The following is a 72,089-nucleotide window of genomic DNA, read 5'->3' on the forward strand; positions in this document are numbered from 1 at the left end:
TGATCTTTGTGCCCATGGGTGCTGGGATTACAGACAACATAGGCAAGTGAAGTCAAGACCACAGAGTAGGAGGCACTTCCACTCTCAATAGCGAAGGCTCATCACAAAGACTCTCCCACAAAATGAAGGAAATGATCTGTAGAATTTTCTGACCTCTAGTCTACCAAATATTAGTGTAGCACAAAATTTAATAAAGATTTTAAAACATGTACAACTTCCAATAAATTCAGTGATTTGATTATATAGAACTCCTAATCAGTAAGTATCAAAAGTAAATGACTATTCTTCATAATGCCTAAGTCAGGGGTCTCAAACTCAATTTACCTGGGGCTGCAGGAGGCAAAGTCGGGGTGATCCTTGAATGCAAAGTCAGTAGTAAGCCTTGAACATTGGGGGGAGGGGTTTGACTCAAACAACTAAAACAAAACAAAACAAAAAAAGATTCCTCTAGGGCAGGGCCACAAAATATTGCACAGAGGGCCGCAAACAGCCCGCAGGCCGTGAGTTTGAGACCCCTGGTAAGTAAAGATACTAAAACTGCTTTATGGGAGAGCCATTTTGTTTATTTGTTTGTTTGTGGGTGTCACATCCCCAGTGCTCAGGGATCACTCCTGAAGACTGCAATGCCAGGGATCGAACCTGGGTGGCCCCTAAAGAAGGCAAATGTTCACCTTGTTGTAGCCTCTTTCTTACTCCAGAGTCTTTAAGGAAAAAACATTAAGATAACCAAAATTGGGGCCAGAGAGATAGCATGAAGGTAGGGCGTTTGCCTTGCATGCAGAAGGATGGTGGTTCGAATCCCGGCATCCCATGGGGTCCCCCATGCCTGCCAGGAGCAATTTCTGAGCGTAGAGCCAGGAGTGATCCCTGAGTGCTGCCGAGTGTGACCCCAAAACAAAAACAAATAAACAAAAAAGATAACCAAAATTGTTATACTTTTACAGTTAAAATGAAGAATTTCAGAATTTAGAGAAAATATATTATAAGCTTTTTTCTAGCAAGGGTAAGTATTGAGAATGTCCTTTTGCACTTGTGTTAGTCTTACAAGGAAAACAAACTGGAACCCGAATAAAGTGTTCGATCTGTAAGTTCAGACCACAATGAATGTAGCTTGAGCTGTGACTGACATTACTCCTCCTAATTACTTGGCCTTCTTCACTGCTCAAATGCCACGGTGAAAGAGAGGCACTGCTCAGAGACTCTAAATGACGCGTGCCAAACACGTGGAAGGTAAATCCCCTAATTCAGTCCGTTCTTCCAGCATTCCCTGGCAGACAGCCAAGCTAAATATTTCTGCTGGATAAAAAATGCACTCTTGTGCTCCCCACACTGAACTGGTTGCCTGCTTTCAGTGGAAGGGGTTGCCTTGGTGAAGAGAATAAGAATTAGAAGTTGGTTCCCAAATATCCTGTCTGGTTTTTGTCCCTTTAAGTTATTCTTAAGCTGTGTACGAACTGTGATTTGACTTGATTTATGCTAAAAGGAGAAAAAGTGGAGAAAATAGATGTAAGGCAATTTTCCCATGCCCTACTTTAATTTGGTTTTAATGATTGTCTTTGATTCAGATTTCTTCGGTGTTATCATTTCAGGTCTGTTGTGTGTTTTTCAGCTGAATCAGTTTCCAGAGACTGTTATATTGGGTGATTAAGAGACTTACTTAGTATATGGACCAGAGGATATATATCAGATGGGGTTATAGTTCATATTAATTTATGTCAAAACTGCTGACTTCATTAAGTTGAATAAGAGGAATTGAATTGGGAATCAACATTCAGATACCTTCTTCTCAGTTTCATGTTTTTCTTTTACCTAAGTGACAGGATTTTTTTTATTGGTTGTAAAAAGAATATAAATGTAATCATATGATAGTATAGTTGTATATCATGCCTTTTTTTCTTATCTAGTAATATATCAGGAGCATTCCCTCATATCGTATTATTTTTATTTGTTGGGCCACACCCAATGATGCTCAGGAGTTACTCTTGGCTATGCGCTCAGAAATTTCTCATGTCTTGGGGGACCATATGGGACGCGGGGGAATCAAACCGTGATTTGCCCTGGGTCAGCCATGTGCAAGGCAAACACCCTACTGCTGTGCCATCGCTCCTGCCCACATATTGTATTTATTTAAAACCCTTTTAATGACCACATGCTATTTATATATTATGTACTTACAACTCATTTCAATTTAAAAATTCAGGCCATTTCCTTTTGTAATAATTATTCATAGCATTGAAATTATTACATTTATATAACTTTGACTAGGTTGTTTTGTGTTGTCTATTCCCATAAGGATAAACATTCAATCAAGTTATGAGTCTTTGGGAAGAGGATACCAGGGATTGTGCCTCATACATTCAATATATGAGCTTTACAGCTGTGCTACATCCTCTGGTCCCAAACTTTAAAAATCTTTATATATACACATATATAGTATATATGTATGTCTGTATATGCATATTAATATACAATACATATATATGTGGTTTGGGGGCATACTTGGTAATGCTCAGGAGTCACTCCTAGCTCTACACTCAGGAATTATTCCTACTGGTGCTTGGGGGATCCACTTTACTATGGCTCAGACCCCCACAAAGTTTACAAATCCAAACAGACTTATCACTATTGAGAAAATTGAAATGGTAATCAAAAGGCTTCCCCCAAACAAAACCCAAGCCCAAATGCATTCATAGGAAATTCTTTCAAACTTTTAAAGAGGACCTACTGCCAATCTTTTTCAGGCTTTTCCAGGAAATTAAAGAAACAGAAACACTCCCAAATAGTTTCTATGAAGCTAACATCACCCTGATACCAAAAGCAGACAGCTGTGTCTGGGCTCCCATACCAGAGGTTATATTCTATTTGGTGTTTTTTAAATCCAATCCCTGGCTGTTGCTTACAGATGCTCCTTCTGCTCTCACACACCTCAACTGAATTCAAACTATCAGAATGTCTTTTTGAACAATACTTGAACATAATTTGTAATAATAAATCTACATTAAGAATGTAATTTTTAAAAAGACATTATTGTAATAATGCCAAGAGACAATAGAGTTGAGGGCTAGAAGGACTGACTCGTGATATGAAGATCACCACAAAGAGTAGTGAGTGCAGTTAGATAAATAACTATATTATCAACTATCATGACAATGTTAATAAGTAAGAGAAGGGGCTGGAGAGATAGCATGGAGGTAGGGCATGTGCTATGCGTGCAGAAGGACGGTCGTTCAAATCCCGGCATCCCATATGGTCCACCAAGCCTGCTAGGAGCAATTTCTGAGCATAGAGCCAGGAGTAACCCCTGAGCACTGCCAGGTGTGACCCCAAAACAAAACAAAACAAAACAAAAAAATAAAAAAGTGAGAGAAGTAGAATGCCTGTCTTAAATACAGGCAGGGGCTGGGGGGCATTGGTGGTGGGAATGTTGCACTGGTAAAGGGGGGTGTTCTTCTTATGACTGAAACCCAACTACAAACATGTTTGTAATCATGGTGCATAAATAAAGATATTTTAAAAAATAATGTATTTTTGGACTAGAGACATAGTACTCAGGCAAGGTGCTTATCTTTCTTTTATTTTTTGTCTTTTTTTTTTTTTTCTATTTTGAGCTTTACCTAGTGGTGCTAAAGGGTTACTCCTGACTCTGCACTCAGGAATTACTCTAACAGTGCTTAGGGAACCATATAGTGTGCCGACCAGGCTAGCTATGTGCAAAACAAACAACCTCTCAACTCTTTTCACCCTCCAGTGTTTCAAGTTGTCCAACCCCTGTGATCCTCAGTACTGATCACCCCTGGAAATGATCTCTGAGCACAGACACCTCTAAATACAGAACTCATGGTCAGTCTTGATTTCATTGCCCTAGTTCCTGGCTAAACTCAGAGACTGATTATCTAATGTTGAAACTGTAAATATGCTATAACTGCATAAATTCAATTAATATGCTATAACCACAATCATTGGGGAAGATTATATATGAATATATTTATATATAACTTATTTGAGGCATCACACCCAAATGTGTTGAGGGCTCTATGTTTAAGGGATACTCCTGGTGGTGCTGAGGCAACCCTACAGCACTGGGATAGACCTAGGGTGAGCTGCATACAAGACAAACCTACTAACCTCCATCTTTCCAGCCCAGGAAGATGCTATTTAAATGTAGAGAACATCTAAAAGGTGTGTGTCTATGAAGCAAAGCATTTGGTCCTCAAACTTGGCAACAAGTGAAATGACCTGAGAATCGTTAAAAATTAGTTGTACGCGGGCTTCCATGCTTGCTACCATACTGATTTAATTGCTTTAACTTTGTACTTAGGCATCAGGACATAGTAAAGGTACACAAACTGTTCTTGTAAGCAGCAAAGTTTGAATAACACTGAACACTTTCTGACATGTATATTAGTGATCAGTGTGTTTCATTGGTTGATGCTCAGGCTCGCACTCTGCCACTATATTCAGACCAACACACACACACACACACACACACACACACACACACACACACACAGCATATAGGTCTCAAGCAGGTTATTTCAGGAATTGTGACCTTGATTCTCTCAACTCTGAAATGCACAATAGGGTGTGTCCACCTGAAGGTATTTCAGATTTTCCACCCACAAGCCTCATGTTCATTGTTATAGTTGTAAAATATTGCTCCAGAGCATGGAGAAATGGAGGGAAGTCGAACGAGAAAGTTCTCTTCCTGTAATTAGTCCCACAGTCAGTCCTTTCTCTGTAACTCAGCTCTAATAAAACAAGACTAAGTAACCAGATTTCTGCAGGCCCCATTTGGAAGCCTCAGCCAGACGTGTGTGTGGCTTCTGCTGTCTGTGTGGGGGAGTTGCGGGACAACCTTCTAGCTATTCATGTCATGAGCCCTGAGTAAACGAGAACAGAAACGTGGTGGTGGGGCAGATTTCTCTCTTGGATGGTTTCAATACTCCTCATCCCACACAGACTTCCAGGGGATGCTTTGAAGAGAACATTATACCAGCAGGCCTTTGTGCTTTCCCGGAAGAAGCAGCTAGTATTGTGCACAGATTTATTCCAGAGAAGCCGGAAGGGGAAGTTGTGATGCTATAGGGCGTTGTCCTGGGACGAGAACTGTCTGCTGGTGGTTCCCTGCACCAAAGCCACCAACAAGAGCAAATATCAAAAAGTCTTTGTGATGGGGCCTTGTGATGGGACCAGAGAGATAGGACAGCAGGCAGGGCACTTGCTTTGTATGTGGGTTTGATCCCTGGCACTGCATATGGTCCCTCAATTGCCACCAGCAGTGATCTCTGAGCACGGTACCAAGGAGTAAGCCCAGATTACTGTTGGGTGTGACCCAAGTCAACTCCCCTGCCAAAAATAAACCATAAAAAAGGGGCCAAAAAGAATACAAAAGTTAAGGTGCTTCTCTATCCAGCAGCTGACCCAAGTTCACTGCCCAACACCACATGGTTTCCAAGCATTACTGCAAGCAATACCCAAGCACCACCAGCTGTGGCCTGCTACCTCCCCTCCAGAGCCCAGTCATTTGTATGCATTGATTCATCTATATCATTCTAAATCAGGGGTCTCAAACTCGCGGCCCACGGGCTATTTGTAGCCCTCCGTACAACATTTTGTGGCCCGCGACCGGCCTTCAAATATCACAGTATTCGCGATTATTCGCTTCCAGAATAATCGCAATAAAAATCGCATTAGTAGGGGCCCGGAGAGATAGTACAAAGGCGTTTGCCTTGCAAGCAGTTGATCCAGGACCAAAGGTGGTTGGTTCGAATCAATCCCGGTGTCCCATATGGTCCCCCGTGCCTGCCAGGAGCTATTTCTGAGCAGACAGCCAGGAGTAACCCCTGAGCACCGCCGGGTGTGGCCCAAAAACCAAAACAAACAAACAAACAAAAACTCGCATTAGTAAAAAAAATCGCATTAAACATTCGTATACCCTGAGCAGTTCCGTTCGGGGTATGCAAATGTTTAATGCGATTTTTTCTTACTAATGCGATTTTTTATTGCGAATATTCGGTAAGCGAAATCTCTTATGCGGCCCTGCCTCACCCCGACTTTGCCTCCTGCGGCCCTCAGGTAAATTGAGTTTGAGACTCCTGTTCTAAATCCTTACTATGTCTAGGTTTCTGTGGGTGGTACATATTTTTTTTTTGTATCGATTTTTTTTTTATTTTGATCATAATGGTTTACATAGTGTTGACAATAATATTTTAGGTACACATTTACATAAAATCAGGGGGGATTCCCATCACCAAATTGTCCTCCCTACACCTCCATTTCTGTCCTACCTCCCATTTCCTCTTCCCTCATCCCAGGTTGGCTTGAATATGTGGTCCCCTCTTTATCTAACCCACAACTTAGTAGTCTTGCACCTGTTTGGTCTTGATGCCTCCCTTAGTTCCCCCTCTAACTGGAGGCAGGACTAGCTAGTTCAAGTTGCGTGGTTTTGTTTGAAAAAGAGAAAAGTAATAAACTGGGGTAAGGATCTAATACCCCGAAACTGGGCGGAATCCTTCTAGAGGCTCTCATCATCGATTTGAGAGATGGAGAAAAAGAAGGTGAAACACTCCACCAGTACCAAAAGAAGTGTCAAATATCTAGTGAGGGCTTGAGCTGTATCGATAAGCACCACAAAAAAAAAAAAAAAACAGGCAAACAAACAAACAACAAAAAGCAAAACAAGCAAAAACAAACAAACAAAAAAAACACACCATGGTCTTGAAATGAGAAACATGGCATAGCACATAACGAAAGAAAAGAAAGGAAGAGAAAATATAAGTATGGTTGGGGACAGTTTCAATAATCACTCCCAAACAGAGAAATCGACCAAAATAGATAGGTGAATAAAAATAATAACAACAATAATAAATGGAGGTAAAAAATATATAGATAATAACCAAGGTTTTGTGCTTTTTGTATTTTTATTTTTTCCCTCCTGCCCTGGCACAGTAAATATTGGGGTCATTCGAAAAGGAATTCACTTGGCCTAAGAGATATGGGGTTTCTCCGTCCTTGGAGCATACTGTCATGGGATCAACACTAGACTTTGCTCAGGAGCCTTTACTCTCCCGGTGGTGGTTTTTTTTATTTTTTTTTTTGGTGTGTGGAAGACTTCTGTTCTGTGTTTAGAGGTCTCAGTATCTGCACAGCTCCTGAGGTGGGACTTATGATGAAGTCAGTCTTTGTGGTTCTAGAGGTTCTGTTACCTCCGTATCATTTTAAACCATCTTCTGTGGTTGGTGATCTTGGTCTTTGCCCTGATCCTAGGGTGGCACCTAGGATAGCATCTTTCTTTGTGCTTCCAAAAGCCCTGTTCCGTTACAATTTTCTCTGCCGGACCTTTGGGACTGGGGATCCTGGTTATTGTGCAGGTCATAGTTCAAACCCTAAACTAGGGCTTTTTTTTTTTTTTGGTCCCAAGATGTATACCGTCTGGTCGTAGTTCTAGCAGCCAGTCAACTATAAATCACGATCTTGGCTTTTGGACCTACCAAAGGGTGCCGAGACTTCTGGTTGTGTCTTGTCGTTAGCTGGTAAGGTAGGTTAATCTGCTCTGAGGCATTATTATGGCATTATAATTCTTCAATCTGGAAAATGATTAGGCCTTTAGAAGATAAAGCCATCTTCTAGTCAGATGAATAATAATAAGAAACTATACGTTTATTGTTTGGTGTAGATAATTTTGACCTCTCTCATTATTCTAGCACATGACTATCCCAAATTCAATTCCTCACACCACGTATTTCCTGAGCATAACCAGAAATGGGCCTCTGAGTACAAAGGCAAGAGTAAGCCTGAGCACTGCCAAGTGTGACCCTCTCAAAAAAAAAATTAATGGTGATGGCTAAGTTTTTGTGAGAAGAGAAATCGTTAAGCCTTGTAAATGATTTCAACAGATTCATTTGTTAGTCATTGCACATAGGATAGAATTGACCTAGACAAAGGCCCATTCCCCAGTCTGTGACCCTTTAGTCATTTATGACCTAGATTTCAGAATATTTTAGATTATTGAGAGATAATATTGAAGCATTTGCACGTATGGAGGTGTTCCTATGCAAACACATGAGTTTCTGTAAAAAAAAAAAGTCTTACATTCATTGAAAGAAATATGAGAAGATTGTCAGTAAATGATGCTGAGAGCAGAGCTAGGTTGTAGAGGAGGGAAGGCCCTGGGAAGCCTGTAATTTGCAACAAAGAATATAGTAATACTGGGCATGAAAATTGCAAAAGAGTGAAACTGAACCTGGGGAGAAGAACAATTAGCCTTTAATTGTTCATACTTTAGTGATGAAAATTGATCTATGGTATTGGGAATAAAAATGCAAAACAGCTTTTCACTTTCAGAGCTTTTTGGATTTGGGGTTACAGAAAATAATATTGTAAGTTAGATGATTTGGGGGTTATAGAAAATAATATTGTAAACTAGATGATTCCCCAAAATTACTTTTATCAGTCTGGGAATTAATTTTTTCCCTATGAGATTATTAAGTCAGAGAAGATTTCTAAGGATTGTAACTTCAGTTGTCAATTATTCACAGATCTTTATAATAATTTTAAAAGGGCTGGGAGAGAATATGGGGGTAAGACATGTCAGACCCAGATTGATCCAGTGTACCATGTATGCTCCCCAAAACCACCAGGTATGATTCCTGAGCACAGAGTCAGAAGTACATATTTAAGATCACCAGATTTGACCTCATAAAACAAAGGGAAAGTAAGTTTAAAAAAGACACTAGGAATCTGTATTTAATGTGCATTGGATATTGATAAAACATGATATGACATACATGTATTCTTTGAAAAACGCTAGAGCAATTAAACCTTATGTGGATAGAAGTGCTTATATATAAGATACAATATGTAAAGACTCCGCTTTGAAAAATGATACTTGGATAGATTTTAAAAAGTATGTATAAAGAGGCCAGAGTGATAACACAGTGGTATGGTGTTTGCCTTGCACGCAACTGAACAGGACAAGCCTTGGTTTCATCCCCAGGGTCCCCCAAGCCCAGTGATTTCTGAGCGCATAGCCAGAAGTAACTCCTCAGAATCATGGGTGTGGCCCAAAAACAAAAACAACAACATAAAAAGTCTGGATACCAAATGGTTAACAATGGTTGTTTTCTTGGTGGTTTATTTCATACCAAGGAATTATAACACCATTTAAACTCTAGTAGAGATAATCTTTTTGAGTACTTAGATTTACAGAAATTATGCCATGAAAAGTAATTAATTATGTCTTAAAACAAGAGTAATTTTTTGGGTTGTTTTTGCTTTTGGGTCACACTTGGTGGTGCTCAGGGGTTATTCCTAGCTCTGCACTCATCAGGGAACTGTATGAGGTACCAGGTATCAAACCCAAGTCAGCCACATGCCAGACAAATGTCCCATTCTTTGTTCTGCTGCTCCAGCAACAGGAGCAGTTTTTAAAAGTAAGGGACTAGAGCTTTATTACAATGGACAAGGTTTGCCTTGCACTAGGCCAACCCCTGAGCACCTCTGGGCAACCCGTCTGCCACAGGCAAGGCTAGCACATACCCATACATTATCACTGTTAATGGACTTTTTGGAAACCAATAACTTTCAGATACACACTTCTTTTATCACTCTTACTACTGAATACGTTTAACAGAGAACTTAATAAAAACATCTTTCTTCTGGCTTGAATTCTGCTGGTAACTAAAGCTAAATTGAATGAATGCATCACAGAAAAAAACAGCTCGTGGAAAAAAAGGATGTATCTTTTCTTCTTTTTTTTTGTTTTTTGTTTTTTGGGCCACACCTGGCGGTGCTCAGGGGTTACTCCTGGCTGTCTGCTCAGAAATAGCTCCTGGCAGGGGGACCATATGGGACACCGGGATTCGAGCCAACCACCTTTGGTCCTGGATTGGCTGCTTGCAAGGCAAACGCCACTGTGCTATCTCTCCAGGCCCTTATCTTTTCTTTTTAAACATAGGTTTTATAGTTTTGATTCTCTCCAATTACCTTTTGGTCAAAATGTTTATTTTAAGGGGTGAATCCTTCAAGGTTTCACTAAATCCTTCCGGGTTTCATTAAAACAATAATTTTAATGGTGTAGAAGAACAATGAGAAAAAATAACATTAAAAAATTACAGCTTTTGGAGCCAGAGCAGTAACACAAGTAGGGCATTTGCCTTGTATGCAGCCAACCCAGGTTGGATCCCTGGCTACCTATATGCCCCCACATCTGTCAGGAGTAATTTCTGAACACCACTCGATGTGGCCCCAAAACAACAAAAAACTACGTACAACTTTTTCTTGGTTTCATATACTATCAGATACTTGAAACTAATATTATTGGAATTTTTGTCCTTTATTGTTTTGGAACCACACCCAGTAGTGCTCAGGTTTCACTCCTGGTGAGCTCAGGGTTGCCAGAAACTTAATCTAGGTCAAGTGCATACATGGTAAATTCCTTATGCACTGTAATATCACTTCAGCTGACTTTTTTTTTTTTTAAACAAAACTTGGTTCACACCCAGTGGTGCTCAGGGACCACAGTTGGCTCTGTGCTTAGGAATCATAGGTGATGCCAGCATTTGACCAGGGCTGGGGTCTGCAGCCTCATGCTAAGCAAGCACCTTCATCTTTGTACTATCTCTGTCCTGAAGACAATGTGTTAACCCAATGGGGTGCTTTATACTTAAGTTATTGGCTGATTACCTTGAAGTGATTTTTCCTCACCTCTACATAACCACTTGCTCTGTTTTTTCCTATATTCTGCCCTTTGCATAAGACCTTAGCCTTTTACCCATATCTCTCTAGTTGATTCCTTTTTAATATTCCTGCATTTTTCTTTGATCCAGATGCTTACCAAAACTTATTTATTTGTTTTTAAACTTGTACATTAGTTGTAATTATGTAATTTAATCAAATATTATGTAAACTAGTGAAATATCAGTACTAAGAGTTGTTCTACCAAGTAGAACTCTTTGTAAAGACTTGATAAATTCTAGTTGAAAATCCTGTAATTGAGATAGGTGTGGATTAAACAATTCTAAAATATTGGAGGTAGTGATAGAAATCTAGGATTTGGGGACTTAGTGTCTTGGGCTAAATATAATGGATTATGGAAGGGTTTAAGAAGGATGAAACATTGTGGACTGTAGAAGAAAGAGGTTATTTTCCAAACAGGCCTTGCTTCTTCATTCAATACAGAGAAACTGGCCTTTATAGATATTATTTTTTAAGTTTCAAGTGTTTAAGATTAGTGCTCACCACTTAACACATCTGTGATTAAACTGATTAATCCTGATCTAGGGAGATATTCAGCAGTCAGGGATACATGCCTTGCACGTAGAGAGACCCTGGTTCAAACTCTAGCCCTTTCAGCACTACTCACTGAATGTTGTTCTGGTAGCACCCCAAATACCACTGAGGCTTTCCAAGTGGCCCCCAGAGCTGCTACTTGAACAGTGAACTGTCAGGCCTTGGTTAGGTATCCTCAGGACTGGACCCCAGATCCCCTGAGCATTGCTTGGAAGCCCCTAATGATAAAATAAAATGTTGATCTCAATAATATTCAATGAGAAAACATCAATTATATTGATTATTTATAAATGGAGAGAAGGTAGTACTTCCTAGCTTAACAGAACTTGGTTTGTTTAAATTAGTATTCATCAATAAGATAATCTGCAAAGGGGCTGGAGCACAGCGGTAGGGCATTTCCTTGTATGTGGCCAACCTGGACAAACCCTGGTACGATTCCCAGCATCCCATATAGTCCCCCAAGCCAGGAGCAATTTCTGAGCTCAGAGCCAGGAGTAACCCCTGAGTGATGCGGGGTGTGATTCAAAAACCAAAAAAAAAAAAAAAAAAAGTGGGGGGAGTGGCGGAGCCATAGCGCAAAGGTAGGGCATTTGTCTCGCACAGTTGACCCAGGAAAGACCTGGGTTCAATCTCTGGAATCCCATATTTTTCCTAGACCCAGGAGCGTTTTCTGTGCACATAGCCAGGAGTAACCCTTGAGCATCACACACAACAAGATAATCTGAAAAATCAAATTTTTATAAAGGAAACCACTTTTATTTTGATTGGCAGGGAATGAGAAGGGAGGTGGGGTCACAAGCAGTGTTCACATATACCCAATCATACCTGGTAATTTTTAGTCAACTGGGTGGCAGTTCAGTGTTAGGTCCCCAGGATATGATGCTGCTAGTATATGCAGGGCACCCCAGCTGGACTCAGTAGTAAGAATAGAATCTGAGTAAACAACATGCACGTTGTGTGCTATAACCCCAATACTTTCTCTCTGGCCCTCTTTATATTTTTAAAGCAGGGACATTTTGCTATTTAAAGAAATCCTTTAGTGGCATCTTCTCTGAAGTAAGCAGTTTTCAAATTTCTCATTTTGTGTACTAAAGTAGATTCTTGAAACAGTAATATTCCAGCTGTGGTTTTAGCCGCAGCTTTTGCTAAATCTTTGAGGCAATTAGATTTTTATTTCCAGTGATCTGTGCTATTGAGAATGGAGACATAATACTTAGCAACAATGGCTTTTGGGGAAATCCGAGAGATAAAAAAAAAAAAAAAAAAAAAAAAAAACGCTTTACGTGGCCTTATTTAACTAGTGAATGTCACTAGTTCTGATAAGTCTTTTCCTCAACTTCAGAGGCTAGTGTGTTTGTTTTCTTGTTGGATTAACCCAGTTTTAACACACTGAGAATTTTATTACTGTCAGATGTTCATCAGCACTTTCAATAGAGAGAGACTCCTTTTTTAGTTTGTTTTGGTTTTGGGGCCACACTAGGGTCCCTCCTAGCTCTGCACTCAGGAATTATTCCTGGAAGTGCTATAGGGTTCATATGGGATTGTCACACATTGAATCCAGGTAAGCTGCATGCAAGGCAAATGCCCTACCCACTGTACTATCACTCTGGTTTCAGAAGAAGACTACTTTTTGTTTGTTTGTATGTTTTGTTTTTTTGGAGGCCACACCCAGCAGCGCTCAGAGGTTACTCCTGGCTCTATGCTCAGAAATCGCTGGCAGGCTTGGAGGACCACATGGGATGCCCGGATTCGAACCACCACCCTTCTGCATGCAAGGCAAATGCCCTACCTTCATGCTGTCTCTTCGGCCCCAAAAAGACTACTTTTAATTGAATGTAGACTTCCCCTTTTTAGTTATAGTTACAGAAAATTTCTTTATTTTCTTTATCACCATGCTATTAGTATAGTCAATCAATGAAGCTCTCTTCAGATTAACATACAAATCACTTCAGATAAAATCAAGATAAAAAAATTCAAATATATTTTAAGATTTTATATGAATTTTACTTATATTAAAATAATAAAGACATTAGAACTGTGTTGTTTTTGTTGTACAAAAAATATCCAGTGATAGTGACTTGACAGACTTTTATGTAGAGGCATTTGGAATATTAGATATGTTGATTGTGTCTACATCAATCTTACATTTGAAAAAACACATATCTGGGAATGTTAGCTCATCAGTTCCTGGGTCCTATCTCTGGCATTATTTAAAGAAGAAGAAGGAGGAGGAGGAGGAGGAGGAGGAGGAGGAGGAGGAGGAAGAGGAGAAGGAGGAGGGGGAGGAGGGGGAGGGGGAGGAGGGGGAGGGGGAGGGAGGAGGAGGGGGAGGAGGAGAAGGAGGAGGAGGAGGAGAAGGAGGAGGAGGAAGAAATTTTGAAAAAAAAAAAAACACATAAGGGGGGAAAATAAAGCATTCATCACTGAATTAAAACTAACACTGGATAAATGATCCAAATTAGTATATGAAACATTAGTGCAGTGTAGCTGAAATATATTGGTGAATTAGGTGCATTATTTAGGACTAAAGCCGTTTCCATGCACAAATGGATTATATGCAAAATAGTTGCATAACTTATTTATCTCCCTTTTAAACTGCCTTGCACATCCTAAAACAATTTTGCAATCAGAATTATCAGCTCACTAAGCAGCAAGGAGTTTGTTTTGTTAATTGCTCTAGTTAAACCTAATTGCTGTGGGGTGGGGTGGGGTGGAGTGCTGTAAAAGAGGAGGAAGGCCAAATTTTTAGCAAGAGGTCCAGTACTAGGATCTGTGAGTGTGTGTAAGAAGATTAAAGTAGACCCTACCTGAACTATATAAATCACTTCTGCTTAGAAAACTGTTAGTTTTGGTGGACGAACTTACTTCCAGGTGTTATTGTCAAATGCAGTTTCCTTCCTTTTTATGTCTCTGGCATCTAATCTGGGAATTTTTTTTAAATTCATCCTCTTTTCAATTTTTATTTATAGCTCCTGGCAGCGCTCATAGATCTTATGTAGTGCCAGGGATCTACACCAGTTAGCCATGAGCAAGTCGAATAACTTAACCCCTGCACTCTATCTCTGGCCCTGATCCTGAAATTTTTTTTTCTAATTGCCATGAACAAGGACAGAACACCAGTGTCTTTTCTGTAGAAAAAGAGAAAGCATCTCCTAGGTCTCCCACAATGCTACGTTTACAGGTCAGAATAATTTTTAATCTACTCATTCATCACATGTTAATTAACATTAATGCACACCAGGCCAACTGTGCTAAGTTCTGGATTTTCAGAGATGCCTGCGGTTGCTCACAGTCCAGTAAGGAAAAGACCTCAGAGAGAGGTCCTTGTTCAGTGTGATGGGTTTATTGGTAGAGCGTGAACAAAAAATGTGATGCCCAAGGAAATGGATCCCAGAGGCCCCATCTGGACTGGGAGGAAGCCAAGTGTCAGTAGCTGCGCTGAGCACAAAATTGCCTGTATCAGGCAACTCCTTCGAAGTTCAGACACCTAGAAAACCCAGTAGAAAGCGTGGGTTACCTCAGTCTTTGCTGGTTGAAACTTCTAAAATAAATGTTTATTTCAAAGACTGGATCATTCAAACAGGGATGCTCAAACATTTTGAAGAATACTTTCTCACAGACTTTACATTTGTCATGGGACTTTGGAAAAATCTCTGCTAAGGAATAGAGCAACTTGATGAATAGAGAAACATTTTCTTCAATCTGGGAAATTCCTTTCATATTAGTGAAATTAGTTGTTAATGAACTAGGGGTCAATAGGAAATAAACCTTTGATTTGTTTAAATACATCTGCGGGTGTAGAAAATCAAGATGAATTAGTGTCATTTGTCTGATGAGTGAAAAGCTTTTGAGAGAACATTGAATCAAGCGGTGAAGCACCTGTGATTGGACCTTTCTGGCTGAGGAATATGTTTACTTTTTTCTACTGGTATTTATACTAGTTAATGTGTTGCACTAGATAAATCTACTTCCTGAGTCCATCTTTCAGCTTGTTCTCTTGTCTTTAGATATGACAAATGGTTTGCATTTGACAGTTTATCTGTTAAGTCCCTGCTGGGTGCTACCAGCCTCCCTCTCAGAGGACTGTAGAAAAAAAAGAGAATTGTCTCCTACATTTTGTTTCTAGCTCCTTTCCCTAGAAGAGACTCAATCTCTAAGGAGCTAGATTCTCATGATTTTTGAGGATTTGCATACGTGTTTCCTGCCCTGGAATTTTTGCAAGCTGAAATATGTGCCTGAAATGGTGCCTGCCTGCCTCCATGGGCATCCTCCCTTCAGCAAAGTCATCTTTGCACTCCTTCGATAGCTCAGTTGGTAGAGCAGGAGGACTGTAGGTGTGTAGCAAAGTCATCTTTGCAATTCAATTTTTGCCTCTTGCATAGTATTTTCAATGCTAAAAACACCTGCCATAGAGCCATTTCTAATCCTTTTTTTGGTAGAATCATAGGACACACACTGTCAGTTTTGTCAGGACAAGATTAAACATCTTGGGTGGTTGTTTATCATAGCTGAAGAACACTAAAATGCCTTACTTTTAATATATGCTGAAAAACTACGGTCACCTAATTATTAAATATTAGAGGTTGTTTCTTGTGAAGATTACAGGTGAGAGATAAGACTTTTCCATTTTATTTAAATGCTTCTCAATTTAATATTCCATTCACACTGAACAGGGAGGAACTTGAGTAGGTTAGGGAAAATTTGATATGTCTTTGCCTGTTTATGAACATGTATATTGGTTTATTTTTTGCTTATGATACCATAGCTCTGTGCTCAGAGATCACTCCCTGGGGTACTTGGGAAACATATACTAGGGATCAAACCAGGATTGGCCATGTATGTACAAGGCAATCACCCTTGTATTGTGCCTCAGACGGATTAAAATGTTTTTCAAATATGTTTTTATCATATTTCACAGTATTTTTCAAATAAAAAGGATAGCATTATATCCACTATTGCTCAAAGCTGAGGTTTTGTCTATACCTCAAATTCTATTCCAGATATTTTGAAACAGATTCCAGAAAGCATCTTTTCTCATTGAGAAACATTTCTGAATGGGACTGGAGTGATAGTACAGTGGGTAAGGTGCTTTCCTTGTACTTCAATTCCCTTAGCACCACCAGGATTGATCTGATCACAGAGCCAGGTGTAATCTGAGAATGTGGCCCCAAAAGAAAAAAAAAAACAATTAGAATAGTAATAAAAAATTATTCATGACCTTTAAAATATTTAAATATATACAATACTTTCTGGAAGTGGAAAGATAATACAGTGGGTAGGGTGCTTGTCTTGCACACAGCTGACATGAGTTAGATCTCCAATATACCATATGGCCTGCCCCAAGCACTGCCAGGAGTTAATTTTTTTTCTTTTTTTTTTGGGGGGGGGTCACACCCGGCAGCACTCAGGGGTTACTCCTGGCTCTACCTTCAGAAATCACTCCTGGCAGGCTCAGGGAACCATATGGGATGCTGGGATACGAACCACCGTCCTTCTGCATACAAGACAAACACCCTACCTTCATGCTATCTCTCTGGCCCCAGGAGTTAATTTCTTTTTTCTTTTTTTTTTTCTTTTTTTTTTTTTTTTTTTTTTGGTTTTTGGGACACACCCGGCGTTGCTCAGGGGTGACTCCTGGCTATCCGCTCAGAAATAGCCCCTGGCAGGCACAGGGGACCATATGGGACACCAGGATTTGAACCAACCACCTTTGGTCCTGGATCGGCTGCTTGCAAGGCAAACGCCGCTGTGCTATCTCTCCGGGCTCAGGAGTTAATTTCTAAGTGCAGAGCCTGGAGTAAATCCTGAGCATTGTCAGATGTGGCCCAAAATAACAAAACAGAACAAAGCAAAACTAACAACAACAACAATAAAAACAACCCCTAAAGCTTTCTTTTTAAAACAACTCACAGCATATTGTGATTTATCATTGAAATTAGGATCAATTTCAAGCTTGTATTTACTTATTATTTATTTTACTGTGCCAGGGTTGGAGCCAAGGACCTCACACATGCAAGGCAAGTACTGTAATGTTGGATTACATCCCTGACTCCTTGCCTGTATCTTTAAAAAAAATTAAGTTATTTTTACTTAAATAACTTAGGTAACTGTGTGGTACTGGAAACTGAACACCATTTGGCTGCATGTAGAGCAAGTTTCTTACCTGTCATTCTTTTTCTCCAGTCCCATATATTACTTAAAGGACAGATTATTACATGTTCTTTAATCTGTGGAGTCAGCCAGGCTTTGAAGAAATGGCTCTAAGGCAGGTGTTTTTTTTTTGTTTTTGTTTTTGTTTTAGCAGTAAAAATACTATGCGAGAGGCAAAAATTGAATTGCAAAGATGACCTTGCTGAAGGGAGAATGCCCATGGAGGCAAGCACCAAATCAACCTTTAAAGCTGTTGTTTAGAGAGATATATGTCCTTTGGGGTATAGGTTGAGAAGAAAGGTTTTACTCTAAGTAGCTGTTGTTGGTAGCTGATTTGTTTACAGTTAGTTATTCTCAGTGCTGTTAGTCTTTAGCCTTAATTTATTAACACAGGTATAAGACAGTAATTACCATTTATACTACAACAAAAGCCCACTGGATAATGTCTCTGACAATTTCATACGAAAATGATGTATCCAAAGCAGGGATGGTGGGTTAAGGCAATGGGGAAATTAAGAAACAGAAGTTCAGATTTAGTGAGGTTAATCTTACCGGCTGTTTTTCAGAGTTGACTTCACCAAGTTGTTGTCCAGCTTCCAAAGTGTAGTGCATGCCTGCTGCAGAAGCAAGGCACAAAGAAGGTTCCAGGGCCATTGGTGGGCAAGCCAGTTGCCTACACAGACTGCTGCTTGGGGCCTTCCCTCTGCTGGAGCTAATACCCTGAGGTTCGAGGGTAAATGTTTGGGTTATTTTAAAGTAACCTTGCCCAAACATTCTGTAAGTCGTCAAAAATGCTTGATACTTAGACCTTATTTTTCATGTGTCCCATGTGTCTTAGTTCTCTTTCATGAGTTCATATTGATGAGCACTCCAGATCACAATGTTGGTGGCTTCATCCTCTTCATATTCATGTGGATAAGAAAGTTCTAATGTCCAGCTTCGAAACAATTTCATTAAAACAAAGTTTTCTGGGGTCAGAGCAAAATAGCACAGTGATAGGGTGTTTGCCTTGCACGTGGCTGCCCAAGACGGACCTGGGTTCAATCCTTGGCATCTCATATGGTCCCCAGAGCATCCCGTATGGTCCCTCAGATCAATTTCTGAGTGCAGAGCCAGGAGTAACCCCTGAAGGTCACTGGGTGTGGCCCAAAAAAAAACAAAAATGGAGGAAAAAAAACCCACAATGTTTTCAGTAGTTCAAGCCAGAAACAACTCAGTCCCAGACAAGCTCTCAACACAAGGATTTGGAATCCTAAATCTTCACACAACTGCAGTGTCCTTAGTGAGCATCTTATGCAAATTAATTGACTTGCTGAGATGTATTCGTTCCTCATGAACACAGGCAGACTTGGCAGCTAGCAATGATCTGACAGTGAATCCTAAGCATACCTGGAGTACTTGTTGAGCCCAACACAATGTGCTGTTTTGTTTTGCCCTGTGCCCAGGAGCTTGACTATCCCTAAGCCCCAGAGTTGAGTTGAGTGAAGATTTCAGTTCCACCACTTACTTCCCCAATGACATCTTTTCTTCTTTCCTCAAACAAAGAGCCAAGAAGCAGTGGAGGAAAGGGGGTCCAGATGGGATGACAAGGAAGCTGAAAAGGTTCAGTAGGAAGTAGGTCAGGTGTCTTGGAGATTAGACAAGCATGTTTCATCCACGGATGCAGGAGCCCGGGACAAGTAGCATTCAATTAGGAGGAATTAGAACAGCAACAAGGAGCTTGGATTTATCAGCTTTAATTGTCTATTGTCAAGCCCAGCTCACCTCCTGAGGATCATGGTGGCAGTCTACATGCTAATACTTTTAATGGACCTCCATTGTAGGATTATCTCCCTCTAAAGACCCTGTCCTCTACTTTTAAAAGGAGCTATTGGGAAGCTGGCCTGAAAAACATTGAACTGTTGCTTTCCCTGTGATTGGTGAGATTCTAGGGTAATTCAGAATTGCCCTTCTGCTTGGGGCACCCCTGAAAGGGGAAGATGCCTATTGAATATTAACCCCTCTGGCCCAGCTTCCCTAATGTGTACTGCCCCTGGAACAATGGGCTGTCGATGGAGACCAGATAAGCCTGGCTGTTGGCCTCAGAATCTCCACACTATCTTCTTGTTAAAAGGTTTCCTGGTTTATTCTTAGTCAACATGAGAGAGTTTTTTGAAAGATAATGTGTATTTAAATGAGGGTTGTCATTGTGTTAAGACTGGCTTGTCTTTTCTTCCTCACCTCTCAACCCTTCAGGTGGAACGGAAGGATTTTAAGGGACTCCCTTCAGCAACTCCAGTTGGGGCATTGAATTCCCTTTGGTCAACACCAACATGTAAAAGTTTTTCAATAGGTGCTTAGCTCTTACCTACTTTCCTAACCCTCCCCCCTGTACTCCTGGGCTTGTCGGTGTTTTAAAAAATATGCACTGAGAATTCAGTATAGAACTTAGGTCTCTCAACTGGAAATCAGAGAAACAAGTTCTGGTTCTGCTCTGTGCTGTGAGCAGTGGTGTGTCTATAGACTGCCATCTGCCAGGTTCACCATGGGATGTAAGATCCAAGTATCAAAAGGAAGCCCAGCAGTTATGACCTTTCTACCTCCTGACCTCTGGCCCTCAGTTCTCTCAAGAAAATGAAGTGTTGGGGCCCGGAGAGATAGCACAGCTGCGTTTGCCTTGCAAGCAGCCCATCCAGGACCAAAGGTGGTTGGTTCGAATCCTGATGTCCCATATGGTCCCCCGTGCCTGCCAGGAGCTATTTCTGAGCAGACAGCCAGGAGTAACCCCTGAGCACCGCCGGGCGTGGCCCAAAAACCAAAAAAAAAAAAAAAAAAAGAAAGTGAAGTGTTGGGCTGGATCTTTGATGTTCAACACAGGCTGCATGAATTCCCTTTGGTGCAGAACCATGGACTTGGGCGATATTTGGTGTCTTTAGACGGATGAATTAAATATATTATTTTCCCCTTCTCCCTTTTTGGCAAGTAGTTCAAATTATTTCACAATGAACCTTTACAGTTATGTCTCTTCTCCATTGTCCTGGCACAGAAAGATTCAGCCTGTACATCTTGAATCTCCTCTGAGAAAGGAGGAAAGAGTCAAGGAGCTAGTTCAAAAGAATAATATATATGCTTGGTATGCCAGAGACCTGAGTTTGATCCCCTGAATTACAAAGTCAATATTTAGCCTCTTACACTCATCAAATGTGCCCCCAAAAACAAATATTTTTAAGTGAAAGGAGGAATTGTGGGCCCCACTATTAATAAATAATTTTTCCTTAATCACTGTTTAACATCCTGGGACTTTTAGGGGAGCACAGATGTTAGGCCCAATTTGATGGGGTGTATACTTTTTTCTTCTTCAGTGGAACTGTGCCTGCCACATTGGCTTACCTGACTGACCACTAAACCTCACAGATGCTCTTCTGGAGCCTGTTTTTCCTTTCCCTTTTACCTTGATTTAAAGTCAGTTCTCCCCCTTATTACCACCAAACACACCTTTCCTCTTACTCTAATGAAACACTTCTATCTGCAACTTTCTTTCTTTTTTTTTTTTTTTAATATACAGTCTCCTTAAAATTCCCTTTCTTTCTATGTGACTCCAAGGTCTTCTCACATCCTTCTTTTGTGTAGAAGTTGTTTTTCCTCTTGCAAATACTAAGAAGCAAGAGAAAGCTGCTTTTTCAGTCTGTTACCCTTTTTCTGTCTCCATCTTTACTGACAGTACATTCTTGAGCTTCTATTTATTCCATTGTATATTACCTTTCCCTCCAACTATAAGATTGGTAAATGGTTTCTGGGTTCAAGTCTTCCTTCTCCTGTCCTTCACAGGCTTTTCAGAAACACAAATTCCTTGTTGTGTAAAGGGTCACTAAAGAAATATTATTAGGAACAAAACCAAACACTGAAAGACCACTGTAGTTTCTTTGCAAATTATATGGAAATTATTTCATTTTTTGATATTGATTCTTAAATTGGTTATTGTCAAACCTAATACATAACTTAAAAAAATAGGTGGAAGGTCCAGAAAGATAATACAGGAGATAAAGAACTTGCTTTGCACTCCTATCCTGGTTCTATTCCTCAGCCTACAGATCTCAAGCCTCTCCAAAACTAAACCCTAAGCACAGAGCCAGGAGTAAGCCCTAAGCACTGTCAGATGTAGATCAACCTTACTCATGGAATACTGATGGTTTAATAAGGACAAGAGATTCTGAGATGAATTGCTATCCAGAAAATTTCATAAAAATGGAAATTTCAGACATTCAGTGGTTTTAAAAGGGGCCTCTGGAGTTTTCCTGGAGGGATCTCTCTCAGGTTTTTCTATTTATGAAAATTTTGTTTCTCTTACTTAAAAAGCCCAAACTCTGATCTCATATCCAAACACCCACAGCCCTCTAGGATCATCATGACAGAGTTTAGATCCAAACCCTCAGAGTTGGAGTAGTGAGTTGTGTCACTGGAAGGGAGCAGTGCTATTTTTAAATTGCTGCAACACATCATCGAAACATATCAGACACAGACCAATGACACACAGGCTGCATTGTAACATGGCATGTGTCATACATACATTCTCTCTCACTCACACATACTTGTTGTTCTTGTCCAGCTTTAGAGAAAGAAGGCAGCCAGAAAGCTGAGTCCCTGGATCAGAGTTGAAAAGACTGCTAAAGTTTAAAAAGCAAGTGTCCCTTTGGTTCTCAGCCTTTGAGACATGTGGGAGGGCTTCAAAGCCTTGGTGCCCCTCTTTTAGAGCTCAGGCTTGCAGTTGGTCCCCAAATGTTTACCAGCATGAAGATGCCTAACTTACAGGAAGTGGGAAATGGGTGTGGGGGGTGAGGGTGAGTGGGTGGGTGGGGAATGGGGAGAAGAGGGTGGGGGGGTATTCTCTTGATGTGGTTAGTCTGTCATTGACCTTGTTTGGGTAGAGCAGACGTTAAATTAGAAAATGAAAACACGTTTCATCTAAGGAGCATTTCATTCCTTTATTTTCCTTTAAACTTTCTTTAGAAAAAAATCATTTATTTCTCCTAAATAGAATGAGATCTCCAGATTGGGTATTTTTCACTGAGAATTCAACAACTCTTTACTATAGCATCATCTTTCCTACGTGGTCATCGGCTGCCTAGATTAAAGTTCACAAATAGGGGGGCTGAGGAGGGGCACCGGGACACAGACTGAACCATCAGTCCAAGGGATTGAAGAATCGTGTTGATCAGAAGGGGCAGAGGCAAGTATCTGGGTCATTCATTCATGACTTGCTTTGTGAACACTCTCAGTGAGATAAACCCTACCTGGAAAATGATGATTAACAAGGATAACAGAAGTGGGTTATTTATTTGGAGGGAAGAGAAAATAATAGAGTGACTGAAAGTGCACATTTTTGACCTGGGTTACCAGTCTCTAGAAGTTGTATGTGCACTCAGGGACAAATGTCAACACGCAGACTTGAGTCAGCATTCTAAATGCCATGCTTAGGCCTTGTACAAGGGAAAATCAGAAAGATTTCATTTTCCTTCTCTTCACCTTTGTTGTGCCAGAGAATACTAATTATAACTACATGGTATATTTGTCCTTTTGATGATGTATGCTTCCTATTGGGGGGGGGAGCGTATACCACACTAGTTGCAGGGGGCACGCCTTTTTTTGGTTTTTAGGCCGCACCCGGTGACGCTCAGGGGTTATTCCTGGCTATGCGCTCAGAAATCGCTCTTGGCTTGGGGGAGCATATGGGATGCTGGGGGATCGATCCGCAGTCCGTCCTAGGCTAGCTCGGGCAAGGCAGATGCCTTACTGCTTGAGCCACGACTCCGGCCTCATGCACGGGGCACTCCTAAGGGTGCTAAGGACACTGAGTGGTCAAATCTAAACCCACCCAGTGCCTCTCATCTCTCATGTGCTTTTCTACCATTTGAGCAACATCCCCAGGCCCATTCATACTTTGGTGTCTGTGCCTTTAATGCAAAATATTTAATTATATTCCTGCCTTTTCTTGACTGCCATCATTGCAAGAAAGAGGTTTTGGTGTATTGTTTGGGGTGGAGATAGGGGACTGTTTTGAGACAAGAAGCATACATTGGGAAGATTTTATCTTCCAACACTGTCTTCAAATTTACTTTCTTAAAAGTTCCACTCGTGGCCTTGCCCAGCTGGGCTGGAACACCTGGAACTAATTTTAGGGTTGCCTGGTAAGCCCCACACTGGTATTTGAAGTTTGCGTCCTCTCCAGACTCAAGCCCATTTCACCACCTCTGAAGGTGAGTGCAGGCTGATATTAATTAACAGTGAGTTGATTCACTGGCATCTTCCAGTCATTAAAGTAAATATTTAGCTTCAAATAGGCTCTTCCCACCTCAAATCCCCAACATGCTGTTTGGTCCCTTACACCATGGCGGTTGACTCAGCCACACCATGCTGATGGCTGTGGTCTAGGAGCAAAGTTTGATGCTGAGAAGGACGTGAACTCAGGTCTAACATCTGCAGGCGAGACAGTTGAGCAGCAGGCCGGCCTTCAGGATGACTATGTTGTTTTTCTGTCCATGGTGGCGCTGAGTCAGCATCACTTAATAAACCCTCTTGAGGAGCCTGGATTTCTCTTGTTTAATTATCATCTCAGAGCTTTCTGAGAACTCTTGGAAGAATGGTTCATTCAATTTTACGCCCAGAGCACAGCTGCTCGCTCAAAGTCCTTTTTTCCCTCTTGGTGCTAGCGTCCCCTCTGGCATCACTGGCACTGGCAAGTCACCAGCAGTAGGTAGGCAGCATGTGTTTCTGATGTTTTCTTGTGGGCAACGTCGTTGTGCTGGACCATACAGATTGTGAAGGACTTTAGACACAAAGATCATTTCCTGGTCAAAAAAAAAAAAATCAAAAACAAACCAAAACAAAACAAAACCCTCTTTTGCCTCCCACCCACTCCCATCCTGCCCCCTCCAAAAAAGAGAAAAGATCTTTTAAAGATCAACAGACATATTTTTATGATTGAGTTGAACTTTTGTTTTGCTTTGTCTCTTCCTGTAAACAAATACTCAAATGTCCACTCGTGCTATGACTAAGTTGGTATCATTAGGTTGGGACTGGGTGTGTGGGGACGTGGGGGTGTGTGTCGAGATGTGGGTGTGTGCGCACATGTGTACTTAGAATATTAGAAATGACATTGCAACCTTAGGTTTAAGGAGAGATGAGTTTTAAAACCACCACCTACGTGAGGCAAGCTCCAGGGAAGTGGAGGGGCTTGCGTTTCAGTGATCTAAACAGTAATTGTAATGGGGTGCTCGCTATAAACGGACCCTTTGCATCATTGTTTCTCTGAATTAGAGGATTCCTTGCTGAAGGCACAAGACCATTGAAGGAAGTAAGCATCTGGTTTGTTTTGTAATGAGAAGCAGGAATGCAAGGTCCACGCTCTTAATAATAAACAAACAGGACATTGTATGCCATCATCACAGGATGTCCTTCCTTCAACAGAGCACTGACTGGGGCTGGAGGAAAAGCCGGACAGGGCTCCGAAAGGGCCCCAGTTAATTACTGCCTGTCTGCCTTCCACTTGCAGTCCTGGATTCAAAGTTCTCTTTTTACACTTTGCTTACACTCTCCGAGGAAGTCTGGCTAAGGGCTGCGGGGGGGGGGCGGGGGGGGAGGGGACGCCCGGGCAAGAAAAATCTAATCTGTAGGATTATCATTTTTCCTATTTCCCTATTTACTAAATAGTGGAAAGAGGGAAGTCAACTTGTGCCAAATGTGAAGGTATTTGACTTCGCAGGAGAAACGGAAGCTTTCCAAAGGGGGGCTATGGGGAGGGGGGGGGAAACAGACATATTTCACAGGCAATAATAGCTCGATGAACTTAAGACTGCTCCGTCTAAATCCCTGTAAATCTAAGACGCCCAAATAAAGAAAGAAATGAAATAAAAATCGTCTAAGGTGCTGCGTTTTGGGGGTTTTTTCTTGCATGCGTTTTTCAAGTGCGGATTTCAAGCGTGGGCAAGGGCGCACCAATTTTAGGTAACTCGGAGGCTTTCCTTCCCCCGCCTGGGAATATGCAACCCCCCATACACACACCCCCTGTTCTCCAGAAGCCGCAGCAGGAAGGAGGGCGGTCGGGAGCACTTCGAATACAATGCAGGCCGAGTCCACGCCGAGGTCCCCGCCAGCGCCTTGTCAGGGAAGCGGGAGATTCCGGGGGCAATGTTGCAATTCACAGACGCGCGCAGGAAGCTCCGGGGCTGCGCGCGCCCAGCCTTGGGGAGGGGGAAAGCCCTGGGCTGAGCCGCGCCGAGCCCAGGCGAGCCGCGGCCCCGCTCCGCCGGTCCAGGTGTGGCCACGCCCCCTACCTCGGCAGCTGCGGCGGGGAGGGAGGGGAAAGGAGCGGCGGCGCCCGGGGTTGGAGTCAGCGCAGACTGAAAGTGCCGCGGCCTCGCTCGGCCCTCCAGTGTCGCGGCGAGGCAGCGCAGCGCGCAGCACCTGTCCGCGCCCGGGAGCCGGGAGCCGGGAGCCGGGCGCTTTGGCGGCCGCGCCGCAGCGACGACAGCAGCGCCAGCAGAATAAGCACCAGCAGCAGCTACGCCGGGGAAAGTCTCGCAATGCGGACTGTGTAGAGCCATGAGCCGCACTCCTCTCCGATGTTGGATATTTGCTTGGAAAGACGCGTGGGTACGACCTCGGTAAGGAACTTTTTTTTTTTTTTTTTGCATTTTGAATATTGGATTTCAAAACTTTTTTTTCCTCCCCCCCCCTTTTTTTTGGAGCTCACGTCTATTAGCCCAAAAAAGCAGAAAAGCGTCTGCTTTTAAGGCACCGAGCACTGTCAAGACTATTTGATGATAAGTTTTTTTTCTTCCAATTCATAAATCTCTCCCTTTAGGAATCACGAAACCCTTTCTTTCAGTAGTCCTAGGCGTGATTGGACAATTCATTGAAATTTCATCCGTGGCTCCTCTGCCCAACTAACTAATTGCCTATCTAATATCGCACGGGGGAAACGGATCCGGATTTTGTTGGCTTTTTTTTTTTTTTAGTGTTTTTTTTTTTTTCTTCTGGCTTTTGGACTTGCATGTTTCAAGTCAAGAAAAAATAAAACCCAAGTAAGTTGGTTTAAATCGTGAAAGGGGGGAAGGGACAACTTTCGCATCTGACCTTTTGATGAAAAGATGAAAAAGAGGGGCAGAGAGCATCTTTCTCGGGAAGAAATCGAAGACTCGCCGCTGCCCTGGAAGGATTTTCACGGGGTTGTGTTTACATCCGAAGGAGGAGGACGACGTCTTCCTGGGAAATGATGCCCCAGTGTCCCAACTTTTGGATCAAACGTGACTGTCTGGGGGGTTGGGGGGGGGAATGTTGTTTTACCTTTTTTTTTTTTCTTCCTCCTTTGGGACGCACTTTTTCCAAATTGGGGCGCTGGGTTGGAGTTATGGGAATATTCGTACCAATATACTCAGTGGCTGGGTCGGGAACTTGCCCTCTGGATCTCTCCAAAATTTGTCGTCACTTTAGTTACAGTAAAACTTAGCCCATCAGTGACTTCTGGGAATTGGGACACTTTCAGATTTAAATGGAAAGTGCTATTTGTAGCTGAGGGTTCCGAATGGAATGCTCTTCAGGGAATTCTATTCAACAACTTCACGTTTTGTTTCTGCGCTTCCCCCCCCCCCCCACACACACACACCAATTTGGCATTAGACATCCCCCCCATCAGAAGCAAAAACCGGCGGGAACTGTCGTTTCTTCCACCCCCTCCCATTTTTTTTCTTCCTCTTTTCCTGTGGTCCCAACAGTTTCTGAAGGGCTGCGTGCAGCTCAGTGATGCTGGCAGGATGCGCCCCTTTTCGAAAAGTCCTTGCATGTGAGGATGGAAGCGCACGACAGAGCGAGTGGGGGGCGGCGAGTTGTTTTGAAAGTTGTTTTGCGTCGGGAGCTGGTGGGAAAGTTCAGTCTTCCCCATTTGGAAAATGCAGGCTGGGTTCCGCTCCTGCACCACACGCGCTTTCCATTTTTAGCTTCATTCAGAGCAGACAGACCTCCTTCCTCTTCCTCTCCTTGTTTGTGACACTTTTCTGAGGCAGCTTTTCCACCAGCGCTGAGGGTCTGGTGGCCATGACCCCGGGCGCTCTGAGACCCAGGCCTGAGCGCCCCACAACGCCTTTCTGCTAAGAGGTAAAAAGTCTGGGATTGTTCAGAGATGTGTGCTTTTTTTTTTTCCCTCTCACCCCATGAGGTTGCCAGACTTTAATTTTTTTATTTTTTTTTTAGCTAAGTAGCATTTAAAACCCCTGCTTCTGGAAGACACCTCCTTCTCTGGCTTTCTGGCGCTTACTCAACTGTCCCAAGTACTCCGGGCATCTGCTTTGAAAGTCCTCCGACTCCTTTATTAGTCATCTGCTCTCTCAGAGGGAGCACAGGACAATGGGGATTAAAGGCCTTTCCCTTCCTTCTCTTCCAGGCTGCCCCGAAGTGTAGCTCCAGCATTGTGAGGTCGCAAGCCTTGGCCCAGGGGACCATGAAAATGGACATGGAGGACGCGGATATGACTCTGTGGACAGAGCTTGAGTTTGAAGAGAAGTGTACATACATTGTGAATGACCACCAGTGGGATTCTCACGCTGATGGAGGCACCTCGGTGCAGGCCGAGGCATCCTTACCCAGGAACCTGCTTTTCAAATATTCCACCAACAGCCAAGAGGTGAGTCTCCCTGTTTATGGCTGAACAGAAGGATGCCCTCATCTTCCTCCTTGCTTTGAGGCCTCAGAGATCTGGGAGACTTAAGGATTCTCCAGTCGTGGATTGCTTCATTCACTTCTTCCCTAAATTTCTCCTGTCTTCTTTAGTCAGCCAACCCCAGTGCTTCTCGTAATATTCCCCCAATTTGGGCCACAGTGGCTTGATTGGGGCACAAGTTGATTTGTTTTGGAAAAGTCCACTTGCCGCTTAGAATTATCAGGAGACGCTGAGAAAGCTTATGGCCACTGTACACCCTGGCCCAAGTGCCCTTAATCAGTAAGCCTTTGAAAAGAGAAAATCTTTTCTTATTATTAAAAAAAAAAAAAAGGTTTTCCTGTTTCTTTTGTCTCCTTTTGGTCAGGAGGTGGCTTTACACTTTTTAACGAGCTGACTTTATTAGCTGGGTTTCTAAAATGATTTTAAAAACCTTGATGTGTTTATGAACTGAAGACACGGTATAAAGCGCACAGAGGTTCGTGTAGTGTCCTCTGTCCGATGACTTCAGCGCTAACCACTGTTTATCTGTGCAGCTTCTTTGCTCTGGCTGGACTGGCAGGTCAATTCCTTTTTGGCCTCTGAAGTGGGTACACACTTTGGTATTTCAAAGGGGCTGAAAACCCAAACTTAGAAGGAGCAAAGGAATCGTGTTTACCCTTTTATAGAACTCTTATAGGTAGGCTTGATGTTTAGCTGAGAAATAACCTGTAGAGCCACCTCTGGTTTGGAGACTTCAGCTATTTGAGCTGCTCAGGCTAGTCTGCTGTGGAGATGGAGTTGAGTGGAAGGAATGGCCCTTGAATTAAGACTTTACCATTAACCACAAGCCACTGTCAGTTCTGTGAGTGCCTTGAGAAAGGGGTGAAAAGGAGATCTAAGCTGTAGGAATCTATAACTTAATACAGGATTCATATGACCTAGTAGTTAAATCACTTTCTTACTTTCCCCCAAGAAACAGCATTTGATGGAATCGGGAAGCGTGTTTGGGAAATATTTTATCTCTTTCCTGTTTGTGTGTCTGAGTTCAATGTTTTTTTGGTGAGGGAGAGAGACACAGCTGTCTAAAATTAAATAAGAGTGCCTCTGTTTTGAGTTTCATTAAAGCTCAACCTTTGTGTGTATGTCGGTATTTTTTGTTGTTGTTGGTTTTCTCTGCTGAGACAGGAGAGGCAGATTTTATAAAAAGCAAAATTGAAATAGTAGTTGTGCATGGGTATTACCAAAACATTAACCCTAGAGGTCAGCCTTAATTATACCTCTTCCTGAAAGTAACACTCTGTAGTATAGTCTCTCAACATGTATGGTCCATGGAAATCAATATAGAATTTGTTCGGTATTTAAGGCTTAGTGGTAGCTTTAAAAGGTAATGGTCTCCCCCAACCATCCTTCGTATCAGATTCAACCAAACATTGGTCTACGTCTAGGGTTCATTTGTTCTGTGACCGTCCAGTCTATTTGGATTGAAATACAGATCTCCCTTTGGTGGCTGCTCTTGGCTCTGTTCTTATCTGCAATTCAACTTTGTTGAACTTTTCATATTCCACCGTTTTACTTAAAGTCAAGCTAAATAAGGCCCTGAGTGCTTTCAGATGAAGCTGTGCAAAGTTCAGAGACATTTACCCCAAAGTGTGTAGTGAGACAGGCCCCGAAAGGAGTTCTACTTACTTCCTCAGCCACTGCTGCTGATTGTGCTACACTGGCCCCTCTTGGTGTCACTGTGGTTTTATTTATCGTCTCAACTTACTTCAGACTTGATCCTTTATTAAACATGTATGGTGGTTTCCTTCTGAACTTAGAACTCCCTGTTTCAGTATAGCACCTCCAAAATAAATATAGTGCCTATATTCTTTAAAGAGGGTCTTTTCCAAACTATCCTGGGAGCTCAGATCAGTTTCTCTATTTTCTCATGTTTTATTTCTCTGAAACACTTGAAAAGTAATAGTCTCAGTCCTTAGTCCTACTAAAACCAGGAAACCAATGTAAATGTACTTTAGTGTCTTAGACTTACTATAGAAACTGTGCCTCAGTTTCTGTCTTTACTTTTTTTGAACATTCGGAAGGACAGCTCCCTTCAGTTGGAAAGAGGATTGTGGAATCAAACCACCCGGGAAATAAAAGCTGCAAACCAATTCTAGAATAGAGTCTAGAGTCTATCCTTCAGGATTGATGAAATGTTAGCTGATTCAGAGCTGTGGAAATAGTGTGTGAGGGTGGACAGGAGTGCTTATGCACGTATGGTTTTTTCCCCAACTGATTTAACTTGTCCTCTTAAGTTTTTTTTTTCCTTTCTCATTTAAGAAGCAGGAAATTTTATATTTTGTACTGCTGTCGTGACATACTGGGGAAGTTTTTTTTATACAAGACTATTTTTCATTATGAATTTGTGCTATGTGTCAGCACCGTTTTTTGTTTTTTTTTTTGGTTTAAAACCAAAACATACTATTTCTGGTTGTGACCCTCGTTTTTAGGTTGGATTTAGTACTATTCCACACTTTTAATGAGCCTGCTCTGACTTCCTATTTCCAGAACTCAAACCAAATATATACATACTAGTAAAACAAATTTAAAACATTTTTAACAGATAGGTTATTCTTGGGAGGGGATTTCCCCTTGTATCTAGAAATAATATTAATATTTGAACACAGATCAATTTAAATGTTTGTAGTAAAATTAGTGGCTTGTACTGAAATTTCAAAGGTACTTTGGCCCTATGGGTCTGACCTGCCAGAATCATGGGTTGATAAACATCAAATAGATAATGGGGACTCCTTCGGTGTCCTTTTTAATTGAAGTGCATTATTAACTCAAGCCATCCGAAACAAGTATCTCTCCACAACGTGCAATTCCCTCTTCTTCACACTGCCTTTTATTTAGGAGACAGTATACTGAGGCATTACCATGTTTCCTTTAATATAAAGATAATTAAGGAGGAAACTTTCTAAAAACATCTCCATTCACTCCACCCCTTAAAAAAAAATGACATGATTTACAGGCTAAAAGACTTGGACTCCTTTAAAAGTTCTAGTCATCTCAATGCAAATGTCCTTATATTCAAAATAGGACTTTAAACCAGTGAGTCATTTTTTTTTTTATGGTGGGATTCAGGGAGGGAAGAGCCAGCTGGTAATTAAAATGATCTTAATGTGATTTGGCGTGAGGATGTGCACATCTCATTCACTCCTAAATACTGCTCAAAACCCCCTGTTTGGGGACTGTTTGGTCCTTCGAAGTAGGAATTGACTTAAAAGAAAAAGTATGGGGGGAGGGGGGAAAAAAGTATCTATTTTGCCAGATTTTCATTGAGATCCCCACTCACCCATCCTCAAAGTTGTGATTTTTTTTTTTTGGGGGGGAGACCTGTTTTGGCCTGGGAGCCCTGAACATCTGCATATGCTACAGAACTGATGCCATTGATGCTGATCAACCCAGGAGTCTGTTCTGTATCTCATGCATAGTGTGGATAAGCAGGCCAGAGATTCTAGGCCAGTATCCTGCGGCTTACGTGTGGCACACAACAGCCTGTCCTTCATGGAAATTCTTTAGGACCCTGGTCAGTTCCAATGAAGGTTCCTTCCTGAGCTAGGTGCACACATTGTTAGTGAGGTTTGTTCCACAGTGAGATTAAAGGCCATACCACACCACATTTCTCGGCATCATGTGTTTGTTCCAATGATAGAATGTGGTCAGCTAAGATTCATGTCTAGACCTTTTTTAGGGCTAGAGGAAGAGCTAGGACTTGGTCTTTAATATTGCTTTAAAAACACTTTGTTCCTGAGGCCGGAACGATAGCACCAAAATAGAACATTGGCCTTGCACACAGCTGACCCTGAGCCTGCCAGGAGTGATTTCTGAGAGCAGATCTAGGAGTAATCCCTGAGTATTGCTGGGTGTGCTCCCTCCAAAAAATCACTGGTTCTTCCCTCCAATCTTCCAGTTGGCAAAATCTGATAGTTGTGGTTCTAATGCCTTCTTGCTTTCAAAGTATTTACTGTATATTAGAAGGTAGGCCTGAGAATGGATATAGATATGTAGGTGGCAGGATTTCTTCCAACAACGGTATTCTACAATTTTATGTTTCTATCCTGTGTGTGTGTGTGTGTATGTATGTATGTATGTATGTATGTATGTATGTATATATTGGCAGGATTTCTTCCAACAACGGTATTCTACAATTTTATGTTTCTATCCTGTGTGTGTGTGTGTGTGTATGTGTGTGTGTATGTATGTATGTATGTATGTATGTATGTATGTATATATATTGGTTTTTGGGCCACACCCGGCAGTGCTCAGGGTTTACTCCTGGCTATGTGTTCAGAAATAGCTCCTGGCAGGCACGGGGGACCATATGGGACACCAGGATTCGAACCAACCACCTTAGGTCCTGGATCTTCTGCTTGCAAGGCAAACACCACTGTGCTATTTCTCCGGCCCCTCCTGTGTGTATATTTATGTGCACTCTAGCTCTGTGTATATTAAGATCTTTAAATGTTAGGGTTCTGTTTCACTCTTACTGAAGATCTGATATTAAGATTGTGATTTGTTTAAGGGATTTTGAAAGTTTCCATAGATCTCTGTTCCATCAAAGATCCTCTCTGCTTTCCTTATGTCTTTCCTCTGAATATCACTTACCAGAAGGACAAAGGGGCATGGGGTTGATTGTGTATTCCCTAAATTAGTTAGTACTTTCAAGATTTTTCTGGGTTTCTTTTGCCCAGAAGAAAACCCTGTCTGTTGTCTTAGTGTAAGAGTGATAGCATCAAGCCATTGGTTAACAGAATGACAATTCTGAAGAAAAACTCTGACCTCAATGTAATGCTACCTGTTGGTAATCAAGCTCTGACTCCTAAGACACTGTCTGCAGGAGACTATAATTTAAAACAAAGTTGATGAACCAGTTGAGTGCCTTTCTTAAAATTACTGCTTTAAAGTGGATATGTTGAAAATATCAACTACTAATTATTGGCTCACCAACAAATGACATTATTTGTTTTTCCTGCTTGTCATTTTAATATTATAGAATAATCACTCAAATATGAATGCCGAATGGTTTGCGTGTCATAGAACTCAGTCCGTGAATTTTTCAAATTAATTAGGTTTAATAGTGTATCATAAACAATGAGCCTCTGAATCAGTATGTATAATTAAGCTGTAGTATATATTTTTATCTGAATACTGCTGACAGGATCCTGTGCCCTATAGCAGCTACACTGCTAACAAAGATAAATAACAATGAACTGCAGTGGAAAGGGCAGATAGATGTAAATGAAGGCAGGGGCAGAGAAGAAAATGAAATGAACATCTGCTTTTTTCAGCTCTTCTATAGATTCTAAAGGACCCAAAATAACACTGGCTTAGAACGTGGTTTCAAGTTGTGTTAGGTTTAGGACATTTTTTTTCTCTCTTTCCATTCTGGGTATGCTTAAATATAGAATACCCGATTTTAAAAAATCACTGATTAAGAAATCTACTTGAACTGTCACAAACACGTAGATGTGCTTGTTCTATATTGATTTCAACAAAGATCCACATTTTCTTGATATTAAATTGAGCTACCCATATGTATACTATACATTATATACACTGACATGTTAAAATGACAGTATTGCCAAAATCTTAGGTGCCACCATGAGCTGTTACTAATTTTTAATTTAGGGGCTACTATTTCCGGCACACACTTACACGGGCATCACTAATGATAATAGAATAATAGCTAAGTAAAATAAAATAAATATCATATTTACCTCCTCTCAGTAATAATCTGTAGCCCCTTTTAACATGAAGAAAATAAAAATGAGAAAAATGTGTAAATCAAAACCAAAACAAAACTTAACTGTAAATTGAAGAGAACTACTTACATAGGAGATCTTTTGAATAGTGATGAATTGCTTCCTGATTTGCGGTTGGTGTTTTTTTTTTTTTTTTATCTTCATCCCTCCCACCTTAAAGAAATTTACAGTCAAGGAGGAACTGGCATAGTTAACATGTTTCTTTAGCAAAGCAGGCCCTACAAAGTAGTGATACATCCGTCTGAGAAGGTCATTTCCTTGGATCTCAGAACCCACAGCTCTATTCTATAAAATTCCATTTCAAAGGAAGATGTAGAACATGATTGAGTAAAAGATGGTAAAGAATGACGTTTCTTGAAAAACTTCCATTATAAAGAACTTAAAACCTATGGTGAGAATACAAACAAAAAAGAACTTATCTGAAATGAAAAATGTGTCTGATGCGTTTGGTTTCTGGTTCCTGGGGCCTTGTGGCACAACCAAAGAGTATTATTTTAGTTTCTGAGGTTAAAATGATTCTCTTTACCTCAAACACTCTATGTTTATGGTTTGAGAAGGAAAAATAGAAAAATAGGAGTAGACTCGAAATGATAGAATTTTCATTTAAATCTGTATGAATAGAATGATTATTCTGTTCTTGCATAAAAAGACACAACATAAGGGATTCTCAATTACTGTATAATAATTCTCTAGATTTGGGGGCTTGTGCAAGTGTTTGTTTATGATCTATCTCAGAATTAAAAAGAATGGTCTTGTTTCAGATGAAACTTATTTTTAATTATGCAGCACCAGGGCTTCCTGCTCTCCATAAATAATTTTGGTTATATTACCGCTTGATAATTCATTTAAATGTAAATGATGTTAATTTTTTGCCATCAAAGTAATTGTTTCATATGGTTGACCCTCTTTAGGTTATTGGAGTAGTGAGTAAGGAGTACATACCAAAAGGAACACGTTTTGGGCCTCTAATAGGTGAAATCTACACCACTGATACAGTTCCTAAGAACACCAGCAGGAAATATTTTTGGCGGGTAAGTAAGGAAAATTTTCCAGACTCCTTTTGGACCTGTATTGGGCTCAACCACAAGTTATCTGGGTTCCCTAGGCCCCGGGATACATACAGGGGACCAAGTATGATGAAACTGGCTATGTGTTTGAACCTGGAAACACAGCCTATAGATAGGTAGTAGAGATGGAGATATGAACTATATATGAATCAATCTTTGTAATTAATTGGAGTTTTGTAGTAAAGGAAATAGTTTGCTACTTTGTGTTTTAAGGGTAACTTCGTTTGCATATCTCTGCAAGGAAGTAATAATGAATCACCACATTTTAGATTTCCACCCCTTGTTTTCTTGCTGAGTTCACTCACAAATGAATTAATCAAAAGAAATGATATTGGGGCTGGAGAGGTGGCGCAAGAAGTAAGGCATCTACCTTGCAATCGCTAGCCTAGGACGACCGTGGTTTGAAGCACACCTCCCCCCTTCCCCTGCATCTCATATGGTCCCCCCAAGTCGGGCAATTTCTGAGCACATAGCCAGTGATAACCCCTGAGCATCAAACATGTGTGGCCCAGAAAAAACACACACACAAAAAAAAAGAAAAAAGAAATGATATTATGGAAGGATGAGTAGAAGTTAGTGTTGGAGGAATGGAGATGAAAAATGGAAGCTATTCTAACTAGTCCTGATCTAAATGCATCGGCAATATGAAAACTACTGGATTTGACAATACATAGATTGTCCCATAAATAAGAAAAATGCTTCTCATCATCCAGGAAGATAACAAAAATTGAATTATGCTTTACTTTCGCCAGCACACAAATCTTCTGGGTCAAAAGTGTAAAGAATATGTTCTAATGGTAGGGAATAGTTGAAGCAATAGAGTAAATGCAGAGCATGCTTGAAGCCCTGAGTTCAGTTTTTCCATCCTTTCCCTCCCCAACTCTGCAGCCCTTTTGTTTTAAAAAATAAAAACAACAAAGAAAAAACCCTTTTATTTGTTTCTCCATAAAAATGAGATGGTTTTTTTTTTTACCATTTTCTAAGCTATAAAGAGATCAATAATTGTCCACAAACATTTGTATATTTAAAAGGCAAAAGATTTATGCGATCTGAAGAGAAACCAGAGTTAAACATTTGTATATTTAAAATCTTGATTTAAAAATTATTCATTCTTGGGGCCGGAGAGAGAGCATGGAAGTAAGACATTTGCCTTGCATGCAGAAGGACAGTGGTTTGAATCCCTCATCCCCTGGTCCCCTGAGCCTGCCAGGAGCGATTTCTGAGCATAGAACCAGGAGTAACCCAAGCACTGCTGGGTGTGACCCAAAAAACCAAAAAAAAAAAGAAAGAATTATTCATTCTTAATTTATATTTGCTTCATAACTTACAATGGACAAAACTTGGTAATTCATAGTTTGCGTTACCAATAATTTTAGAAGAGGGAGTGTATCGATATCAAAGAGTATGTGTATATATGAAATAGATCCAGATAGTCTCATTAACATGGTCATTTTTATTTTTTGTTATTTTTCTTTTTGTTTCTTGGTTTTGGGGGGGAGGCCACAATCTATGATGTTCAGGGATTGAACCTGGGTTGCACCCTACTTTCTGTACTATCTCTCCACTGTTTATATATATTTTTTTAAATTTTGTTTTTGGGCCATACCTGGTGACACTTGGGGTTATTCCTAGCTCTGCGTTCAGAAATCCTGGCAGGTTCAGGGGGTCTTATGGGACGCTGCATATCAAAACTGGGTTAGCCATGTGCAAGGCAAGCACCGTACCTGCTGTGCTGCTGTTCTGGTCCTAAATTATTTCTTACATGGTTTCAGGGATCAAATCCAGAGCCTCACATACAGAGCAGGTATGCTGCCAAGCTGCATTCGCAGTCACTTAGTAATTTCTTTTTTTAATAAAGAAACCTAAGGACATCCTCTCAGTTCCATTCCTCCCGTTCATTCAAGATTTACTCTTAATTGAATTACTTTTTTGGATGGGTCTTACTAGACCATTTCATTTCCATATGAAAAGGTTATTACAGGAGAACATGTTGCACACAGTCAAAAAGCATCCTGATTTTTGCTGGCAGAAATATTAACATTGGTTGTGAAGGCAGTTTAATGCAAATTACACATTGAAAGGAGAGAAGGGATGTGTAAATTGAGAAATCAGTGACATTTCTTGTAACTGTGCTGATGAGTCAGCACATTTTTAATCTTCGTGATAATGCATGGAAATGTCGCGAGGTGGCAGGGCGCAGTGTTCATTGGACGTAGGCATTATTTCATTTGCTCATGGGAATGTGTGTCTTATGCGTGTGACTTCATGGCATGGACATTTCTGTTTCTAAATGAGGCTACAGTCTGGAAAGCTGCGTGGAATCAGCATACCCTTAGCTTTAGAAAGCAGTTTCCGCCCTATGAACAGTGCAGTGAGCATCGATGGCACCCCATGTTCCTGGAAGTTTGCACATCAGAGTAAACAAACTTGAAAACCCCTCTTGATAGCAGAATTCAACCAGCCTTGTTCCATTTTCTCTTAACAAAACACACCGCAAAAGCTCTCACAAGCTGCTTTGATGAAGCCACATGTATTTCCCCCTTCACAATTTACAGGAAGTTACTCTTAAAGAAAGTGATTCTGGTGTTTACTGCCTGTGTTAAAGGGACAGAGTTCCTTTTTGCCTCTGATAAAGCTTGTGTGAACTATAGAAATACCTTGCAAGCTGACAGGTCAGCATATGGCTGTGAACCAAGCTATAGTAACTTGCTGTTCAGTCAGGGCTAAAATAGCCTTCTGCGGACCGTAGACCCTGCAACTTGGAGGCTCCCTATTGCAGATACACCGGTATTGATTATAGGTGTGTAAGATTTCTTGTCTGAAGAAAAGGGGTACTTTAAGACAGGAGAAGGATCAGGAATTGGTAAGGTAGTATCAGTAAGTGTGTTAAGTTTTTACTCTTTTCACAGTCTGCCTTTTATCTGAATGATGTGCGTACACTGGTGGCTGTGTTTTTATTACTACTGAATTCTTCATTGAGCTTTTACCTTTAGAGAACTGGGATAGCTTCTTCCTAGTCTTTTTCCAAAAACACATGCCTATGGCTCTCTGAATGATGTTTTAGACAAGCTCCTCACAGATAAGAGGGTTCCCTCTCCCCTCCTTTTTAACGTGAAGGAAAAGAGCAAGGCTAGACATGTTTTATCAAGAAGGAAAAGTGACTTCTCAGTAGACAGTAAAATTCTGACTTCTGTCCCTGCGTTCACTTTGTTATGGCAGGTAAAGTTCACCTTTGTCCCACCCACTGTTTCCACAAAAAGACTGGGTTCCAAGTATTCATATGATCTAGTTAGAGTGACTTTTAGGACTTGGAGGATTGGGGGTGGAGGATGTTTGCATAGTTTTAAAAGCCTTGGGCGGGGGTGTAGGAAATGGCAAGTACAGAGGCCATAGAAAAAGTTGAGACTCAGTTTGACGCATTTAGTTGGCTTGGTCTTCTACCAGTGACTCAAAGCATTCAAGTCAGCAAAATCAGAACTGAAGTTTAGCATTCTTCGTTTGCCACTCACTGGCAGTGCAGTGAGACTAAGGCAGCACTTCATGTGAGATTTTGTGTTTCATGCTATGCTACACCCCCCACCCCCAACTCCAAGGTGAAAAGAATGTGAAATAGAAAGAGTAACTGACAATTAGGGGAAGAGAATTGGGTCTTTTTTTTTTTTATGTTTGTTGATTCAAGGCTCCCATCAATTATAAATGAGTTCCATTCTTTTTCTTCTAACTGGGTAACTGGAGGCTAGAAATCCCAGAAGGTCTGGAATTTGTACATCTTCTTGGAGGTGCTGGGAAAGCTTTACATTGCTTGGGGACGGACTTTTTTTTTTTTTTTACACATCTGTCTTCTCTTTGGACAGATCTATTCCAGAGGGGAGCTCCACCACTTCATCGATGGCTTTAATGAGGAGAAAAGCAACTGGATGCGCTATGTGAATCCTGCACACTCTGCCCGGGAGCAAAACCTGGCTGCATGTCAGAACGGGATGAACATCTACTTCTACACCATTAAGCCCATCCCTGCCAACCAGGAGCTTCTTGTGTGGTATTGTCGGGACTTTGCAGAAAGGCTTCACTATCCTTATCCTGGAGAGCTGACAATGATGAATCTCAGTAAGTGGATTAAAGAACAACAACAATAACAAAAAATGCCAGTAATGTCAGTTCTGCCCCTATGAGCTAATAACATGTTGTTTAATTATATGGCTTCATCTGTTGGGCCAAGTATGTGACTTAAAACTAGGGACTAGGAAAGGGGAGAAAAGTTAGTCCTATTTCTTTTTTTTGGAATAGAATCATTTTTAAAAGTATTGAGCATGCCTTTGAGTAGATTGTTCAGAAAGGTACAGGAAGATAGAGATATATTCATTTCTAGAGAGGATTAGAATTGGCTCTGATGTGCCAGATATGCCAGGCCTGGTACCTCTGACTTGCTTAAAATGTGTATTGGTATATTTGGGGCATTTGGCCAAGTTTGGGACTGATGTGAAACATTATCAGATTATTTCTAGAAAAACAAAGCTACGAATTTTCAAATATTCGAAAGGAACAACTGAAAAGATAAAAAGATTTCTTTTCCTTCCTTATGGTAAAAACCTATCTGATCTCCTGATCAGTATTACTGTAGTAGCCACCTATCACTTTATCTTAACAAATTCTCAGTTCCTTACATCTATAAGCTTTTACTTTTTGGGGTTGTCTTTGGTTTTGACTTTGGGCCACACCCAGTGGTGCTGGGGGCTTACTTCTGTCTCAGCTCAGATCACTCCTGATGGGCTCAAGGGACTATATGGATTTTGCCAGGGATTGAGCAGGTATTAAAATTCTCCTTTTGGTTTAAAACTTTCTGTATATAGGTTGTAATATGGTTGTAGCTTTTTCTTTTGATAAAATTTCAGATCTGAGAAGTTGTTAGGGTCTTGTAAGAATTTCTAGATACCCACCCTTTATTCAACTTCACTAATCATTGATGGCTAATCCATTTGCTTTGTTTGAGAGTTAAATGTAGTTTAAATTCACATTTTTCCTTTTGAGATTATATGGGATAAATGGTAACCCTATCATAAATTAAAATTTTGATCTGAACTTTAATTTAGAGGCAGTTACCAAAACACAACTACATTTCCTTGTTTGGCAAAATCCAGCTCTAGTTATTTGATGCTGCTCATTTTCCAGTGATCTCAAGACTGTACTTGTGTTCTGGAAATTTAAGAATATATAAGCTTAAGGAACCCCATTTCTGGTCCTTCAGGAAGAAATCTTGGAATATTTAGGAACAAATTGACCTTCATTGTGAGCAATATGAGTACAATTGGTGACCCAAAGGTTGTAATTTGCCTTCCTTTTCTGCAATCCAAAAGACCTCTGTCCTTTCTAAGTCCAGATATCCTGGAGATCCGTTCCAGTTTCATTGTTTCAGCCTCTGCCTGCAGGACTTTTTGAACAGGGCCTGTGAAAAAGTTTCTATTCCTGCAAGACATCTCACGGAAAATGTGCTCATTCTTCTAATTTAGTCAGCATAGCAAGTTACTCCCTCCAGAATCTCTTATTCCTTAATCTCAATTAGTTTATGGGCTATGGGGAAAACTTTTGATATTCAAACAAAATATAGTAACCTTACTTGACATGATCCCTCTCCATGAGTTTTGCATTAACCATTCCAGAACTTTTTCATTTTTATTTTTATTTTTTTTAGTTCAGAAGTGACTTTTATGTGCCTTGTGAATTGATGTCTTGATTGCCTCAAATGTTTCTTTTAAATGTTGCAAACTCTTTTCCGAAATGGGCACATTTTCTGATTAGTCTTTCACCGTCCAGTATTAAGTGTGAAGGATGAGAATGAATAACCAGCCATTTTAAGCCAAGACTCCTGCTGCTGTTGTGAAACTAGTTGTCTTAGGTGTGGTGACTGATGATTGAGACTCTGATCAGGAAATTTTCCACTATTTCATCAGTCCTAATAGGTAGATGGTGTCTTTAAATGAGTCGTGTTGGGTTTCCATGCTTCAAGCATAATAGAGATCTGTGTTGGAATCAGAGTGTGGATTTCCGGTGGCATTGGTGGCTTAATGAGTAGTTTTGAGAAGAGATGACAGGGAAAAAATATAAAAAAAAATGAGTAGTTATAAATTACAAATATGGGGCCGGAGCGATAGCACACAGTAGGCCATTTGCCTTGCACACAGCTGACCTAGGACAGACCTTGGTTCAATACCCGTCCCATATGGTCCCCCAAAGCCAGGGCCGATTTCTGAGCACATAGCCAGGAGTAACCCCTGAGCCTCACCAGGTGTGACCAAAGGAAAAAAAATAGAAATTACAAATATGCATTATTTTAATAAAACAAAAGGAAGAAGAAGTAATAAGATCCTCTCCAACCTACCCCAAGTTTTGTTGGTCTCTTCCCCTCCCCCATGTATTTTACAAATCCATCTAGAAAACAGTTGACCAAGTTACAGACTTCTAAATGTTAATCTGCTTTCTCAGTTTCAGTTGAAAACAGACTTTGTTTTGCCTACTGCAGAACTTCTAGGTTCTTTCTTGTAGTCTTTGGGGGTTCTTATTATAGATCGAAAATGTGAGTCGGCATAATTAAGCCATTCAAAGCCTTCAGAAGCAGTTCACTCTTGAAATGACTCCGTCCGCCTACAGCCATTTAAGATTTAAGAACAAAAACAGATCTTGATTTTCTTTTTCATGTTAACTCAAGCTGCTGCTGAGTGGGAGAGTCAGAAATGACACTAACTCCACTGATTACTCAGCTGCTGAAGGATGATTTTTTTTTGAAATGGACTTTCATAGGACTACATAATTTACAACTTAGAAGGCGGCAGTGTGGGGTAGCTAATGTCTGTGGATGTTGCTTTTGGAGTAAGATAAGCATTTATTTTGTGAAGACATAGCAAGAGCAAACAGTGTGGATAGGTTACATGCCAGGCACCGCTTTTGTACATAGAGAATACAAATTCCAACTTTCTGTTTGTGTTTCTTGTCATCAGCTTGGTTTCAGTTCAGTGATTGTATTATTGAGGTTCTTGATAAGAGCTCCTAAGTCTGGTGTCACGTTAGGAATAGAGGCATATTTTTCTGCAGGCTTGAATCTGTCGAAAAGAACCAAAACACCACTGTAAAAGTCATGAGACTTAGATAATTTGCCACAGAAAATTATAGAAAGTGGTGACAGTGAAGACTCCCCCTTTTTTGGAGCGGGTCTTCATTGAGATGTGGTATCTATCTTGTGAATTAGGTGCAGGATCTGTGTGGATCCTCCAAATCATTCCTTTTCCGCCTTTCTGTGTCTGAGATGCTCTGCCTTACAACCTCCCAAGTGAGTTGACCATTTCAGCTTTAAAAAACAAAAGTGACAATTTGAACTTCCTGCCTGCTGGGCCTCATTGAAAGACTGATATTGGTCTGATAAGGGGGTATTTATTTTGGTTTAGTGACTTCAGAAATCCCTCTCCCTCCACAAGCTTTCCATCACTGGCCGCATCAGCATCTTCCCTGATAGCTGCTTCTTGGCAGTGTTTATTCTGGAGCTGCTGGCTCACCCGGGAGTTACTGATAACACCTCTCCAGAGATAACATTCTCTTGAGGGCTGCTCCTGGCATCAGATCCCTCAAGCCTGTCAACGGAGAGAATGCATTTAAAGAGTTGAGAATATGGAGTTCCGCAGAGTGCATTTCTAAACCTATCAGATAACAAGGCCTGGGGTGCTTTCTCATTTAAATCTGACAGGGGCTTTTGATGACAAATGAGACTTAAAAAAAAAAAAACAAAAAAAAAACCCTGGCTCCAGCATCATCTCCAAACTGCCCTAGGAGCTTAAAGCCAGGCACTCTAGGGCCTCTTGAACTATCAGCACAAACCTCCTGTTCCTGATCCTTGCTTTAAGGGCAAGTGTTAAGTGGGTCCCACACACCTGCCCTGCCCACAGTGTTGCTTTGATTCCTTGGGCAGCTGAGCTGGAGATGGGAGCTTTTTCTGAAGGACACTCCTGCTTTGGTTCAGTAGAGGGGCCCAGCTAGCTAGCTAGCCACGTCACCAGCATCATGAGCTGTCTTCTCTCGAGCCTGTTGCCCTTCCATGCCAGGCCATCTTCTGGTTGCAAGGCTTTCATCTCCACTGCCTGATTGCTTTGGTGCTCTAAGTAACTGAACTGGCTCGGGAGGTATCTGTTGTGGGTTGTTGTATCACACCTCTTGATTTCAGGGTAATGCGACAGGGAGCCTGGTCAGATGGGGCAGAAAGCCTGAGTGAAATTACTGTGGTCAGCAAATCAAGGAGCAGGGGTGGCACCCGCCATGCTCACCTGTCCAGTAGGCCTTGTCTGTTTGAACAGGGCAACAAATGCAGGCGGCAATGCATGACTACTTAGGGCTTGAAATGAGGAAATGAAATGAGCCTTTTATTTTTGTTTTATTTGGGACCACACCTGGTGGAACTCAGTGGACTGGATGTGCCACTTGACTGTGCTCAAAGGACTAGATGTGGTGTCAGGGATGAAACCTGGGTCAGCTGCAAGCCCCTTACCTGCTGCTGCACTATTCCCAACCTCTTGAAATGATTAAATCTTTCACCTCTTATTCAGAGGATGTGTTGATTTCTTTTTTTCTCCTAACTTAGTTAACATTACAATGCTTTTGAATAACCTGATGCCCCTTCTAATTTTTTTCTTCGCTGTTTCTTTTTGTGGGGATAGAGGCCATTCCCAGCAACACTGAGTGAGGAGCTACTCAAAGCTCTCTGGTCTGGTGTTATTCGTGGAAGTGCTTGTGTTTGTAGTACCAGGAGGTTAAACCCAGGCCTCTTGCATAAGCATGTTTTCAGTTCCTTGAGCTGTCTCGGCCCTGCACCCCATTTTCACGGAATCTCCTCAGTTCTCACCAGCATAGTCCTTCTCTAGCATAAAGCTTCTACCAGTGGAAGTTATATCATGCAGCTCTTCCTAGCTGAATGAGTGCTGCCACGGTGCTTATTTGCTGCCTCCTTGCGCGAGGGGTTTTGAGTGGTCTGAAACCATGAGGAGCCCAGATATTGTGTCAGGTTTTCTCCAGAAAGTGACCGCTGTGGCAGTTTTACAAAGTTGTCTCCTTCCCTCCATATGACTCTTCTCCTTTTCTTCTTCCCTTCAGCACAAACTCAGAACAATCCAAAGCTGCAGAGTATGGAGAAGAACGACCTTTGCCCCAAGACCCTGCCCAAGAGAGAGCATAGTGTGAAAGAGATCCTCAAGCTGGACTCGTACCCAAACAAAGGAAAGGACCTGTACCATTCCAACATTTCACCCCTCACTTCAGAAAAGGACGCTGATGACTTCAGGAAAAATGGAAGCCCCGAAATGCCCTTCTACCCTCGGGTGGTTTACCCCATCAGACCCCCTCTCTCAGAAGACTTTCTGAAAGCTTCTCTGGCCTACAGCATGGAGAGGCCCACCTACATCCCCCATTCACCTATTCCATCCTCCACCACACCAAGTCCCTCTGCCAGAAGTAGCCCTGACCAAAGCTTCAGAAGCTCCAGTCCTCATAGCAGCCCGGGGAACAATGTGTCACCCCTGGCTCCGGGCCCTCATGAACCCCGGGACTCGTACACCTACTTGAATGGGCCCTATGGCACCGAAGGCTTGAGCTCCTATCCAGGCTATCCGCCTACCCCTCACCTGCCCCCTGCCTTCCTCCCCTCCTATACCCCTCACTACCCCAAGTTCCTATTGCCCTCCTACAGTATGAATTGTAACAGCCTCAGCTCCATGGGCAACATCAACAGCCTCAACAACTTCAGCCTCTTCCCACGGCTCTACCCCGTCTACAGCAACCTCCTCGGCGGGGGCAGCCTGCCTCACCCCATGCTCGCTCCAACCACTCTCCCCAACTCGCTACCTTCTGATGGGGCCCGGAGATTGCTCCAGCCTGAGCATCCTCGGGAAGTAATTGTCCCAGCACCCCACAGTGCCTTCTCCCTCCCTGGGGCGGCTGCTGCTCCCAGCATGAAGGACAAGGGGGGTAGCCCCACCAGTGGGTCTCCCACTGCGGGCACAGCGGCCACCTCTGAACACGTGGTGCAACCCAAAGCTACCTCAGCAGCCCCAAGCAGCGATGAGGCCATGAATCTCATCAAGAACAAGAGGAACGTGACCGGCTACAAGACTCTGCCCTACCCACTAAAGAAGCAGAATGGCAAGATCAAGTATGAATGCAATGTGTGTGCCAAGACCTTCGGCCAGCTCTCAAATCTAAAGGTGAGACTCAAAAGCTCAAGCTAATCAATAGGTGCCAAGGCCTGGCAGTCTTTTTTATTGTTTTTTTTTGGGGGGGGGGTCATACCTGGTGGCGCTAAGGGGTAAAGTTACCTTGGCTCTGAGCTCAGAAATCGCTCTTGGCTCAGGGGACCATATGGGATGCCAGGAATCAAACCTGGGTCCGTCCTGGGTCAGCCGCATGCAAGCCCTACCACTGAGCTACCACTCTGGTCCTAGGGTAGTCATTTTTGTATCAAGCCTCCCCTGTAGATGCTTGGGGACTATGCAGTCAAGGATTGAACCATGTCTTCTCATAGGCAAATAAGGCATTCAGCCTCACTGAGCTGTCTGTCTCTAGCCCTGCCTTGGTCTGTTCGGGTAGGGTTCAGTTCCAGTAGGCAGAAATGCCTTCCTGGGACCAAGGCTGTGGTTCAGTAGTGAAGGCTGAGGTGCTTTGCCCATTTCAGCTCTGAGTTGGCCTGCTGGAAGCAGAAAATGTGAGGGAGAACTGCCATCTTCATGGGCTGACACCCAGCCGAGGGCACTTGCTTTGGGCTGAACTGCCTTTGTCACTTCCAACAAAAGTAATGTGACTTCAGACAAATTACTTCCCTGCACCTGGCTTGTTTGAGAGAGCAAAAACCAGAGGGTCAGAAGCTCAATTTAAAGCCCCAGTTAAGCTGGTTTGTTTTGTTCCTTTCACACAAACAATATCAAGCATTCTAAAAATGCCAGGGCTTAGTTATGTTCAAGGTTTCCTCTTCATGCTTTCCTTTTTTTTTTTTTGTGGTGGGGGGACATGTGGATAGGAAACACTACACCTGGTGTTCTTGGGCTTCTTATATTTCTGATTCTGTGCTCTGGGGGTTACTCCCAGTGGTGTTGGGGAGACCATTTGCAGTGCCCTGAGTACTTCTTCCCTTGATACTTTACTCTTTTTTTCTGGTTTATTTTTGTTGTTAGTTCTTGGGGTTGGGGTAGTGCCCAGTGTTCAGGGTCTCTCTCCCAGCTTTGATGATTTTGGAAACTCATTCCTGGAAGAGCTTGATTGAGTACTGGTCACTAATTCTGGGCAGAGCATCGTCTCAGACCATTGGGACATCTCTCCAGCCCTTGATCCCTTAACGGTGTCAACATCATCAGTAGCCTGGTATTATGAGCAGAAAGGTTGGTTCTTTGGCCATCTGAGACCCGAGCTAACACATGTGGTTTCTTCTTCCCAGGTCCACCTCAGAGTTCACAGCGGAGAACGGCCTTTTAAATGTCAGACCTGCAACAAGGGATTCACTCAGCTGGCCCACCTGCAGAAACACTACCTGGTACACACGGGAGAGAAGCCACATGAATGCCAGGTGGGCAGGATTTTTGGGTAGAACTAATGACTCCTTAGTAGAAAAGACCCTCCTAGGTCAACCCTTTGTTCCTACGAGCCCCAACTCAAGTGCCACCATCCCACAGGCTGACTGCTCTGCTACTACTTTGGAGCAGAGACCCTGGCACTGCAGCTTCCAGAGGGTGGGAAAGAGGTTGGGGAAGTAAACACCATCTAGTGAGCCCAGGTCGCCTGGCTGGTTTAAAGCCATGGCAGAGGTAGGAGACACCGTTTGGGAGGTCATCCGGTGCCGCCCACGGGCCACCTGGTCACCTTCCATCTCCTCCCCGCAGGTTTGCCACAAACGCTTCAGCAGCACCAGCAATCTTAAGACCCACCTGCGCCTACACTCGGGCGAGAAGCCCTACCAGTGCAAGGTCTGCCCTGCCAAGTTCACCCAGTTCGTGCACCTGAAGCTCCACAAGCGCCTGCATACCCGGGAGCGGCCCCACAAGTGCATGCACTGCCACAAGAGCTACATCCATCTCTGCAGCCTCCAGGTTCACCTGAAGGGGAACTGTCCAGCTGCCCCTGCCCCAGCGTTGACGCTAGAGGACCTGAGCCGCATCAACGAGGAGATCGAGAAGTTTGACATCAGTGATAACGCTGATCGGCTGGAGGATGTGGACGACAATGTTGACGTGATCTCAGTGGTGGAGAAGGAAATCTTGGCTGTGGTCCGGAAGGAGAAGGAAGAAACGGGCCTGAAAGTGTCTTTGCAGAGAAACCTGGGCACCGGACTTCTCTCCGGGTGCAGTCTCTATGAATCCTCGGACCCCTCCCTCATCAAGTTGCCTCACAGCAACCCACTACCTCTTCTACCTGTAAAGGTCAAACAAGAAACAGTTGAACCGATGGATCCTTAAGATTTTCAGAAGACTCAAATATTGTGTTTTGTTTCATAGCTTATGACTTGGCAAGCCAGGTAATGTGGCTTGTACATAATTCCAGTTTTGCAGAGCTCTCGTGGCTTCCCTTTACTTCGCTGGAATTAAAGAAGGAACTCCAAAGTTACTGAAATCTCAGGGCATACATAAGGCAAAGACAATATACATACATATTTTATATATATATATACATACACACTTATTTACACCCAATCTATATATTTGAACCTGTGTATTTGGAATATTTTGTGTGGATATGTTTGCATAGCCTTCCCATTAGTAAGACTATTGCCTAGACATAATTATTTTTCAGTGGTAATCCTTCATAATTTATTATACAATTTATCATTCAGAAAGCAATAATTAAAGAGTTTACAATGACTGGGAAAATTCCTTTCTAATTTGAGTATAAATGTTATATATATATATATATTGTCTTGTGGCCATTCTTTGTAGATAATTTCTGCACATCTGTTTTCATATCTACAATGTTAGTATTATTTAGTAAACAAGTACAATTATTTCAGTTGATTTCCCTCTATAATAATGTTTTTAAAATGAGGTTTTGGTTTTGCCAAAGTCAGACAATTGATGTGTTCATCTTGGACTCATATCATTTGAACAGAATGCGTAATAACTTGGGGGTATGTGTGCAGAATTACCCAATAATAACTTATGTAGAAGATACAAGAAAATTGTGATTATTTTTGTAGATAGTTCAATTCCCACACCTCTCCCAGTCCCAATTTACCAGAAAGAAGACAAAAACATTGCCATTTGTCTTCCTCCTCCCAAAACAGGGCCGCCCCCAAAAAAGTTGTGTGATATTTGCATCCCATTGTATTATCTGAAAATGTGAAGAAGAAATGTCATGTTTGAAGCCACTCCAAATGTTGCCTTAAGCACTGGTGGCTTTGTGTGTTTGAGATTTAAGGGCATGAGTCCGCATGTTGTTTTTGTTGTTGGTTTTTTTGTTGTTGTTTTGTCCAAATTGCACAAAAAAATGGTGCTCTGCCAGGAAGGATTTGAAGTAGATGAGGCTCAGGCTACTCTTGAGCAGCAAATAAGTGAAAAAACGGGTATTCTTAGTGTCTTTGGGTAAAAGCGGGTAATGAACATTCCTATCCCCAACACATCAATTGTATTTTTTTTTGTAAAACTCAAGATTTTTCTCAGTATTTGTGTTTTTACATTTTGTGGTTAACTTAATGGAAGATGAAAGGGCATTACAAAGTTGTTCAACAATTACCTCATTGAGTGTCCAGTTGTGCAGGAATTGGTGTCATATGGGATGATTTGCTACTCTTGCGGAGAAACCAAGGATGCTCCAGGAAGGTAGATGTGCCATTCTATCTTCTACTCTGATAAGCCCAAAGATTACGTGTCAGCATTCAAGGTGTAGCAAAAGTGTATATTTATAAGTCTATTTATACCACTATACCATGTGTATATATATTTATAACCACTTAAGTTGTGAGCCAAACCATGTAAAAGAACCTGCTTTTCCTAAAGCAAGAAAATAAAAACACATCTTTTCTGAAATTGCTCAGTACTTCCTGACCTCACACTGACACCTAGCTATTGTAAATGACCCCAAACTCTTGGTAAGGTAGGAGGCATAAGCAGGGAGAAAGATCATTATTTTAAACGGCTAAGAACAAGGGCTTTAATTTTGTTAGGCCACATAATTACGTGGTCATGCCAAATCACAAAAACAAAACTTCCAATACGACTTTCTGCTCCCCATAACTTATTTCTCTCTCTCTTCCTCCGTCCTAAGTAATTGATCAAAAGTGATTGCTGGTCAAAGTGGTTCTGAGTCCACAGTGTGTCCTGACAACCAATATCAAACTGCAGAAAAGAACTGTGGGATAATCCAGGGAAGCCTAAGAGCCTTACTAATGTGTTCCTATAAACGGTAAAACATCAGTGTTACACAAGCTCCTTAATTGCAGCAAACCAAACCCATCTCACGGACATTGACACCAAGTTCTTTCCATTCCCAAATGCTTATTCTTTGTTTCTGCCTGCTTTCTTACAGTTGTGGGTTTTTAGAGACCTATGTGTACAGTGATTTTAAACTTCTCTTACATGTGAATGTTGAGCCCACAATCAGCAGTGGTTTTATATTTTCTTTCTTCTCTTAAAAGTTAAAACTGACCAAAGTTACTGGCTTTTTACTTTGCTAGAACAACAGGCTATATTATGTTTACGTATTGGTTTACATTGTTATTTATGTGCAAATTGTCAAAATGTAAATTAAATGTTCATGCTTTACCAATGCCTCTCTTGGGTCTTGTGTGAAAGGCACATAAAGGACATCAAAGGGAAAGGGTGGTATTTAAAATATCCTGAATGGGAACTGATTTGTGTCTCCTGCCCCCGAAGCAGGGGCGATTTCATGATTCCCTAATCTCACCTCTCTTCAGGAAGAATATGAGTGATGTCACTACCTTCATCAGCAGTGTAATATTTCTCTTTAGGATCTAGAAAGTGTTTTCTAAGAAAAGTCTTCCAAACCAATTATGGGAGATTTGCATACTTGCCTTTGTGGGACTTAGATTTGTGTATGGGGTGGTAAGGGGCAGTGAGAAGGAAATTGGATTCATTCCAAAAATGCCTTTCTAAGTTTTGTGTGTGTGTGTGTGTGTGTGTTGTGTGTAACACTGCCTATTAGAAACATTTTAGGCAGCACTGAGCACATTGCAAGGAGTGCAGAATAATGTTTCTGCAGTCTTCCCATCCTATATCCCATTTATCCAGAGAACTAGACTTGTTCATTTTAAGTAAAATTTTGAGGTCCTGAATATATAATACAGGTGTAGGGTTCTTGCCTTGCATGCAACCAACCTAGTTTTGATCTCCAGCACCACTTACGGTCTCATGAACACTGCCAGTAGTAAGCCCTATGTAATACTGACTGGCCCAAATCCTGCCACCACCTGCCACCACCACCAAATAAAAATTTTATGTAAATCTATTTTTACTCCCCATACAATACCAAGCAAGGCTGAGATGAGAAAGCTAGACACCTTGCTTGTGTACTAATGCTCCAGAAATAATCCATCTCCAGGCACCAATTAAATATAAAATTTGAACTGCACATAGAAAATGCTTCTACAAAAATGCTAGCGATCTCGATTTAAGAACAAGAAGTGGGGCCAGATGTTATAGTGAGTAGGGTGTTTGTCTTGTACACAGCTGTCCTGGGCTCAAATATTTAGCACACACAACACACGCACACCTGCCAACACACTCAGATATGGCTGCCCATATTTGAGTACTGCCAGTCGTGATCCCTTAGCTCAGAACCAGGAGTTAAGTCCTGAACACAACTGGGTATATCCCAAGAAAACAAAAGATCAAGAAGTGCTTTGTATATGTTCTCATACTTGCCAAATCACCCTTGACAAAGGTCATGCCCACCCAAAGGCATATTAAGAAAAGAATGTTGTTCTTCCATGTGGACACTCAAAGCTATCCTTTATTTTTTAATGCTTCTTTATATTCATTTAAACATCTGTGCCTAGAATTTGAAATGCTGCCAATGTGTAACTGTGGAGTTAAGTAAACCAGAACCCTGTTGTCATAAACGTGCCAAACAGTGCTGGTTGCACTACTAAATTCTACAGAACCATCATGTTAATAATTTTGCAATTCAGACCAATAAGATCGAGTGTAGCAGTTACTACCGTAAATCATAGTTTTTTCCTTGGCAGAGCATGTATCTTTTTCCTTTAAAGCTATATATCTTGGGAACACTTGTGGAGTTAGCTGTTTAATGAAACATTACATGAAAAGATAATGTCCACTCCACTGGGAGCTTGAGTCCACCAAACCTACAGCCACACTATTGGATAGAGGCTTCATGCAGCTGTTTATATGACGAGACTGAAGAGTTTATCTTTGAATGAGTCTCTTGTTGCAACAAAAGCTTTATTCAAAAAAGGATGCATGTAATTTCCCCTTCATATAGCAATATACAGAATACATGGTTCCACAGATTTAAGGGCCTATTTCTGGAAGTTTTTCCCTTTGAGGTACAGGTAAACAATTAAAAATATAAATTTGAGGGGCCGGGCGGTGGCGCTGGAGGTAAGGTGCCTGCCTTACCTGCGCTAGCCTAGGAGACGGACCGCGGTTCGATCCCCCGGCGTCCCATATGGTCCCCCAAGCCAGGAGCGACTTCTGAGCGCATAGCCAGGAGTAACCCCTGAGCGTTACCGGGTGTGGCCCAAAAACCAAAAAAAAAAAAAAAAAAAAAAAAAAATTTGAATAAGTGGATGAGATAGTTGCCTTATTTATTAGGAGATAATAAATAGAAGGGCAGGAATGTAGCTCTAGTGGGAGAACCTAAGCCTAGCAAGTATGAATCTCCGAGTTCAGTCTTGAGCTCTGCATGACCCTCAGCACAACATATATATCACAGAGCAGAGAAATTAAAGTCATTAGAGGCGATTGGGGAGAACTAGTTTTTAATTATAAATTATTATAAATTACTTTTTAAAGACCATGGATTACATAGTTAATCATAATACATTTGTTTCCAGCTAAGTTGAAGTAAAATAATTTTTAAAAAAATAACATAAAGAAAAAAGAAAAAGTACAGCAACAAAAATTTTGTGAAAATAATTGTATCTCTCAAGGAGGTCATTAAGTTATTGACAGAAGTTTTACTCTTGATTCTAGTTGACCTTTCTGTTATTTTTGTTTGTTTCTTAACTTTAGGTAGCTTCAAATACATGATGTATTTCTACTGTGATTACAGTATTAAAAAATTTGGAGTTGGGCCCGGAGAGATAGCACAGTAGCGTTTGCCTTGCAAGCAGCCGATCCAGGACCAAAGGTGGTTGGTTCGAATCCCGGTGTCCCATATGGTCCCCCATGCCTGCCAGGTGCTATTTCTGAGCAGACAGCCAGGAGTAACCCCTGAGCACCGCCGGGTGTGGCCCAAAAACCAAAAAAAAAAAAAAATTTGGAGTTGTTGTGTGGCTGCATATGCAGCCAAGTGGTTCAGAAATTCCAAGCATTATGGATAAATTTGCAACTTTTGTGAAGCATGTTTTTGGCTGCCAGGCCTTCTGGAAGCACAAGAAGGTTGAGCCGAGGGTGCCCACACTGGTGATGTCACCCTAAATACTGGCATACCTGGAGTTTTGGTTAGGTTGATGTCTACAGAGCTCCATATTTGAGTGTTGAATTTGAGCCATGACAAAGCAGAGACTGGATGAAGGGTGCAGCTGGTGTGGCTTTGGCCGAGTTGGAACTTGGCCTGCCTCTTGGGGAGGGTTTCTAATGCAAAACAAGGCTTCTAAGTATAATCTGGCCAGGAAAGCCTGTACACAGAAGAAAACAGCAAAATAGAATAATGACTGACAAAAAAGATAGCATGTAAGTGTTGAATCAATTGAGAAGAGGTTTTTACTTCTAAATTATGGAGCTATTTGTTCATAATTTGTTCAAATTTTACTGTCCATATCTCATCAGAAGACTTCAAATTCTCCTGAATGTGTCTATCTCTTTGGTGTAGAGATCTGGGAAGGGGGCCAGAGAGACTGCATAATGGGTAGAGTGATTACCTTGCGTGAGGCCAACTCGGCACCACTTAAGGTCCTCTGAGCTTCACCAGGCTCAGGAATGATTCCAAGCACAGACCTAAAAGCTCTGAGCCACGCTGCCAAGTGGGCCCAAAAACAAACAAACAAAATACCAAACAAAAACAAAAAAAGAGTTCTTGGGTTATAGCAGCTGCCAGAAACGTTTCAAACCCATGCCTCTGTGCCTCATCCCCATCATAGCTCTTTTTCAAGTTCCAAGTCTTCAGACTTCTCAAGTCCATTTGCTCAAAACGCTGCTGACAGCTGCTTCTGAAATAAGTGAGAATGATTTTAATTTAAATACAGTCCTAATCATGTCATTTAGGCAAAAAGCACAGTAAGATTCCAAAAGTTCTTTTAACCAGACTTATGCAAATGCACCCAGTTTCGTACTATAAACAATTTCCTAGTTCGTTCTGCCTTCCAGGTTTGGTAATGAAACAGACATGGCCTACACACATTTCCTTCTTTTTCACTTTTAGAAACTTCTTTTGCATCAATGGGAATGTCTTTATAGTTCTTTTCTACCCCTGTCAAGTTGGAAAAGGGGACAAGATTGAAAAGGCTATTTTACCTATAGGAAATTCTGGTTAGATATTATCCAGGGTCTGAGGCCGGAGAGATAGCATGGAGGTAAGGCATTTGCCTTTCATGCAGGAAGTCATCGGTTCGAATCCTGGAGTCCCATATGGTCCCCCGTGCCTGCCAGGAGCAATTTCTGAGCCTGGAGCCAGGAATAACCCCTGAGCACTGCTGGGTGTGACCCAAAAACCACACACACACACACACACACACACACACACACACACACAAAACCCAAGAAATTACCCAGGGTCTAAGCTGCAACAATCACACATGTAGGACACTTGCCTTGTATACAGTCAACCTGGGTTCAAACACACACACCCCCAACACACACACCCTGCATAGGTCCTTCAGCTCAACCAAGAGTGATTACTGAGAGCAGAGCCAGGAGTAAGCCCTTACTTAGTACAGCAAGGTGTGGCCCAAAATACAAAAACAAACAGACAAAAATCTCCAGGGTGTTAATGAAAGGGATTTTTCTCATGGAATTGTGACAAAAATCATTTTGGAGATCTGAAAGATTTATTTATAGATCACAAAACACCAGCTATGCTCCAGGAGATAAAGAACAGAGTAAAGGAAATTAAGTGAGATCAAAACAGAAGGGACTTTGGTTTAAATCACATACACAAAGATGAACACTGCACTTGAGGAACTATAATACCATGGCTTTCTTTTCATGGAAGGAAGGGAACAGACTAGAAGAGTCAGTCCATTTGTTTGGAAGTACAAGATGTCCACCTATAATTAAAAAATGTCCATCCACTTGTCTAAAATTCCATATAATCACTGAAATAATGAAGCTTCTTTCCTCAATTAGGCTCTATCTCTATATCTAGATATGGAAGCTGTATCTGGAGAGCTCATCTCGTTCTGAACTGTCCACGATACCTTAAGAGGAAGAGTGCTTTATCTTTTTTTGTTTTGGTTTTTGTTTTTGGGTCACACCTGGCGGTGCTCAGGGGTTACTCCTGGCTGTCTGCTCAGAAATAGCTCCTGGCAGGCACGGGGGAACATATGGGACACCGGGATTCGAACCAACCACCTTTGGTCCTGGATTGGCTGCTTGCAAGGCAAACACCGCTGTGCTATCTCTCCCGGCCCAGGTGCTTTATCTTTTTATCAACAAAGAGGTAGTACAGCAAATAGCATGCTTGCCTTGTACGCAGCAGACCTCGGTTCAGTCCCTGGTTCCCGATATGTTCCCAGAGTCCTCCAAGAGTGATTCTGAGCACAAAGCCAGAAGTAAGCTCTGTATAACCCAACAACAACAACAACAACAAACAAACAAACAAACAATAACTCAAAATTTGAAAATAAATTTCCCATTTAAGTTCTTCCCAAAGCTCTATTAAAGAGGGTGGGAACATGGTGTCACACCCACCTGTCCTGGCTTTGGCTCTGCAGAGCCCCTCCCTCTTTCTGGAGCAACCTGACAGCCTGTTTTTCCCTTGAGTTGGCACTTCCTTTCTCTAAACCAACTCTACTACCCAGAGTACAATTTCCTATCCACACAGGACAAGAAAGTGGGAGTATGTATACTCAGGCCCACTTCTGTGCAATCCTCCCTATTCCTTTATATTGTGGCCTCCCAGTTTCAGTTCAAGGAACCTGAAAGAAATTGGTCTAAGACCAAGCAATTAAAGCTGATCAGTGATTTAAAGACAGTAATTTTGGTTCCATGATGGAGTCTAAGACAAAAAATCACTCAAGCAGGCTCTGGGGTGATGAGTGCCTACTTTTCTGAGAAGATCAGTGATCTTTAGAGTCAGGTATTTAGTTCTATTCCTGATTCACCTCTTAGTGCATTCAAGAAAGTTTTGAGAGGGTGGAGAGATAGCATAGGGGCTATGGCACTTGCCTTGCACACGACCTACCTTGGTTCAAATCCTGACACTGCATATGAGTGCCTCTAGAAGTGACCACCAAACTACAGAGCCAGGTGTAAGTACTAAGAGCACCAATGGGGATGGTCCAACCATCAGCCCCCACCAAAAATAATTCTAGAGTCCTAGGCTTAAAATGAAGAAATCTCTCTCCAAAAAAAATAACTCTGAAACTTCTAACCCTTAAAATGAAAGAATCTTCTTTGTCCCTCCTTCCCTCCTTTTTTTTTTGTTTTTTTGTTTTTATTGCTGAGACTGATTTTATTTTTTTAAATTTATTTAAACACCTTAATTACATACATGATTGTGTTTGGGTTTCAGTCATGTAAAGAACACCACCCATCACCAGTGCAACATTCCCATCACCAATGTCCCAAGTCTCCCTTCTCCCCACCCGTCCCCCGCCTGTACTCTAGACAGGCTCTCCATTTTCCTCATACATTCTCGTTATTAGGACAGTTCAAAATGTAGTTATTTCCCTAACTAAACTCATCACTCTTTGTGGTGAGCTTCCTGAGGTGAGCTGGAACTTCCAGCTCTTTTCTCTTTTGTGTCTGAAAATTATTATTACAAGGGTGTCTTTCATTTTTCTTAAAACCCATAGATGAGTGAGACCATTCTGCGTTTTTCTCTCTCTCTCTGACTTATTTCACTCAGCATAATAGATTCCATGTACATCCATGTATAGGAAAATTTCATGACTTCATCTCTCCTGACAGCTGCATAATATTCCATTGTGTATATGTACCACAGTTTCTTTAGCCATTCGTCTGTTGAAGGGCATCTTGGTTGTTTCCAGAGTCTTGCTAGGAGTGGTATAGCTGGATCGTATGGGAGCTCGATTTCCAGTTTTTGGAGGAATCTCCATATCGCTTCCCTCCTTCTTTCTCCCCTCTTGTGTTCTCCTCTCTCTCTCTCTCTCTCTCTCTCTCTCTCTCTCTCTCTCTCTCTCTCTCTCTCTCTCTCTCTCTCTCTCTCTCTCTCTCTCTCTCTCTCTGCCTCTACCCTCACTTCAGAAGTATTACGTCTCTTAATATGCTAAGATTCCATCATTTTACTTATTTCCTCTTGGTTTGTTTTCCTTGGACCTCTGATTGTTGCTATAGGCAGATACTTGTAATTTAGAGAGCAGATGCCAGACAAAGTGGATATGAAGGGCAGGCTTGAATGGAAATAAGTCTTGTGGCTTCTTTCGGCAAAAGAGTCAGGACTCAAAAAAAGAGGTCCTGCTAATTTGTAAGAACCATGAAATTTCCCCAGAAATTAATATGTTTATCTGAAAGGAATCAAGATGCTTTTAATGGAAATAACTGCTGTACTTAAATCAAACTTCTGCTAAAGTGCTATGAATTCAGGATATTTAATTTAGTAAGTTTCTGCATTCCATCTTCATCCTTCTTTGGGGTTTGTGTGTGCAAAGACATGCTTGTATGAAGACTGGAAAAGATTTACCTTTATTGTCATAAAAGAAGGGGGTGATTCTGATCAGCTAAAGATCAGTAAAGGAGAGAAGAAGCTGCTGAAAGGAAACACTTTGGTGAACAAAAGTTTTAAAAACCAGGTGGCTCTAATCTTTCAAACTTTAAAAAAAGGAATAAGAGAAATGAAGTAGTAAGATGGAGGATAAGTGGGGACCAGGTCAAGTGAAGACGGAAACCGTGAGTAGATAGTGTGAAAGGGGCTGAAAATAAGTGAAAAGTGAAAAATCGCTTTATGAATAAACCGTTAAAAAACGGCGAATGAAGAAACATTTGTGCTTCCAGTTATTACTGAATCACAGGCTCCATTGCGCTGAGGCTTCAGGGCAGGGGGTTGGGCCCCCTTAACCTTTGTAGCAGTGGTGGGCAGGGGAGTTCCTGTGGGCGGACCCTGCTTTCTACTTGAGTGTAAGTTTCATTGTGACAACTCACCATTGCAGACACACACACACACACGGGTGGGCCCTTGCAGCCCCTCCAACAAATGTGTGTGAGGAAGGGGTGTCTCTCACTTGCTGACACCACAAAGCACAGAAGCCTCAAAGCACATCCAGGACACACAGCACTAGGAAGGGAGATTGCAAGGGAAGGGGACCAGACACCTGTAATCTCAAATAGAAAGAACATAAAAAGGGATGAGGCAGAAAGCTTCAGGCTTCCTTTGACATTTGGGGAAAATGAACCCAGGTTTTTGCTGAGTGGAGTGCTCTGTTATTTGTGGTGGTATATTCCCATAGGCCAAGGCTCAGGAAGATTGACCTATCTCAGAGACATGGCAGGGACAATTGGGCCGGCCAATGGCATGTCAATCACTGGAGCAGAGCTGCCCTCAACCGAGCAAGCTCCAGGGCGAGCCCAGCCTGATACAAAGAAACCAGCTTGTTCTTCCAGTCTGACCTGCTGCCCAGCCTTCAGGAAGAGGACAGAGAAGCAGAAGTGATCAGGACCCAGCAGAAGACTGGCCAAGCCTCCCGAGGAACATCTCAGGCCCAGAGATACTCACTTCCTTTTGTTCCAAGTGTATATGCATTTCCATCTGTCTGCACACAGCCAAAGTGGGTTCCCTGCTTCCGGTGGGGGCGGGGGGTGGGAAACACAGTCACAGATTCCAAGGAAGCTTGAATGGGAGCATTACATATTGAGCACTCTCCTCTCTGCATACACTTTCCTCTCGTGCCCTCTTGAAGGGTGAAGGGAGTCCTGCTTGTTTGGAGTAAGACAACCTTTGAGAATATCCCGAGCTAAGTGGCAGCACTGAAATCCTTCACATAACTGGTTGGACAAAGAAAGGCTACAGACTCATTTTAATAAATGTCTCATTTTAATAACCCAGCTAAGACCATAGATCTCTACATCTGGCCAAGGGAGAATGAGGTTTTCCTCCAAGGCCTGCATAGAGTTTGATATCTGCTCATGCTGTCTCTACATGAGGAGCTCATGCCGGTATTAAGTGAGAACAGCAGCAAAGTGTCCAATTAGAGGCAGTGTGCTTTCTCTCCCGAAGTTATTTTCATAAAGGAGGTGGAGAAGGGGTTGTATTTGGCATGGCAGCCTCTTGGAATGGAACTGTCAAAACTGGGAAGAACAGAGAAGAGGGCCGGCATTACATGGTCCAGTTTCCTGAATGCTTCTAGCCTTAGAATATCGGACATGCGGGGCTGGAGAAATAGCATGGAGGTGGGGTGTTTGCCTTGCATGCAGAAGGACGGTGGTTCGAATCGATTTCTAAGCATAGAGCCAGAAATAACCCCTGAGCACCGCTGGGTGTGACCCAAAACCAAAACAAAACAAACTACAACAAAAAAAGAATATTGGACATGCACTGATCCTGAGCTGGGCAGGATCTGGGTGGTATTTGGGTTTAGGACACATTTGCCTTAACATTTGCATTTTATTGCATCAAATTATATTTTTTGCCTTCTCAGAAGCTTGACTCCTAGCTAGATCTGCAAAAGAAAGATAAAACAAGAAGGAGAGTTAGGAGTGACAGGCTGGCCATAATTTTTAATCCTTCCTCCTCCATGTCCACAACCATTCAGAACTCTGAAGCTGAGCTTGTTATAGGGGCCTCTGTTCTGAAAGGTTATAAGTTCTTTGGCGGTAGCTAATATCTCTGTATCAGTCCATGTTGGCATTCCCATGTGCATCCGTGAAGAATGAAGATCCAGCTAGAGAAGTTCTATGTTTGCCTCAGGCCAACAATATTCCACAGGGGAAACTGAGGCAGGACACTTACTCCACCCTATCAGAGATCCTGCCTCTGACACCTGGCAAGGCAGCTGCAGAACACAACATTCTCAGATAGGAGACATTAAGCAATTGCAAGAACTCAAATGTTCTTGAACCAGTGATAGTGTTGTGGGTAAGGTGCTTGCTTTGCATGTGGCTGATCTGGCTCAGTTCCCTGCACCAAATATAATCACCAAGCTTCACCAGGACTGATTCCTTTGTATAGAGCCAGGAGTAAGCCCTGAGCACTTCTGAGAGTTGCTCAAACCTCTCCCTCACCTGACCAAATATGAGCTGTTCTTATGGATAAAGTAGGTGAGTTCATTTCGCTTTAAAGTATGAAATGTGTGTTTTTTACAAAGGGAAGGAAGCATATAGATGGACATATTTTCTGTTCTGAGTGCACATAAAAATATTTGGTTGTTTGAGTGTTTAGAAGGTATGCTTTGTTTTAAGCATTGCTCAGGGATAGTTAACCAACATACACAGAGGCCGAGCTGAAGACTGAGAAAGAGCAGTCTGCTCAACATTTTTGTTTCCTGGCGGTGTAATCCCAAAAGGCATGTTTTGTCAAAGAATTATCAGGAGACCTTCAGTATGCCCAGCTGTTAGACAGCTTTTGCAACCCACAGTAATTCTCCAAGATTTACAGCCAGTCTTTTCAAACTGGTAGTTTTTGTGTTCTCTAGTTTTGATCTTCACGTGGAATCCAGACTAAAATGACATTATCTGAAGCAAACCATCCAGCCCATCTAAGATAGGTTACAGCTGTTTCAACCCCCTCTCCAAGTTGGGTGCAATAACATATAATATATTATAGTTTTAAGAGGATTGACTAAGGGAAAAAAAGAAAAGAGAAAGAAAGAAAGAAAGAAAGAAAGAAAGAAAGAAAGAAAGAAAGAAAGAAAGAAAGGAAGGAAGGAAGGAAGGAAGGAAGGAAGGAAGGAAGGAAGGAAGGAAGGAAGGAAGGAAGGAAGGAAGGAAGGAAGGAAGGAAGGAGGGAGGGAGGGAGGGAGGGAAGGAAGGAAGGAAGGAAGGAAAGAAAGGAAGAAAGAAAGAAAGAAGGAAGGAAGGAAGGAGGGAAGGAAAGGAAGGAAGGAAGGAAAAAAAGAGAAAGAAAAAAGAAAGAATAAAAGAGAAAGGAAAGGGAAAGAAAGGGAGGGAAGGAAGGTCATTAAAACTAGCTGTATGACTTATAATCCCACCAGGAGTGAACCCTAAGTACTGAGCCTAAAGTAAGTCCTGAGCAACACCAGGCACTAAGTATGGCCCCAAAATCAATAAGGGCAGAGGAGGTGAGACAGAGAAAGACATAGAGAGAGGAAAGAAAGGAGAAAGAGAGAGAGAGAGAGAGAGAGAGAGAGAGAGAGAGAGAGAGAGAGAGAGAGAGAGCAAGAAGCAAGGACCTGCGTACTCAGGAGGCCCAACTCTAAGATCTGCTCAGCACCTTTGAGTTCTTACTGAACTTCTCCAAATGACAGGTGAAGAGGCATAGATTTCTGGAAGAAAAAAAAGTAAAAGTGGAGGTGGGGAACATGGTAAATCTTGTGCTGAAGGTTCAGACTTCCGTGCTTGGTTTTTCTCCCATCTGAGGGGTGTTTGAAAGTTTTTCCTGTTCTTCTAACTGAGCAGAAACCACATCATGTCTTTTGTCACCTTTTGTGCTCACCACTGGAGACCCTGGTGGTTAAAGAGGGAAAGTCCCTTTCAATGGTATATATGGGGGGTAGAAGGTGCTGGGGGCCATGCCAGGAAGTGGGGGGCTCTTGGGGAGAAGGGAAAGGGAGATCATTAAGGTTTCCTCCCTGGTTTGGGCTGTGGTAGTACCCACTCGGGCTAATGATCCAAACTCCAAAGCAGCCAAACCTATCTTTTCCTGGCCCTGCTCATTTGGAGGTGATAGAGGTGATCATTACACGGGGCAGAGCCACATGGTTTGGGGAAGTGATAAGGTCTTGGACAGGGTGGCCAACATTGACCTCTGCAGAGCCAAGAAGAGACTGTTCCTCCCTCTTGAAGTATGTGCAATGGGGTAGGCAGGCTAAGGTCAGAGGTCAGGACTAGACTGCACATTTAGTTAGAGCTGTTTTAAGGCAATGTTTTAAGTTACATTTGTTTCCCTTTAAATTTACTGTTGTTAAAGTGGAGGGTGGAGGTGGGATGTCCCGGAGCAGAAGCTGAGTGAGGTTTGAACCCAAAGCCTCACCTAGCAGGCATGGATGGGTTCTCCTGCTGGAACCAGTCTCTACTACCAAAGCACTCCCCCTTAGCTCCATTTTTGTTTGTCTTGGGCCACACCTGATTGTGCTCAGGACTTAATCCTGGTTCTGCACTAAGGGGTCACTCCTGTTGGGGCTCAGGGACCATGTGTGGTACGGGGAGTCAACAGTGTCCAAAGGAAGAGCCTTAACCTTTGTACTAATTTCTCTAACCTTCAGTCTTTAAGTTGTGTGTGTGTGTGTGTGTTTTAAAAAGTAAATAAAGCAACTCACAGAAAATGCTATATCTTCACCATTTCAAATGTAGCGTATTGGTACACTTTCTGGCAAAGCTGTAACCAGAGCCCTGTGTAATCAAGTCTCCTCTTTTCCCTCAGCCCCTGTGAAAGTATCTTTCTTGATCCTATAACTAATTGTGAGTCCTTTTCTCTGGTCAGATAAATCAACTTGTTTTCTATGCCAAGACCTACCTGTCTCAAGTTCATGCACCAGCTGACCTGTTTGGGGAGCAGTTTTGAGATTTTTACTCTGGCCATGAATATTCATTACAGGATAGGGAGGGAGTCTCTAAGCTAATACTGGTCCTCAGCACTCCAGCTGGGCTTGGGCAGTTTATGGAGTTGTTATTTGTACCACTAAACCAGTCAGGAATGAAAATAACAATCAACTCCTTAAATGTTTACAAGCTTCTTGGGCTATTGCACATGTAATTTAGAGCTGCCATCTTGTCTACTTCTGTCTCTCAGGAGAATGGAATGTCCTCTCCAGCAATTTGTTAGCTGTAGGAACATGGGGAAGTGAGGCCTTCCAAATTTCTAATAGGACTCGGGTGGCAGGGGTCTTTGATGGCAGCAGGTGCTTTGGCCGGCTCCTCATACAAGTTCCTTCCAGACAAAATCATCCTCCCTGTTGTTCAAACCTGAGCAGAAGGCCCATAAGGACTCTCGCCCAATGAATGCCACCAATTTGTCATTCCCTGAAAATAGAGTCGCCCCTCCAGTCTGTCCAGTTCCCGCCCCCAGCACTGGGAGGTGGCAGCGGGGAGGAAGGCCAGCCTTGGAGCAAAGCCACATTCCAGGGGGCGTGGCACGCCTCGTGCCCACAGCCACCCTTGAAGTGATGTTACCCAACAGTCATGAACTCTGGAATGTCTCTGGTCATTTACGAAGTGACTGTCAACTCTGTAAATGACACTGGGAAGCTTCAAGGCCCACAATGAGGCTGGCTTGTTTTTCAGTTGCCCATTTTCTCCCTCCTTGAACAAAGCTGCCAGATTATTACCATGTCCTTAGCATGCCAAGACGCAACAAAAAATGGAAATACAGCAAAAATTAAATATAAGACTCAATTGCAAAAATGTTTTGATGGCCAGACGCCTTCAAGATACACACAACAATTTGAATAGACTATTTGCAGATAAGCTTTCTAGAAATTAGCTGGGTGCTTCTTAATGTCTAACTTTTCATCGTCTCTCAACTCTTCCCTTTTTCCTTCTTTGGTTCATTTCCTCCTTGAGATAAAGGAAGAGGGCAAAGGATTAAGGTTCCAAAGAACAAATGATTCATGTTTGTGTCTACATTTTTCCCCCCAGTATTCATTGTAAATGGCACTGTTCCAGGAGAAGAAACAGAAAGTAAACATGTACCTGATGTACTGATTTTGTGCTTCATAATACAAGAATAATTATGGAAAAGTAACGTTGGCATTTGTTATTTGCTGTGTAAATTATGCTGGTTTGTCACTGTAATGGTTTCATTGTATTCCCTTTTTTAAAAAATAATTTTGTTTTTTGTTTAGGCCACACCCGATCAGGGGTTACTCTTGGCTCTATGCTTAAAATCCCCCCTGGCGGGTTTGGGGGACCATATAGGATGCCGGAAATTGAACCAGCGTCTGTCCTGTGTTGGCTGAGTGTAAGGCAAATGCCCTACCATTGTGTTATCTCTCCAGCCTCCATCATGGTATTCCTTTTTATCCTTACGAAAACTCTCTGGCCCAGAGAAATGAATTAAATTAGATGACACAGAAAAAAATTAAACCTAGTGCATACAAAGTCCCACAAATAATAATTATTCTTTTAAAGATTTTTTTTTTTAATTTGTGCTCAGACCTTACTCCTGGCTCTGTGCTAAGGGATTACTCCTGGCCTGCTTGGGAAACCATATGGAGTACTGGGTATCTTAGCCACTCACTGTGCTATATTTCCAACCCAATAACTTCTGTTTTTGCTTGTTTGTTTTGGGGCCATACCCAGAGTGCTCAGTCAGGGGTTACTCCTGTCTCTGTACTCAAGAATTACTCCTGGTGGTGCACAGGGGACCATATGGGATACCAGGAATTGAACCCGTTTTGGCTATGTGCACCGTGAACAACCTATCTGCTGTACTATCACTCTGGTCCCCAGTAACTATACTTACTTATTTATAATAAGTGACTTATTTACTGTTACCCAACTAATAAGTGTATTAGTTCTAACTACTAATAACTTCTTCTTTTTTTTTTTTTTTTTTGGTTTTTGGGTCACACCCGGCAGCGCTTAGGGGTTACTCCTGGCTTTACGCTCAGAAATCGCTCCTGGCAGGCTAGGGGAACCATATGGGATGCCGGGATTTGAACCACTGTCCTTCTGCATACAAGGCAAATGCCTTACCTCCATGCTATATCTCCAGCCCCTACTAATAACTTCTTTTTTTTTTTTTTTTTTTTTTTTGTTTTTGGGCCACACCCGTTTGACGCTCAGGGGTTACTCCTGGCTATGAGCTCAGAAATCGCCCCTGGCTTGGGGAGACCATATGGGACGCCGGGGGATCGAACCGAGGTCCGTCCTACGCTAGCGCTTGTAAGGCAGACACCTTAGCTCTAGCGCCACCTTCCCGGCCCCTACTAATAACTTCTTAAGATATGATCCTAATTTCTTTCTCCATCTCAACATTGCAGCCACAGTCCACAAAATACAAAGCTATCTAAATAGTTAAAGAAATTTAAACATACTCTGAAACTTCCCTCCAATCTGGACTTTGAGAGAAATCATGAGTTTGAGGATTCATTAAATATAATACAGAAAATGGTGTTCTTTTGAACTTTACCCCCAAGGAAAAATACAGAGAAAATCTTCCCTGCTTATTTTTAATCCATCAGATAAGTTGATCCAACAATATGAATCCTGAAATATTTATTAAATTGCTCTCCAATTGTGAAATTTTAATTCCAATAATGAAAAATAAATCTAGCATTTTACACCAACAGTCACTCATGTGTTCATTGACTAAATATATATTATTTGTCTATTATACTTCAAATATCAGACTAGTCTAGGAGTGAGACTGGTGTGAATAAAATGGAAACCCCCAGAAGTCTGAGAGATAGCTTAATTGTCTGAGCACATTCTTTGTGTTCAGGATGTGATTCCCCATGCCACATGGTCCCCTGAGTGCCAGGAGCAGACCACTAGCACAGACTCTAGATTGCCAGGTGTAGTCACAAAACCAAAATTTAAAAAATAACTACAATAAAAACTGTGCTCCCAACCTTAAAGAATTCCTTTCCTCTTATGACAAAATGCTATGTACAATTTGATTTAAGCTATTTGCCTCTTTTAAATGAATTCATTTTATTAGTTCTGTTAAAAAGGATTAAAATAGGTTATTGCCTAAGAAACCCTAATATATATTTTTAACTTTACTTTATACATGTTTTGGGGGTATCTTCTACCTGTAATTAATTTTTGACTCAAAGAGATTAAGAACAATCTAAGTTTTGGCTAAATTTGGATTTGGATGACCACTAGAAAATCCCACATTACACTGGTTTTTTTTTGTTTGTTTGTTTTTTGGAAGGGGCACACCTGATGATGCTCAGGACTTACTCTTGGCTTTGTGCTCAAAAGTCACTCCTGGTGGAGCTCAGGGGATCATATGGGATGCCCAGGATTGAATCCTGGGTCAGCTGTATGCAGGCAAACATCCTACTCACCTTGCTATCTCTCCAACATTCCATGGAAAGAAATGTAAAATTCTACTTTTTACATCTACACTAGTCCCCATAGCACAAAACTAACACAGAATAGTCACTTATGAAAATCAAACTGTTAAATATGGTTATATCTGCAAGGAAAATTATTTTATCATTTTAATAATATTACAATATTTTCATTTTTATTTAAATTAATTTAAGTTACTTTTGTTATAAATCAGTATGATTTAGAAGTAGGTAATTAGTTCATTGAGACTGGACTACCGTACCCTTCCTATATTGAGTTTTAAAAATGAGTGTTTCTGGTAAAAACATAAACAAAACGCTCTAAGTTTGGGGAATCTTTTGGAAGAGAGCATGGTTCATACCCTGCCACACTCAAGAGCTATTCCTGGCTCTGTGCTCAGGAATGGTCCCTGGTGGAAAAATAAGCCAGGGTTGTTACTGTCACAGCCACACGCAAGGCACATGCCTTGCCTTTTATACTATATCTCTAGCACCCAAAATGTTCTTCTTCTTCTTCTTCTTCTTCTTCTTCTTCTTCTTCTTCTTCTTCTTCTTCTTCTTCTTCTTCTTCTTCTTCTTCTTCTTCTTCTTCTTCTTCTTCTTCTTCTTCTTCTTCTTCTTCTTCTTCTTCTTCTTCTTCTTCTTCTTCTTCTTCTTCTTCTTCTTCTTCTTCTTCTTCTTCTTCTTCTTCTTGACATAAACACTCTGGTTCTTCTCCTGATACTGCAATAAAAAAAAAACTTTGTTTCTTATGAGAACTATTTGTGGATCTCATAAGGGTTCATATAATCATGTTGTTATTTATTTTATTTAAAAAGTGCATTTCAGAACAAGAGCCAGTTTGAGGGTTGTTGGCATTATAAAAATGAAAATCACATACTTTGGGGGAGCAATGGGGAAACAAGTTATCAAGACGCTCTGTCCCATTTCTGCTTTAGACCTTTCTAGGACTGTGCACATGTATAAAAGGCAGCAGTTAAACCAGCTGACCCTGAATCCATTTCTACAAATTGCTGAATGCCAAAGCTTGTTACTCGTTTTCATAAAGCTGTGTTGACCTGAAGACGTCTTGTTGAAGCATCCCCAGGGAGCACTCTCATGGCTCTGCCCAGCTCAGTATTTTCCTCAAGGTGGAAGAGAAAAACAGATGATATTGCCTCAGAGTTTTGGGAGGACATATGACTCAGCATGTGGTACTCTGCCCTGTGATCAGGACTGCTGGTACCCAGGTGGGCCTTGTTATGAAGGTACTGCCATCACACCAGGGTGATGCAGGAACCTGAAATGCAGACTGTTTGTAACCACTTGGATTCCAGGGCACTTTACTCAAACCTAGGAGTGTCACCCTCCATCCCTTCAGTAACATTAGATAATTGTGCTCCTCAAATCATTTTTGCATTTCAGCACAATGTGGCCGTCACATTTTCTATCTCCTAGTGTTGAGTAGCTGCTTGTTGACTTCCAACATATCCGCCTCATGACTGACTTGGGTTGGTTGGGAATGTGGTGAATGAAGATGGTCTCTTTAGAACAAATGGGTCTGCTTTTTGGGGACACTGGAGCGAAAAGCAAAAGAACAACAACAACAACAACAAAAAGAAGCAAGAGAACGTGCTTTCCAATGTAATAGCAAAGGAAATAGATCACTCCAGAAGCATGAGTGTCAACATGCTAGTTAGGAAGCAGTCTTGGAAGGGTTGGAAAAGTTTCATGAAGATTCATACCACACTCATTTGGATGAAAAACAATTTTCATTTTTAGAGGACAATACATTGTGAAATAAAAAGCTGTGTGATCTTGAAGTTATGAGATGTCGACATAATTGTTTAGAGATCCACCAATCAGATCGTACATTTCATATTACCAGGTTATAATGAGTGTTCATTAAACATCACGATAACAACACCCTCCTAGTTTGTTAACAAAGGGGCATTCTCCTCGTGTATCATTGCTGACAGCCAAGGCCAGACAATTAAAATCTTCTACTCATTCTCTTTTTCCTGATTTGTTTCATAGCTGTCATGGGGCCAATAAACAATTTTCCTCCTCCTGAAAGTTTCTCTTCCTTTTTCTTGTCCTTCTACTTAAAGAAAAATCCTTATCTGGGTTGAAGTAGATTTCCTCTTGTGAGGAAATGTCTCTCTATTGATCCATCAAGCACCTTGGGCGATACTTGACTTTTCCAGGTCACTGGGACACCGTTTTTTGAACTGGAGTCACCACTTACCAAATGGCATTCTAGTAGTTGGGGTCATCTGCTCTATCCCAAGATGATCCATTTTTCAAGAGTTGGTTACTCACTTTTTTGAAAGTTAGCCAGCCTGTAGCTATTTTTCTCTGGAAAATTGGAAACATTCAGTTTTGAGAATATAGTCTAAGTGTCTTCCTTTATTTTTTAATAATTTTATTTTATTGTTATTAATAGTATTGCTGCCTGTTTGGTTCGCTGTGATTTTAGACAAGATATGTAACCAATGAGCTGTCATTTACTTGTCTTTAAAACAGCTTCAAAGTATCTCTGAAGTACTATTGAAGATATTTCTTTTTTTATCCAATATTTGCAAGCATCCCCCTCTCACAAAACCCAAGAAACAATGAAGAAAATATGACTAGAAAGATAGTACTGAGAGGAAGGTGCTTGCTTTGCATGCATAAGACCTCAGTTATATCTTCAGAACCACATATAGTATCCCAAGCAGATAGTATCCCAAGAATTGCCAGGAAAAGACCCTTAGTACTACTGAGTGTGGCCCAAAAGTAAAAGAAAAAAAAGAAGAAAAGAAAACAACAACAAATAAATGAAACAAACAGCTCTCGAACCTGTGCTTAAGGAGGTCAATGGCTTCATGCCAAGTTCTTCCTGGCACTTTCCCAGAGCCTATGGTAGTTTGTCAGACCTTTGTCACCATTGATGATAACACTTCATAGACTATTAGAATCTCAGTGGTAGAAGGAACTCTGGAAGTTATCTCCAACTCCTCCAGCTTTTAGAGAAGAGTGACTTACTGTTTGAAGCATGAGCAAGAAACTGGACTTGTGACCTCAGTCTTAATTTCCGAGTCCTGTACTCTCTTTATAGCTACTCCCTATAGTGATGATACCCTGAGATTCCCAGTAGAGGCCATGTTAGGCCATCATCACAGCTATTCCAATGAAACCAGTTGAGCTGAGGGTAAACAACTCTCTACATTAGGAGCAAGGCTTTTTAAGGCAGGGTTTGAGGTAAGCTGTTCCCTCTTGCTGATGGAGAAAAGGTCAATGAGTTAGCACACAGTCCATCCAGAACATATTCCCAGGACATAATGTCTTCAGGTTACCCAACCACCTCCTTGAGCTATACCAAAACCAACCAAGAAGTTTCAGCATCAAAAATACTTAGTCCCAATAAAGTGATATGCAAGGTACCCCTTACTAACAATAGTGCAAACCACATGTCAATAAAGGAGAGAGAGGAAGAAAGGAGGAGGAGGAGAAGAAGAAGAAGAAGAAGAAGAAGAAGAAGAAGAAGAAAAGAAGAAGAGGAAGACGAAGAAGAAGAAGAAGAAGAAGAAGAAAAGAAGAAGAAGACGAAGAAGAAGAAGAAGAAGAAAAGAAGAAGAAAAGAAGAAGAAGAAAAGAAGAAGAAGAAAAGAAGAAGAAGACGAAGAAGAAGAAGAAGAAGAAGAAGAAGAAGAAGAAGAAGAAGAAGAAGAAGAAGAAGAAGAAGAAGAAGAGAAAAATGTGCTAGAGGCAGGCAGAAAAGGGTAGGGAAACTGGAGACATTGGTGGTGGGAAAAGTGTACTGTATTGCAAACTAAACTGTTTAAAAGGAAACAAAAAAGGAAGGGATATATATAGAGAGAGAGAAAGAGAGAGGGAGAGAGAAGAAAAATGTATGCCACAGAGACAAGCAGGAGCGAGGGAATCAGGAAGGTGAGAGGGAAACTAGAGACATTGGTGGCAGGAAATGTATACTGGTGAAGGTTGTTGTACATTGTATGTAATTCAATCGTGAACAACTTTATCTGTGGAGGGGAACCTGTATAACAAACAACCTTGTAGCTACTGTAAATAAAAAAATTTACCTCCAAACTCTATCAAATTTTTAATCAGTAATAGGGTACAGAAAGTGTCCTGTCTGGAAACCATAATCTAGAAGTAAAGCAGTTAGGAAAATTGGCAACTTTATTTTCTGTGAGAAGGAAAATATATAGATTCTTACTAATTTTTTAATTCCATAACAGAGGCTAGAGAGATAGTACAGCAGTTAAGGCACTTGCCTTGTATATAGCAGACCTGGGTTTAATCTCTGGCATTTGATATGGTCCCTGAGCCCACCAATAGTAATTCCTGATTCAGAGCCAGGAGCAACCCTTGAGCACTACAGGGTGTGAATCAAAAACCAATACCAAAATCAAAACAAAAAAAGAAATACCATGAGAGGCCAGAGAGATCATACAACAGGCAATAGTACAATAGTAAAACAGCCTTGCACCAGATTGACCTGGTCATATGGGCACAACCAGGAGTAATTCCTGAGTGGAGAGCTGGAAGTCACCACTTAGCACTGCTGATTGTGACCCAAAACACATATTATTTTATTTTAGTTTGGTTTTTAGGTCATACCCAGCAGCGCTCAAGGGTTACTCCTGGCTACTATGCTCAGAAATTGCTCCTGTTAGGCTCGGGGACCATATGGGATGCCGGGATTTGAACCACTGTCCTTCTGCATGCAAGGCAAATGCTTTACCTCCATGCTATCTCTCCAGCCCCCAAAACACATTTTAAAAAGAAAAAAAGTCATAAGGTCTCTAAACACTGATAAAAAGATTTATGTAGGATGCTGTAACAATGAAATGACTTTATTATTGTTAATAATGATCAACATTATGATTATACCTCGATTTAAAAATATAAATTAAAAAGTTAAAATATCCTAAGGCCCAAATGACCCCTTCATTTTGACAGCATGTTTCTCTGTGTTGTTCATGTGATTACACTCTATCTATGGAGGAGTCAAGTCTCCAAGAGCCTCAGAGCTCCTAGGTCAGGATGGCAAATGTCTCATCAGTCCTGTGTAATGCTGACACCTTTTACTTTCTATTTACTAAAATGAGTTTCCTCTTTTATAATGCTTTCAGAAAATAGACTCTGGACTTGGAGTTTATAAGGACAAGAATGAACTTATCTTCATCCTGTCCATGAATCACTGCTTCTTCCCACCCATTCTCACAGACACCTGAGTTAATTTAGTCTCAGCTAATTCCCTCCTGCTGTTTTCAGTGGAACTTCCGCCACCTAGGCAAGATGAGTCAAAATGGGTCATCCTCCTCATCTGACTGCTCTGTTCAGGAAGGTATTTGTTTGGAACAAGATGTTTACAATGAAAACCACCAACCATCTTGTTTTTCCATGTTTTGATAACCTAGAAATTTAACATCAGCATAAGGCTGCTCCATTCTACAGAAGATGGGAGGTACCTTGGTCCTGCCAGGTGTAGCCTCAAAGCAACAAGAAAGAAAGTTCTAACTTATGCTAACTACCTCAGATATGTAGGTATAAAAAGTGGTCCTCACAAAACCTAATCTTCATTTTGTATTTAATGATTTTGTCTATCTTTGAAAATGATGACCCAAATAATAGATGGGGGGGGCTATGGATTAATTATGCAACATCATTTAAGTCTTGTCCTTTGATAGACTGAATCAATATTTAAGTAACAACAACTCAAGACTCTACTTCCTTATAGATCAGTCGGTGTTTCATGAGACCTTAAAAGGTCTGCCCAATTGTAAACTCCATCCTGGCACTCTTCTCCCTGGTTCAGCCAAGATGACTTTCATTTCTGACTCTTCTACAGAAATTCCCTCCTCGATTGAGAGGCCTACCAGAAGGGACAGGCATTCTCACCCCCCACTGAAGTACCTATGGAGCACCTTCCTTGTTAGCTATATTCCCTTAGTGATTTGCTCTAATCTCTTACTCTTCCATGATATGCTCTCTACATTTATTTGCCAGATGTGAACCAGTCACTGACTTGCCAGCAGTAGTAACGAAGTTCTGATTTAGGGAATGTTCTTCCCACAAAAAGGCATGAGAAGTCACAGGGCACCCAGGACTTCTTTCTTCCTTCGCCATGTTGATTGTCTCCCTTTCTGTTTCTCTCTTTCCCTGAAGCGGGGGTGGGGTGGGGTGGGGTGGGGGGGTGGGGGGTGGTGGTGGTGGGAAAGAATGGAAGAACACTTATTCTCATTCTAATCCAGATCCAGCTTTTAGTCCTGGCTCATTTTTCTCACTTATTAAAATAGGAATTTATGCCAACTTATGGCAGATCCCAACTTCCAAAATACTCAACTGCTTTCTTGTCTCTAGTTTATTATGAAGATAATAGCCTGGTTTTTGTTATGAAGTAGAAAGGGACATACCCTGCTGTGCTCAGAGCTTCCTGGCTCTGTGCTCAGGGATCACCCCTAGAGGGTGATCAGGGATTTATATGCGGTGTTAAGGATCAAACCCAGGTCAGCTGTATGTGAAGCAAGAACTTTAACATCTGAAATATCTATCTCTCTGTCCCATCTGACTTTTAATACTGTTATTCTGCCTCTCACCACTTTATTTACATCCTAAGAACTCGGCCAGTCTCTCTCTCTCTCTCTCTCTCT

The 72,089-nt window shown here is 41.6% G+C and overlaps 1 protein-coding gene across 1 annotated transcript; it reads left to right on the forward strand.

Moving 5' to 3' along the window:
* Nucleotides 1–26,036: 26,036 nt before the first annotated feature.
* PRDM1 (PR/SET domain 1) lies at nt 26,037–47,455 on the forward strand. Its single transcript, XM_049771172.1, has 7 exons — nt 26,037–26,078; nt 27,854–28,093; nt 34,827–34,946; nt 38,837–39,089; nt 44,112–45,217; nt 46,441–46,569; nt 46,883–47,455. The coding sequence occupies exons 1-7, from the start codon at nt 26,037–26,039 to the stop codon at nt 47,453–47,455; spliced, it is 2,463 nt and encodes an 820-aa protein (XP_049627129.1).
* Nucleotides 47,456–72,089: the final 24,634 nt, after the last annotated feature.

This window comes from Suncus etruscus, chromosome 4 (genome assembly GCF_024139225.1).
Source record: "Suncus etruscus isolate mSunEtr1 chromosome 4, mSunEtr1.pri.cur, whole genome shotgun sequence".
Taxonomy (NCBI): domain Eukaryota; kingdom Metazoa; phylum Chordata; class Mammalia; order Eulipotyphla; family Soricidae; genus Suncus; species Suncus etruscus.

Coding starts and splice junctions, on each gene's coding strand:
- PRDM1 (XM_049771172.1), top strand. CDS start 26,037: ATGTTGGATATTTGCTTGGAAAGACGCGTGGGTACGACCTCG. Junction 26,079..27,853: donor GACGCGTGGGTACGACCTCG/GTAAGGAACTTT, acceptor CTTCTCTTCCAG/GCTGCCCCGAAGTGTAGCTC. Junction 45,218..46,440: donor GCCAGCTCTCAAATCTAAAG/GTGAGACTCAAA, acceptor TCTTCTTCCCAG/GTCCACCTCAGAGTTCACAG.